The sequence below is a fragment of the Vulpes vulpes genome, chromosome 1 (assembly GCF_048418805.1).
Source record: "Vulpes vulpes isolate BD-2025 chromosome 1, VulVul3, whole genome shotgun sequence".
NCBI lineage: Eukaryota > Metazoa > Chordata > Mammalia > Carnivora > Canidae > Vulpes > Vulpes vulpes.
The window spans coordinates 66839204-66900151 of NC_132780.1; the positions used below are offsets into that span (position 1 = coordinate 66839204).

Below are 60948 nucleotides of genomic sequence, written 5' to 3' on the forward strand. Positions count from 1 at the left end.
GGGCGTCCCACCCTCCAGCCAAGACTATTCCATCTCAAGACCCATAACTCATTCAATCTGCAAAGACGCTATTTCCAAATAAAGTCACATTCTGAGGCTCCAGGTGGACATGAATTTGAGGAGACACTATTCCACCAACCACACCTTTCATACTGTACCCCCAGTACAATCCCTCTCTGGAACCCCAGACGTCAAGCTTCCAGCTCAGAAGGATCTCATGTCATCCTGCCTCACCCTCAACTCCTCTTTCCCAGACTTAGCTCTGCACAGTCCTGCTCGGTTCAGCAACACACCCTCACAGGCCCTCAGGCCACTAACCGCCCAGTCATGCCTCAGACCCAGCAGCAAATCCTCCTAGATCTCCCTTCCGAATTGAATGCACATCCTGTACCCCAAATCCAGCGGCCTACCCATGTTTCTCGCCCAGCTGGTCTCCTGCCCGACCCCTGTCCTCTGAGGTCTGTTCTCCACCCAACAGAAAAGTAGAATTTTAAAATCATTCCAATCATGTCCAATCATGTCTGCATTTCATTCAAATTCTCCAAGGGCACCCCAAAGATATCAGAATAAAACCCTGCATCTTGCCTATGCCCTACAGGGCTTGCATGGAACCTGCCATCTCCCTCCATGTTCCCACCTCTTCCCCACTTTGTTGACACCAGTCACCCTGGCCACCACTCAGCACATCCCACTTCAAGGACTTTATCCTCACTGATTCTGTACCAGGAATGTCGATACCAGACAACCACAGGACTGACCCCTCCCTGTGCCCAGTGACCAGCGGATGCTGGAGCTTCCCTGACCACCATTTACAGTAACTTCCCAGCTCCGACCCCATTTCTGGCTCCTACCTTGCTTTATTTTCCCCTGCCTGCCATGTTGGCTTTCTTGTGGTCACGAGTGTGCTAACTCCAGCAGAGAAGCTCTGTTTTGCTCACTGCTGACTCCCGGTCATCCAGAACAGGGTCCAGCCAAGGGTAGGTGCCCCAGAAATACTTGCCAAGGGAATGAAGGAATGAAATGGTGATGGACATGGAAAGTTCATTAGAGTGTGGGTTTTATAAAAGCTTATCTCTTTTCTGCAACAATCTTCAGACCTGATCTCCTGTGTCAGCCCCTGGTTGATGCATAGATCGGGGTAGATCACCACAATCTGGGGCAAGCCGATTTTGTGATTTGTCATCTCAAAAGGGGAAGAGGTTTTAAGTTGAAAGAGAAAAAAAGGTAGGCAGCCTTTATATGGGACATTTACACGAACCTCAGTGGGGCCAGGCAACTTCCTTTCCAACTTCTCCTTGTTCTGGACTGCGCTGCCTGTTTACCACTTCACCGGAGGCCGTGGAGATGCTACAAACATCTTGTTAAATAGAGGGTCTTGGGGGATGCCTGGATGGCTCAGCGGTTGAGCATCTGCCTTTAGCTCAGGGCGTGATCCCACAATCCCGAGATCGAGTCCCACATCGGGCTCCCTGCATGAGCCTGCTTCTCCCTCTACCTGTGTCTCTGCCTCTCTGTGTGTGTCTCATGAATAAATAAATAAAATCTTTAATAGATAGATAGATAGATAGATAGATAGATAGATAGATAGATGATAGATAGATAGATAGATAGATAGATAGATAGATAGATAGATGGTCTTAGTTTGACAGAACACACGAAGATGCCTCTGGCCGTCAGACAAATACATTTCAGGGAAATGAATGGACTCTCACACTGGGCTATATTACTTTTGACTTCCTTGTAATGTTGGAAGGCCCCCTCAGTTAAAATACTAAAGAGTACAGGCCTAAGACATGGAGGTTAATTATACACGGGACACGGGAGACGTGAGTGCCGCGGCTCGGTTCTCAGGTCTCGACTGGAACATGATGCCATGAAATGTAACAACCCTTGGGATCAGATGAGTATCTGAATCTTGACTCAACTGCTCATTGACCGGGCTTCCATCTCCTCTGGTGTGAAGTAGGGGGACACAGCCCCTCACGGGGACACGGGGACATGCCATGGGTGGTACAAATTGAAGAGCTACAAGGCGGAAGAGCAGATAGGTCATGCCCTGGCCACCTGAGGAGGTGGATGGCCCGTGTCTGAGTGTTATGGTGATCCAACTTGTCAAGACCAGAGAGGCCTCCAGCCAACAATGGAACCATGGCTCCAGGTCACTGCTGCTGACTTTTGGGAACCAACTCTTCAGAAAGCTGGTATGAAAATTACTCATTCGGGTATAAGGTTGGCAGAAACACTGTGTCGGTCAGTGCTTTACATACAAGAACCCCCAAAATGGAGGAAGTGGGTATGGAGGAACAAGAAAAGAAGGAAAAAAAAAAACCCCAGCCACAGAAGTGGGGTGGCTGCCCCTCTTCCTGCCACCTGGAGGAAAGACACACCTCGTTAAGGAAACGCTGGGCTTTCTATTATTTTGATTATTTGGCAGAGCCTAACCCCACCTCCCACCCCCCAGTGAAAGAGAGAAAATCCTCTCCTTGCTGTTCCCCAAAGGGAAGGCGTTGAATCTGGGAAGGGGCCACCCACTCCGGTTTCCAAGCAGCAGTGTCCTGCCCACGCACCCGCCATACACACACACTTGCCAAGGAGCCCGTTTCCATCCAGGGCTTCTAGCACTACCGTGCCCCCTCCCACATTTCCTGTCCATCTTCTGACCCCTTTTCTTGGTGACTTGGCCCAACACTAAGGGTTACATCTCCTCCATCTTCACCTCTAGACCACAGCCATGGTTGACTCAGGAGTGCTTGACCACCTTGTCTAGGCAACGGAATATGCCGCACATGTGACCCCAAGCCAAGTGGGTCCCTGGAAGGATGCTACTCGTCTGTGGCCTATGTCCAGAGGAGAGTGGGCAGTGGGATCACGCGGTGCCCCCAGAGGCTTCTGCTATAAACCACACAGAGGCCCACACCGAGGCTGGTGTGCTTGGCTGCCCGTGACCCACAGTTTCTATGGGTCCCTGGTTCCTGGAGAGGAAGGCCTCTGGATTGTCAAGAATATCCAGTTGTTCCTGGTGATTCATAGTTCTCCATACAGACCCCCTAGGGAGGCAGCCTCTTGTTAACAGGGCAGGTTTTCTTGGTGTCCATCCAGGCTCCTGACTCCTGTTCACTCACTTGCCACTGGCCATCCCTGAGTCAACTCAGAGAACTGCCCGGAGGATGACCACACACACAGCTGCAGGACACGCATCCACAGGTGCCATGTCTTAGGCACACCTAAGACAGGTGTGGGCATCACACTTCTCAGGCATGGCACCCAGAAAGTTCAACTTTTTAAGGAACACTCAAGAAGTTCTGGCATTAGCTAGATTTGAGAACCACTGAATTTTTAAAAAGATTTTATTTATTCATGAGAGACACAGAGAGACAGAGACATAGGCAGAGGGAGAAGCAGACTCCCTGAGGAGAGCCTGATGTGGGATTTGATCCCTGGACCCTGGGATCACATCCTGAGCCAAAGGCAGACATTCAACCACTGAGCCACCCAGGCATCCCCAAGAATCACTGAATTAAATGATAAAAAGTCTTTTTTCCCCTCAACTGTGAGTCTCAAATGACCCTTGCCCTGCTTAAACCTTTCCAGGTATAACAATGTTCATTGTTGATATTACCAACTGATCTGAAATTACTACTTTAAGCCTAAAACCAATCCAAAAATTTCTAAATATTCTCATACTTTAGCAGTTGACATTTACATTACACTTCCACCTTCTCCCTCCCATCCCACTGTAATTATTTCCATGTATCCTACATCTCCAGACATTAGAAAATCCATTTGCTATTTTTGCTTTAGTCAATAATCTTTTTTTAAAAAAATAATGATCAGAGAACCTTTTTTTAAATTTTTTTTATTATTATTTATGATAGTCACAGAAAGAGAGAGGCAGAGACACAGGCAGAGGGAGAAGCAGGCTCCATGCACCGGAAGCCCGACGCGGGACTTGATCCCGGGTCTCCAGGCTCCCGCCCTGGGCCAAAGGCAGGCACTAAACTGCCGCGCCACCCAGGGATCCCCCAAAGAACCATTTTTAATATCTACTTTATTTTTACTATTTCTGGTGCTTCCTAGTTCTTTGTGTAGATCCTAATTTTTATCTGATGCAATTTTCCTGCAACTCAGAGAACTTCCTTTCACACTTCTTGTACCACACTGGCCTGTTGACAATGAGTAATCTCAGGTTTTGTCTGAAAAGCTTTCATTTTTTGCCTTCAATTTGAAAAATACTTTTACTGGATATAGAATTCTGGGTTAATGGATTTTTTTCCTTTCAGTACTTTAAAGGCATCACCTTATTATACTCTAGATTGCATAGTATCTTATGAGAAATCTATCCTATCTATATCCAATAGCTTTTCCCCCTCTGGATGCATTCTCTTTTTTAAATTTTTAAGTTTTGTTAAATCAAGTTGATTTTTTAAAAAGTAAGCTCCATGACCAACGTGGGGCTCAAACTCATGACTCCAAGATCAAGAGTCCCACCCTCTACCAAATGAGCCAGCCAGGCACCCCTACCTTCTGGATGCATTCTATATTCTCTCTCTCTCTCTCACTCTCTCTGTCAGTTTTTAACAGTTTTATTATGGCATGATAGGTGAGTTTTTATTTTACTTGGGTTGGTTTTTTGTTTGGTTGGTTAGTTGGCTTTGGTTTTGGGTTTTTTTGTTGTTGTTCTGTTTTGTTCTGGGATTTTTATACATATACTGTTAAGGTTTTCTGAACTTCATGGCTCTGAGGTTTGTTGTCTTGCATTATTTTTGAAAAATTCTTGGCCATGATCTCTTTAGTTTTTATGCTGTATTCTTTCTCTTTTATTCTGGACATCAGTCACATGTATGTTAGATCACTTTACATTGTCCCATGACTCTCAGATAACTTGTTTGCTGTTGTCACTCTTGTATTCTGTGTTTCACTTTTTATGATTCTGCTGTTCTGTCTTCAAGTTCATCCCTCTTTCTCGAACTGAGAGTAGTTCACTGACACACCTGCCAAAGGAATTCCTTGTGTCTTCATCAGTTTCTATTTGTGGCATTCCTATTTGTCACTTTCTTACTGATTCTACCTTTCAGTGAAAATGCTCTCTCTGTTCATTGCTATCTACCTCTCCTTCTAGATAATTCAGCATTCATTACGGTTACACCCTAAATCCCTGTCTTAGAGCACCAGCACCTGGGTCACTTCCAGTTCCAGTTCTGGTGATTGCTTTATCTGTTGCTAATTAGTTGTTTTTGTTTTTGTTTTTCTTTGCTTTGCTTTTTTAAATAACAACTTTTGATCGACTGCTGAAAATCATGTATAAATAGTGGAGACTGAAGGAAGTGGTTTCTATGCTCATTAAAAAAAACAACTCATTTTGTGTGTGGGGGGGGGTTGTGCGGGGCAAGATAGTTGTTGATCAGTTAGATGTTGAACTGGGTTTGAGTTTCACTTTGGTTTATATCATTACCTTCAAAGCACCACAGGCTCCAGAACCCTGCAGAGATGGGCTGCCTCGCACACAGGGCTGGGGTGCTGGAGGGATTCCCTGGGTCCCTGCTCCAACCCCCACTCACAGCCTTGTCTGGGAGCTCAGAAGCTCCTGCCACTCAGGATCCCTCTCCTGCTAGGCGCCTCCCTCAGAAATAGGCAACTCTTGCTTATTAGTCCTACGCAGCTCCTGGTGGTGGAAGTAGGGATTTCCTGATGCTGTTAGGCAAACCCTGTGAATCTGGGCCTTGGGAGGAGGGTCTCATAAGCATTCCTGCTCCTCTTTCCAATGGAAGTCAATCTCAGCCTTGTATTTGTGGTTGGTCTCGGGAGGGACAGCATTCCCTGTCCGTTTCTCTGCTGCACTGGGTTTTGGGGTTTGTCCTGGGATGAGAAGCATGATTGTCCTTCTCTCCATAGTTCAGGGCTTTTGCTCACTGGCAGAGAAGGATGATGGGGAGTTTGTGTCTGTTTATTTCACAAGAGCCACGATGACCTCATACAAGCCTGTGCCACTGGGGGTGGGGGGTTCTTTCAAGGCCTCTGCCCCACCCCCAGACTCTCTTGGGCAGGCCCATAGAAAAGAGCCTGCAAACAAGTACAAACCTTCCTGCATCCTAGGCCTCCTGCTATTTGAACCTGACCTGCTGGCCCAGGTTTGGTCCATAAGGATTCTTTAAAACTGGCTGCTTTGTCCTTACCTACAGTATGGCAGCCACCACTTTCTCCTTTCTATGCCAGGTTTGGCCTAGTTCATGTGTCCCAACTCCTTTCAATGGGGCTTTCCTTTCTTTGGAATTCAGCCCATGTAGTTGTCTTGCAGATGAAGCTCTTTGAAAGTCTCAAGAAAAGCTGTGAGTTGGTGGGTGACCTGGAGTTCTCCCTCTTTTTTAAAGATGTTATTTATTTATTTATTTATTTATTTATTTATTTATTTATTTGAGAGAGAGAGCGAGAGCGTGAGCTGGGGGAGGGGCAGAGGGAGAGGAAGAAGCAGACCCCCCAATGAGCAGGGAGCCCCTGCAGGGCTTGATCCCAGGACCCTGAGATCATGACCTGAGCTAAAGGCAGATGCTCCACCGGCTAAGCCACCCAGGTGCTCTGACCTGGAGTTTTCTTATAGCCAGGATGAGAGTTATTCTCTTCTGAGATTTCCTACATGGTAACAGAAAGCAGATGTCCAGTGGTTGGCATTTAACACTAAACACTTGTGTGACTCTGGGGGCTATGGCCAAAACACTGATCTCCTTCATATAAGAAACTCACATTTTAAGAATGTGTCCATTTCCTCATCCTTGGGGCTGGGTGAAATCCAGAAGAGCCCTAACTAGGCCAAGGAGGTGGCACACTAAGGTCATGGCTGAGTGGAGCAGGAAAGGTGCGCAGAATCGCCTGATGAAAGCAAGCTAGACCATGTCCCAGGTTGGCCAGAGGCTGAAACGGGGGCTGTCTCTCTAAGTGGAAATATGGTCTATATGAAGCTGTTGTCTCTTCCTTAAATGTTTTGTTATCAGCATCTCAGTGACACAAATTATATATTAAGCATAATTATATATTAAGCATAATTGCTATTAGGAGCAATTATATTCAGGTTTTTATTTAGAGATAAGATCACTTCTCCAGGCTCCAAATCTAGATCTTGATTTCATCATTGGTTCCTAGAAAAAGCAATTCCTAAAACCCACTTTAAATTCAACCATAAAATGATGAATCTTATTTTGAATTTCTCCTGGGAATCAAAAAGTGTCATCTCTTCTGATATCCTATCAGCGCAGGCTTTCACTGAACGTTGATACCATTTTACAGGTAAGTAGAACTGGTGATTCAAGTGTCTTGCATTTCTATTAAGTCTAAGTGATAAAAATTGGCATTCATCAATATTTCCAGCTCTCTGCCTTCTGAGTATAGTTGGAGTAGATTGCACTCCTCCATGCATCATCACTCCCAGTTAGGAGCTGCTCCGTGACTTGCTTTGGGTCATACAATGGGACCAGAGGAAAAAGATTGAAATCTGGGCGAGGCCTTTAAGTCTTGTGGACTGTGCCCTGTTCCCTGTCCATTTGGGAGTGCCTCGGACAGAAGGCAGTGAGGGACAGACCTGGGACAGACACATGACATGGGTAAAAAGTGGGACTATTTGTTACTATAGCAGAATCCAGCCTACCCTGACTAATGTGTCTGGTTTATCTTAAGGGACAGGTTTGGAAAACTCTAAAGGTAAACAAAGATTTCACTAAAGAGAAATGACCCTAAAAATGTTTTAAACTCTTAGAACTCTTCCTCAAGAAACATGTTTCAATGGCTCTAAAGCTACATAAATGCTGGGGTCACTTTATTCCTTCCAAAACACTGATCTCCTTCATATAAGAAACTCACATTTTAAGAATGTGTCCATTTCCTCATCCTTGGGGCTGGGTGAAATCCAGAAGAGCCCTAACCAGGCCAAGGAGGTGGCACACCAAGGTCACGGCTGAGTGGAGCAGGGAAGGTGTTCCTTGCCTTTGCTCAGGGAGTGGGTTCCATTTCCTAAGTGGCATCACAAAGATTGTATTCACAATTCTAGCTAATGTGCATGAGACCCTACTGTGTGCCAAGCACTCTGCCTGGATTATCTACCTCCCACACACCTATGAGGAAATGCAATGGATCAAGAAAGAGGAAGTGAGAGCAGAGATGAAATGTGCTGGAGGTTGCAGAGCCAGGAAGCCATGAAACTGGGACCAGAACCCAGGTCCACCTTATGCACTTAATAAATAGAGTACTTATGACACGTGGGTCTATTTCCACACCCACATCCTGTATCTGGAAGGTGGAACATCTGGAGACCCTGGCTTCATACTCTTCATACTGGTGATTCCACAGGTCATTGTTAATATCCACATGTGTTGCTTAGGAACAGTAGGTCTTAGCAAGACCTGGTTCCCCTAGAAATCTGAGACACATTGGAAGCCACAGGGGTAAGGAAGAGGACAGTGAATTAATACAGAGGGCCTGCTGAGTCCTGGATGCCACTTTTCTGTTTAATGCTGAGAAGCTTTATGCAAAGTAGCTGCTGTCTCTGTCTTACAGATGCAGAAACCCAGATTGGAGAGAGGTTATGTAACAGGGCCCTGATATATCTAGTCAGCATCAGAACTAGATTTCAGTTCAAAATCTGTCCTTTATGTAGGCCATGCTCCTTCCCCATAACACAGTGAGGAGACACAGAAAAGGCAGGAATCTCTGGAAGTCACTAGGAAAATCATATGCCTGGACAGCCGCACGATGAAGAATGAGGCCATGGAACACTGGAGAAGTGCTGAAGGAAGCCCACCTGCCACCCATCCCTGGGGGCAAGCCCAGGCCAGAGGGAAGGTGTCTTGTTTCCCTCTCAGACCTGAATCAAACTACCTGAGTGTCCAGGTCCTTTAAAGGAGAAATTATAATTCAACTGCTTTTTTGATCAATGGGTGGGTGAGGTTCTTTTTCCAGAGAGGAAAGCCAATGGACCCAATGACCAGTTTACCCACCAAATCCATTCTGCCCTTCTCTGTCTGGACACATGGGCACTAAGCAGGAGAACCAACTTGATTTATAGAATACTTACTTTTAACTTTATTAAATTAATTAATTAAATTTAATTAAAACCCAAAGAATGATTACTGTAGTTTTGATAAAAACTATCCAAAATTTTAAGGTAAGAAATCTATTAACTAGGATTTGTGAAATGCATGTCTCAATTTTTTCACTTTAAAAGAGTTAGCAGGAAAAAAAAAAAAAAAAAGTGTTCTAGGTAAATGCCAGGTGGGGGAGGGCAGGGAAACAGGTCTTAATTCTGAGTCATTGACTTTCCTCTTCCCTTCTGGAACTGTCTCAAAAAATTGGCAAAAGTAGAGGTTTTCAAGGCTACCTCACCATCCTGAGCAAAGTCTGAGATGGATTGATTGCTCTGAGACATGTTTCACAGCAGCAAGAGATGGAGTCCAGCCAGATGGTCCTGCTGTCCCACTGTTCTAATAACATGCAATGTTCATCCATGTCCAAGTCCAATGTCATTTGCTTGCCTCCAACTTCATGTTGAAAGCAGGACTATTTTGCTGTCCCCATAGCCCAACCCAAACTGCTGCCCCTCCCTACCCACCCAACCCCGGGCATGGTTCACATGGTTTTAAGGAGGAGGAGCAAGGGAGGTACCTTGCCCACAGCTGGAGTCTGGATACTGGCCAGGTAACTCCCTTAGAAAGGGGAGGGTGTTTTTGCCCCTTTAAACAAGTCCCACACTACAGAAATGGACCAATGTTGCTACCTAAATATAATTCTCTTCTCTCTTTGGACAAATGTTCAGTGGGGACATTAAATATCTTCACTGTGTCAGAAAGAAAAAAGGAAAAAAAAAAGAAGGAAGAAAGAAACATAGATTCCTTTCCTTTCTCTACTAGAAAGGTTAACGAACCAGAATATTTCTAGAAACAAAGAGAATTTCCACAGGAATTTCAGAAACACCCTCATCTCATATACACAATGCACAATATGTGTGTCATTTGTCTTTGGGGAAGAAGTACACAGAAATAAAAGTTTACTAAAACCGTTTTTTTCTAAAATAAAAAATACATATATTACATAATGAAAGCAGAAAATCATCTAAGAGTCTCACATAAGAAATAACAGACTTCGAACATATATTATCTCAATTTAATATACGTGAACTGATGAAATAGGTCCGGTTATCCCCATTTTTGAGGTGATCAAACTGAGAAATAAAACCAGTAGATTATGTACATACACCGTCTATAAGTCCATTTCCTTGCATCTGGTTCTGGAGTTTGAAATCCATAGGACAGACAGGAATATAAAACCATCTGGATATAGAGTTTCCTTCCTTTGAAAGGTTTTTAGCTACAAATTTATTTTCTCTAACAGACTTAGGATCATTCAAGTCATGCAATTCCTCCCTGAGTGAATTTTGATGTTTGTGTCTTTTAAGGATTTTTTCCATTTATCTAAGTCGTCAATTTTATGTGTATAGCATTGTTTGTGATATTCCTTTATTATTCTTTTAATGTATGTAAGGTCTACAACGACATGCTATATTTTATTGATTATATTAACAATTTGTGTCTCCTTTTTTCTTGCTAGAGCTTAATGAATTGTATTGATACTTTCCTTTTTTTGTATTGATATTTTCAAGATAAACTTTTGGTTTCTTTGATTCTGTTTTCAATTTCATTGATTTTGACTTTCATCATCTTTTTATTTATTTTCTCTCCTTATAACCTCTTAAGGTAGAAGTTTGGATTACTGATTTGAGACCTTTTTTATTTTTATTTAGTTATGTTTTAAAGATTTTATTTATTTATTCATGAGAGACACAGAGAGAGGCAGAGACATAGGCAGAGGGAGAAACAGGCTTCCCTCAGGGAGCCCGATGTGGGACTTGATCCTAGGACCCCGGGATCACAACCTGAGCTGAAGGCAAACACTTAACCGCTGAGCCACCCAGGCATCCCAAGCCCTTTCTTTTTTTTTCCCCCTTTCTTTTTTATATCAGCTCTGAAGGCTGTAAGTTACCTTTTAAGTACTGCTTTTATGGCTGCTTTCTAAGCATCCATATGTTTTTGTTATATTGTATTTTCATTTTCATTCAGCTCAAAATATTTTATAACATCTCTCAGGATTCTCTCTTTATTCATGGACTACAGAAATGTACTGTTTAATTTCTGAGAGCTTAGAGTTTCTTGAGAAACCCCAAGAATATTACCTCGTAATAATATTTCTTTTATTAAGTTCTAATTTAGGGGATCCTGGATGGCTCAGTGGTTTAGCGCCTGCCAGGAGTCCCGGGATCAAGTCCCACATCATGCTCCCTGCATGGAACCTCCTTCTCCCTCTGCCTGTGTCTCTGCCTCTCTCTCTCTCTCTCTCTCTCTCATGAATAAGTAAATAAAATCTTTTTTTAAAAAGTTCTAATTTAATACCATTATGGCCAGAAACATATTCATATCATTTCAGTTCCATTAAATTAAGAACTTTTTTTTAAAATAATATAAGATATGGTTTATTTATGTGACTATTCCTTGTGTACTTGAAAAGAATGCTTATTCTGCTATTGTTGGGTGGAGTATTTTACAAATGTCAACTAGATCTTATTGAATGATGATGTTGTTTGGTTCTTCTATATCCTTACTAGTTAGTCTGTTTGTTAATTCTATCAATTACTGAGACAGGAATGTTGAAATTTCTAACTACTACTGTACAATTGTCTTTTAATTGTTTCAGTTTTTTTCTTTCCAGTTTTTGTTTTGTATGTTTTGAAGTTCTGTCATTAGTGTTTTGGTGAATTGACACTCATAATGTTATGTCAGTCTTTATCTCTGGTGATTATCTTTACTCTGTGGTCTATTTTATCCAGCTCTGATACAGCCACTCCAGCTTTCTTTTGATTTGTGTTTACAGAGTTTATCTCTTTCCATGCTTCTTCCTTTTTGTTTTTTAACAGCGTTAGGGGCGCCTGGGTGGCTCAGTGGTTGAGCGTCTGCCTTTGGCTCAGGGCGTGGCCCCGGAGTCCTGGAATCGAGTCCCATGGTCAGGCTCCATGCAGGGAGCCTGCTTCTCCCTCTGCCTGTGTCTCTGCCTCTCTCTGTGTTTCTCATGAATAAATAAATAAAATCTTTTTTAAAAAACCGTTTTATTGAAAATAATTCACATACCATACAATTCATCTTTTTTTAAGGTTTTATTTATTTATTCATGTGAGACAGGGAGAGAGAGGCAGAGACATAGGCAGAAGAAGAAGCAGGCTTCCTGCAGGGAGCCTGATGCAGGACTCGATCCCAGAACTCCAGGATCACGCCCTGAGCTGAAGGCAGACACTCAACCACTGAGCCATCCAGGCATCCCAGAATTCATCTCTTTAAAGTATACAATTCAGTAGGTTTAGGATATTTATAAATGTGTGCATCCATCACCAGTCAATTTTAGAATATTTTCACCACCTTGAAAAGAAAAAGAAATTCCATGCCCTTAAGCTTTCAACCGCTTATCCCCAGCCCACCCCCTGCCACACCACCCCCAAGAAGCAATCATTAATTTACTTTCTTTTTATACAGATTTACCTGTGCTGGACTTTCATATGAATGGAATAATATAGCACGTGGACTTTGTGAATGGCTTTTATGCTTAGCTTATGTTTTCAAATTTCATCCAAGTTACAGCATGTATCAGGATTTCATTTCTTTTTTGTGACCAAATAATATTCCATTGTATGGATAGATCACATTTATTTATCCATTCATCCATGATTAGCCATTTGGGTTGTTTCCACCTTTGGTTATCATGAATAATACTGCTATGAATATCCATGTACATGTTGTTGTGTAAACATGTTTTCACTTCTCATGGGTGTATACCAAGGAGTGGAATTGCCTGATCATAGGATAACTCTGTCTTTGATCATTTGAATAACTGCCAGCCTGTCTTCCAAAGCAACTGCACAATTTTGCATTCCTACCAGTGGTGTATGAGAGTTCCCATTTCTCCATATCCTCATCAACATTTTGTTATTATTTAACTTCTTTATTCTAGCCATCCTAGTAGATAAGAAGTGATATCACTGTGATTGTGATTTGCATTTCCCTGACAATTAATGATGATGAGCATTTTTTCATGTACCTGCTGGCCATCTATATACATCTTCTTTGGGAAAATACCTATTCAGCTTCTCTGCCCATTTTTTAGATGAATTGTTTGGGGTTTTCTTTTTGCTATTGAGTTGTAAAAGTTTTTCTGTATTTTTTATATATCGCTTTATCAGATAAATGTGGTTTGCAAATGTTTTCTCCCATTCAGTATGTTGCCTTTTCATTGTGTTGATGGTTTCCTTTGCTACGCAGAAGCAAATATTTTTTCTGTACACACTCTCATCTCTGTCTGGTATTAAAATTATAAATATTAGACTTTTGGGTATGATTCCAAAGTTCCATAATTCTGTTCTTTTTTTTTTTTTTTTTTTTTTTTTTTTAGTCTCTTCTCTCTCTGTTGTCGAAATTAACTGGTTTTGCTGATCAGTCTTCAAGTTCACTGATTCATTCCTATGTCACCTTTGCTCTGCTACTGAACCCACCCAATGAGTCTTTTATTCATTTCTTTTAACTTTTCAATTCTAATTTTTTTAAAAGATTTTATTTATTTATTTATTTATTTATTTATTTATTTATTTATGACAGACAGAGAGAGAGGCAGAGACACAAGCAGAGGGAGAAGCAGGCTCCATGCAGGGAGCCCAACGTGGGACTCGATTCCAGGTCTCCAGGATCAAACCCTGGGCCGAAGGCAGTGCTAAACTGCTTGGCCACCAGGGCTGCCCTCAATTCTAATTTCAACTTAGTTCTTGATGTCTTCTCTTTCTTTGCTGATAATTTCTATCTCTCAATTCATCTCAAGGAGTGTTATTACAATAGCTACTTTAAAGTCTTAGTCTAATAATTCCATCACCTGCACCATCTCAGTATGTGCAACTGTTGATCATCTTTCCTGCACAAGTTAAGATTTTAATGGCTTTGTCTGCAGTGCAAGTTTGGATTGTATCCAGGATACTTAAATAGTATAATCTTCTGGATATTGCTTCGTTTTTTTTGTTGTTGTTGTTGTTGTTGTTGTTCAATTTGTTGAACTTCAGCTCCAAACCCCCATCTGCCTTTCATGGTTTGTGTTTCCAAAGCCAGGTCAGTTTTCAAAGACTTTGCAGTGCTAGTCACATCTTTCAAATGCATATGACACCCAGTGGCCAGTCTTGGGGTAGGGTGGTGGCTTCTCTCAGAGATCAGCACTCGATGTCTAGGGTATGATGTATAGAGTCAGATCCATGCATGCACAGCTCAGGGGTGCCCAAGACTCATAAACAATGTTGTGGGGTCATTTTCTGGGCCCCTCTCTGCAATCTCCCAGTATTTTCTGGCTCCCTGGTTTCCTTTCCAGTCCTCCTACCAGACAGCTCTAGTTTTCACCATCCACATCACTCCTCACTCCCTCTGACTGTGCTTACACCCAGGGCCAAGCTACAGGAGTAGAGATAGAAAAAATATTTCATACAGATTTATTCTACTCTCTGGGAACCTCATTTCTTCTCATCAGAGGAAAGAGTCCTCCCTCCTCCTTCATAGATGAGACAGCTGTGGGCCTCCACTGGTATTGCATAGAGGCTGGAGTCCAAGAGAAGCAAAGTTGGAGACAGCCACCCCCTGTCTGAGCACTGAGTGTCCCATTTCCCAGTCTTTGAGCCAGAAGTCAGGGGTTTTCACTGGCACTTTCTGTCCACACTCACTAAATCATCCCTTTCCTCACATCTGATGCCAGTCATTCTGTACAGAATTAACAAAGCCTAGGTCATAAGGAGCATTTCATTTTTAACTTAAGATATTTTCTTTTCTTTTTGAAAACACACAAGGACAATATAACAACACTAAATACATTACTGAAAATTCACAAATCCATGACCCTAACCAAGTCCATGAAACTAATCAAGCCCATGACCCTAACCAAATCTATGACCCTAACCAAATCCATGACCCTAACCAACTCCATGATCCTAACTCACTCCATGACCCTAACCAACTCCATGACCCTAACCAACTCCTAACCAGCACTTCTCACACCATCTTCCTACATTTCTTGAGAGCTTGTTTGAAGTTATAGCAGGGGAGTGCAGCTACTCCTATACCCTTGACCAAAAACGGTCCTCCTCTATCGGGGATGGTCGTCCTCTTCGACTGAGCACACAGATGCAGGAGTGATGCACATGGAGCAGTGAGGGAGGAAGGAGACATCCGCCTAGCCAGGCAGATCAGCCAAATCAACACTGGCGATCAATGGGGTGACAGATGTCACAGCCAGATCACCCTCACATCCCTTTCCTACATTTCTTAAGCATACAATATAACCTTCCAAATTTATCTTAGTTTCTTTTTCCAAAACTATTTATTGAATGCCTATTATGAGCCAGGCACTGGACCATGCTGGAGATTCAAATATATCCTTTACCCCCTGCCATTGTGTATATTTAGGAGGGAAATGGACAGAAAAGCCCAAGTAATATACATGGTGGTAAGAGTTACAAAGGAAACACGCCAGGTGGCAAAGTGGTGAGAATAGGTGGCTCAGTGGCAGCGACCATGTGTCCACATATTCCCTACTACATGAATTTGGTGTTAGTTTGTCAAGGTCTGTGTTTTTAAAGCACTATGAGAATTGAAAGAGATTACAGAGAGTTAAGAGATTTTTAGAGAACTGATACATTTACGTCACTGAATCTTCTTTTTTTTATAATTTTTTTAATTGGTGTTCAATTTGCCAACATATAGAATAACACCCAGTGCTCATCCCATCAAGTGCCCACCTCAGTGCCCGTCACCCAGTCACCCCCACCCCCCGCCCACCTCCCCTTCCACCACCCCTAGTTCGTTTCCCAGAGTTAGGAGTCTCTCATGTTCTGTCTCCCTTTCTGATATTTCCTACTTATTTTTTTCCTTTCCTCTTTATTCCCTTTCACTATTTTTTATATTCCCCAAATGAATGAGACCATATAATGTTTGTCCTTCTCCGAATGTTCTTATCCAAACACATGATGTATCTATTTATTTAGGTATTCCTGCGTCCTTTCTGGCATAGGTATGTGGGTTTGTGTACATTCTGTATGAGCAAGCCTGGCAAACCTGTTACAGCTAATCACGCACAGTTTGTATGTTAGTGCAAATAGTGTTCTATCTGGTGAAATGCTTCTGATGCTGTTCTAATGCTGCCCACTTTACTACAGTGTTTGCTATGACTTTCCAATACATCTCTTTGACCTGCATTATGGTTTTTAAAGTAAATTAATTTTGTTATGACAAAAGAAAAAGTCCCATTCGGGTTCTTAGTATGATTATCACTTTGGGTGAGCAAGAACTAGTCTCAGTGATGTGGGAAAAGGAACACAAAAATGTAATATTTCACAGGTAGTTATTGCCATCCCTGACCACCCTCCACCTTATTTTTATTATTTCCTGCCAATGTGGTATTTTTACCTCTTCAAGCAATTCAGGAAAACTTATATTTGATCGACCCTCACGAATATTGGAATTTCTTTTTATCCATCTCCTTTAGGAGTAAAGCAAACAAGAAAACAACTTCATAGAGGGATTTATTTTTATAAAATACCTAGCACAGGACAGGTGTCTCATGGTACTGAAAGCACGAATGAATGAATGTGACTTTTAAGGAATGAGTGGGTACACACATTTTACAATTCTCATAAAATGAAAATTTATGTTAGCTCGGGTGTAGGTTATAATAGCTGCTGGAAGAGTCAACTTCAAAACCTCTGTGGCTTGGAGCACCTGGGTGGCTCAGTCCATCTAGAGACCAACTTTTGATTTCAGCTCAGGTCCTGATCTCAGGGTGGTGGGATTAAGCCCTGCATCAGACTCTGCAGTGGGCTAGAGCCTGCTTGGGACTCTCTCTCCCTCAGCCCCTCCCCTCCCCTCACCCCCTGCTGCTCCACAGTGCACTCACAAAAACAAAAAACATCTGTGACTTAACCCAGGAGAACTTCAGGGGGAGGTGCATCTGCTCCACACAGCCACTCAAGGGCCCAGGCTGCCCCCTCTGCTGGTCCCACCATTCTCTACAGCCTTTTAGGGTGACTCCAGAGGCCACCAACAAAATAATAGCTGGAAGCGGCCACACTCCGACGTAGTGCTTTCCCTACAGCCCTGCAGCATTAGACAATAATTGACATTGAGCGTGAGGATCCTGGATTAATGAGAAGTCCTAAATCACTGAAGAAAAAAGTTAAAAATCTGGATGCTCATTAAGATTAATTAACCTACATTTGTAAATACATTTTCCGTGTTGCAGCTTCTGATGCTTTCATGTAGAGAGGACACTCAGGCAGTGAGAGCACCCATGTGAGCAGGGCTCACCTCCCAGAGCGCAGCCAACCGAGGACAGGGCCCTGGGCAGCAGGGCGGCTATTACATAATCGCACACGCGCAGCACACACAGCACTTCTGAAACCACAGAGGCCAAACCACAGTGGAAAATTCAGCTACTCTGGAAAGAAATAGCAAGATAATATTCTGCAAACTTTCCTACTCTGATATGCAGAGGCCACTCTTAGGTGGCCTATATTTCTAGTGCTTTCTAGAGCCCACATGGTTAGGGAGGAGGGAGGCTCTATGAAGAGACGTGTGCAGTCATCATGTCATCATGGCTAAAACCGAGGACAGATGCTGCATCTTACGCCACACTCGATGGGCAAGCAGCAGGAGTCCAGGCAGTGAGACCTGGGGAAGGCTGCGTGTTTGGTCTCACACACAGGCTGTCAGTAATAGTGAGGTATTAATGCATCCCTCAGGACTAAAGATGCACAACTCCTTTTTCAATGCACAGGTAACCCCCTGAGAATTCTGAAGATCTTCATCAACTCAGTTTCTGAGGATCACTTCGGTTGGGGAGCAGACGCCACCTGCCAAAACAGCCTGTTAAGCATACCCATGTATGCCCCCCCACCCGCCTCCAGAGTCCAGGGTTCTCAGGGCTGGAGAGAACCTGCTGGACTCGGTGTCCTGGACCAAGTCCCTGGGGAGATGACGGTACTGTGTCTGCAGCTACCCGCAAGGACGGCGCACGCTGGATCCACCTGGGCACGTCATCCCTCGGCCCACCAGGTAAGAGTGGCCCTGAGGCCAGCAGCACAGAGCACCAAGCGGCTCACCTGCCTCTCACCTGGGAAGCCCCTGACTCACCATGCAGTGTTCAGGTCCCCTCCTGCCACTGCCCTGCGCTCCTCACCAGGCTCTGCCTTCCTCCTGCACCTGCTCTAGGCCTCATCTCTGCCCCTCTTCTCTCCACCTTTCCTTGCCCACAATGGGCCAACTGAATACTTACTTTTGTTCTTATAAAGTTGGTCAGTTAAACACTATTTCTAGGTTTTCTGAGCCCTCAATGTATATGCTCCCTGGGAAAAACATTTCAAGTTTCTCTGCTGCTTCTTAGGGCATACGCTGCCGAATGTTTTTATACATCCATGGCAATTAGGGTTTTGTTTTAAAAAAAAAAAAAAAAAAGAAAGAAATGAGAATAGCTCTAGTTAGACAACCCCTGCTCTCCCAGGGATATGACTTGAACACGCAAGCTCAGTAAATGGCGTAATTTTGCTTATTGCCATCACTGGGCACATCATGTAGACAGAGTTAGTTAAATACCTAAATATGAATAGAAAAACAAGTAGTTCTAGGCAGGGTTTTTGTTGTTGATTTTTGGGGTTTTCTTTGTTGTTGTTTTTGTTTTTTGGGTTTTTTTTTTTTTTTGCGTGGGTGGTGCTCTCAACACATTAAATACTTTTAGTTACCACTCTGACTTTGAGCACGATGACACCCGTTCCCCCCTCCCCTGCCCCGAGGAGCACCCAGCCACCTGTCTCGAGCATCAACATGTCCAGTGGATCGCGGAGTCCCACTGGTCCTCTTTACCAGTAGTGTTTTCTCTCACAGGTGGTCACACCCCGTAGGCAGCAGGCCGACCACTGCCTCAGCCGAGGCTGGATTCAGGTGCACCTCAGAAACAGCCCTGAAAGCCCTAGAAGGTTAGGGTGGGTGCATTTTGTGCAGTAGCTTCCCCCAAAGAAGCAAGGGAGAATTCTTAGTTTTAAATCTTTACAGCTTGGTTATATGTTACAGGAAGGACAAATGGGGCTCCGGTCCCGTCCACAGCCCACAGGACACCCTGAACGCCCTGGACTCTACCTCCCAGGATGGAGACACACAGCCGAGGGACCAGCACCCCCAGTTGACGGGAGAGGCAGGGTCCGGAGAAGTAGGCACGCTGAGAGCTGGAGGCCCAGCAGGTCCCGGACCCCGTTATTCTGTGAGCCAGGATTCCTTCTTCCAAACGGGACCACTTCCACCTCCCACCAGCATTCCCTCACACTCATTATGTTGATTTGCTATTTCACCTAAAACACATATTTTCATGGGCAAAACTTGGCCAGTTATTTTTCCTGAGGCTTATTTCAACACCTATGTAGACTTAGCACTTCACATTCAGAATCTTTTGGTCACTTTCTAGGAAATATATAAATTTCACTAAATAATTATTTGGTTTGGGGGCACCTGGGGGGCTGTCAGTTAAGCATCCACCTTCAGCTCAGGTATGATCCTGGGGTCCTGGGATCCATCCTCACTCACTGGGGAGTCTGCTTCTCCCTCTCCCTCTGCCCCTCTCACCACTCATGCGCTCTCACTCTCTCGCTCCCTCTCCCTTTCTCAAGTAAGTATTTTTTAAAAATAATTATTATTTCGTCTCAAGGCAATGGATGGGTCAGTGAAACCATTAAAATGTTCATTTACTCTGATTTATCTTGACTATAGACCAAAGCCCTCTCCCTTGGTGCAGAGTACAAGCAAAGAAAAGAAGTCAAGCTCCGGTTTTGAAGGAATTACATGTCAGGACATCACCCTTAGGTAGACAGATTGACATCTATTGTTTCCGTGGGAATAAGTGCCGACGTGTAGGGAGCCACAAGGGCCAGCCTCCACAGGCCTGGGCGTCATCCTTGGGACTGTCCCCAGCATGCTGTCACAGTCTCCTGGGAGATCACGGACCACTGTGAACGGTCGGTCCCTAAACCCTACTGGGATCCAACTGGAGTCACCTGGTCCGCACGAACCTCAGCAGCCCCGCATGTGGCCGCTTCAGCAAAGTGCAAGACCAACCCAGGAGTGCTCGAGTCCCCTCCAACACCACCACACCCAGGTCCGCCCTGGAACAGGTGAGCTGGCCAAAGAAAGGGATGCCCTCAGGGTTCGCTGCTGGCCAGGAGAAGCAGAGAAAGGTGGGCTGTATTCTCTGAAGAGCTGTGAGGTGGGAGGTCACCAACACCCTCTAGAAAAAGCTCAGGGTGAGGCACAGTTCACTTTCCTGATTTCCCTTCCTTCCCCTGCCTCTTCTCCTACCTCCCTCCCTCACTTTATAGTTTCAGCTACTTCAAAAGGTCCCAAATTATATAAAGTAAGAATTATAACAGATCGTTCTTGTGTTTGTAACAGGTAGAGAGGTAATAAGTGTAACAATAATAGCACAAAAATAAGAGGAGAGGAAATAGAGCTCTCTAGGAGAGACGTTTCCATCCTTAGTAGAAATCATTTAGTGTAGACCTAAGCAGGTTCCGATCAGTTAAGAAGTACACCATGAGCCCTAGAGCAACCACTAAGAGAGCACTTTAAAAATACAGTGAGGACACACAGAAAAGTTGTGGAGAGTAAAACGGAAGAGTTCTCATCATAGGGAGAAGTCTTTGTTCTTTTCCTTTTATTGTATCTATGGGAGAAGATGGATGTTAGCTGAACCTGCTGTGACTACTTCACAATATGTAGATACGTCAAACCATTATGCTGCACACCTTAAAATTACATTATCCTCAATAAAATTGGGAAAATATAGTGAAAAAGTAAGGAGGTAAAAATATTACACTAGAAAATACTTATTGCAAAAGAAAGCAGTTAAGGAAAGGAGAAAAAAGATATGAGACATATACTAAACAAAAATTAAAGCTGCCAACATAAATCTAAACTATTTCAATAATAACACTAAATGTGAATGGATCAAACAATATAGTCAAAACGTAGAGGTTACCAGACTATAATTTTTTCTTGGTCTTTTACCATAATTTATAGCTTTTGGAGAGAATGTGAATGATCAGTCACTTGACAATCTGAAAGATCAGTCACTTGACAATCTTTCCCAGCATCCGGAAAACATCAAAAAATCCACCTATTGCCACCTACAGGACACAAACTTCAGATTGTAAGATGCAAGCACGTTGAAAGGAACACCAGCATGCAAACAGCCACCATAAGAGCCAGAATGGCTATACAAACATCAGGCAAAATGGCTTTAAAACAAAACAAAACAGGCACACCTCAGTGGCTCAGTGGTTGAGCATCTGTCTTTGGCTCGGGCTGTGATCCCGAGGTCCTGGGATCGAGTCCCACATCAGACTCCTTGCAGGGAGCCTGCTCCTCCCTCTGCCTGTGTCTCCTGCCTCTCTCTGTGTGTCTCTCATGAATAAATAAATAAAATCTTTAAAAATAAATAAAACAAAATTGCTAAGGACAAAAGGGACATTTGATGTTAAAAAGGTCTCCAATCAGGAAGATATGACAAGGAGAATCTGCACCTAAAAACAGAGTTCCAAAATGAAGCAGCAAAAAAAATGACAGAATTAAAGGAAGAAAGAGTTAATTCGACAATAGTTGGAGATTTCAATACCTCCATCCCCAATAAAGGATAAAACAACTAAGAATGAGATCCATAAGGAAATAGAAACCTTGGGCAACACTATTAAACAATTAGACCTAATAACCATCTGTAGGACACTCCACCTAACAACAGCAAAACACACATTTTTCTCAAGTGCACATAAAATATACTCCAAATGCAAATCAAAACCACAATGTGGTACCACTTCACACCCACCAGAATGGCTGTATTCAAAAAAAGAGCTAATAACAAGCACTGGGGAGGCTGTGCAGAAACTGGAAGCCTCGTCCGTAGCTGGTGCAGATGCAAAATGATGCACCTGCTGTGGAATGCAGTTTAGCAATTCCTCAAAGTACTAACTAAACATGGTCATCACAGGACCCAGAAATCCCACTCCCACTTATGCACCCAAGAAAAGAAAAAAACCTATATTCACACAAAAACTTGCACAGGAATGCTCTCAGCCGCATCATTCATAACAGCAAAAAGTGGAAACACCCAATCTTCACCAGCTTACTGATACCTCAAATACAGTATATCTAATCAGAATATTATTTGGCATTAAAAAGAAACAAGGTACTGACACCTGCTACAACACGGGGGAACCGTGAAAACCTGGTGCTCAGTGAAAGAGGCCAGTCACAAGAGGCGATAGATTATAACGTATTATATAACTCCATCTATAAGAAATGTCCAGGACCCGCAGTTCTATAGAGACAAGGAGCGGTTGTCTGGGGAGGGGGTGAGGAGGGATTGCTAATGGGGACAGGGTGTCTTTTTGGGTGATGGTAATCTTTCAAAATTGATTGTGGTCTCTCTCCTCCAGCAAGCCAGGATGCAGAAAGGAAGAAGGCAAAGGGGAAGAAGGTGGCCTCAGCCCCTGCTGTTGTGAAGAAGCAGGAGGCCAAGAAGGTGGTCAATCCCCTGTGTGAGAAAAATGTTGGCATCAGACAGGACATCCAGCCCAAAGGGACCTCACCTGCCTTGTCAAATGGCCACACTACATCCGGCTGCTGTGGCAAAGGGCTATTCTCTTTAAACGTCCAAAAGTGCCTCCCACGATTAACCAGTTTGCCCAGGCCTTGGACCACCACACAGTGACTCACCTGGTTCCACCAGACCACAGATGCAGACCAGAGGCAAAGAAAGAGAAGATGCAGAGGTCATTGGCTGGGGCTGAGAAGAAAGCTGAGGGCAAAGGGGATGTCACCACTAAGAGGCTCCTTGTCCTTTGAGCTGTCCACTGTCACCACCTTGGTGGAAAACAAGAAGGCTCGGCTGGTAGTGATCGCACAGGACGTGGATCCCACTGAGCGGGCTGTCCTGTGTCGTACGATGGGGTTCCCCACTGCACTCTCAAGGGGAAGCCAGGCTGGGGTGTCTGGTCCACAGGAGGACCTCCCCATGGTTGCCTTCACACAGGTGAACTCGGAAGACAAGGGAGGCCTGGCTAAGCTGGTGGAAGCCCTCAGGACCAATGACAATGACAGATATAAGGAGATCCGCCACCACTGGGGAGGCTATGTCCCAGGTCCGAAGTGGGTGGCTTGCATCGCCACCATGGAAAAAGCAAAGGCTAAAAAACTGGCCACCCAACTGGGCTGAGTGGACGCTGTTGAATTTTCTGTATATAAAAGGAATAAAAGGTTCTCTTTCAAAAAAAAATTGTGGTGGTGGTGACACAAGTCTGTGAATCTACTGAAAACTATTGAATTGTACACTTGACATGGGTAAATTGTCCAGAGTTTGAATTATATGTCAAGAAAGTCGTTAATGACTGCAAGGTGGTGGAGCTGTGGGACAGCCCATCCTGGCCTGTAACGTGCAGCCCTGCCACTCCCCGGCCCTGACCTTTGTCTCTGCTATTCTGCTCACTGCTTGCCCTCTTGTTCTTTGGTAAGTCATGCCCAGCAAGCAGGCAGGAGGCAGGAGGCTGTAGAGAAAGTATTTTTATATGTTTGCATGGTTAGAGTTTTCTGAAAGAATTTTACTGGGACCTGGGACAAAGGACAGGCCTTACAAGTTACTGGATAAATGGACTCGCCTCTCCTGAGGTCTGGGCTTACCTTCCAGAAGGGTTTGAGACCCAGGAGCCATGAGGACTTCTGAGGACTCTCCCCTCCTGGAGAGAGGAAAGAGGAACCATATGTATACACACCCCCAGCTTCATATTGTTTGGGCTCCTCACCAACAACACAGACCCCAGGATGGGTATGGGTACCTGGTCGCCAGTTTGACCCCCATCATGCGGCCACTGGGAAGGATCACAGAGCCTGGCGCATCTTCACAACATGTTTTCCTAATGTTGGTTTAATGGTACAGTTTTTGATACCATCTCTTCGTATCAGAACTTTTTAAAGTATCTATGGAGTTAAATAATTTTACTCTAGAATAATTAGTTAAAATGGTTTTTCAGTTACTGATATATAATTTTTGAAAATGTCATCTAAGTTTTAGACCTGTCACGTTTGGGAATATTCTTCTTCACTGTGAGTGTAGGATTTACAGCATTTCACATTTTCTCAGTGACTAGTCACATTTTAATAATATAAATGTTCCTTTAATGATCTTCATTCCCCAGTTTGTCATCAACGTCCTCAATGTAATGGCATATTCTATTTTTTTTATTATTTTTACCAATAATAAAAGTGTGTCAAATCAGCTATATGTTTAAATATTTGTATCTATTTACATGATGCACCCCTCTCATTAACTGGATCATCAAATACTACAAGAGCAAATTCATTATTCGCATTCAAAATTTAATTCATGAATGATTACTTCTGGTACTATCTGAACAGCACGCGGTTATAATGAATGTCAGGATAATTTGTGACATTTCAACACAGAGCTGCCCAGCAGCACGAGGGCCCTGAAGCGGAAGCAGGAGCCCACCCCCGGCGCAGCACTGAGTCGCTACTTCATAATCATGAAAACAGAACTGCCCCGCATGTCAGGGCACTAACCGGGTTCTCTGTGGGCTCCGCGCAATTCCATGTCGATGATACACCAGCGTCCCCTCCAGGGCCAGCGCAGTCCCAGTTCTCAGGCCACCGCCAGGACAGGAAGAAGGGGTTCCCCAGTGGGTTTCCCAGCCCTCCACTCTGGAGGCGGATCTGGAGAAGGAAGCAGGACAGCGATTCCTCAGAGGCTGAGCGAGCACCCAAGGCACTCTCTCGTCTCCCTCCCTCCTCTTCCACGTACAACCAGGGTCTGGGACCCCAGGCTGAGTGCAGGTGTTACAATGAGTGTCAGCCCACGACAAGGCTAACCGCTCTACGAGCATGACTTCCTTTACGCAGCAGCCCCCCCACCCAGCACAGCAGGTGGAGAATACTCCTAGTAACCACCCAGTAGGTCACCATCCAGGGCTCCCACCAAGGTGGCTTCAGAGGGCAAGCCCAAGGCCCGCTCCCTGCGGCTGCACCCCCAACCCTGTGCCCACTCTGTGTGACGCTGCCCTGCTGGGCGACACCCTTCCTTTTCCAAAAACCCTCTGCTTGAACTGTGCATCTGGCAGTCCTGGGCAGATACCCTCTCCCCAGCCACCAATGTTTCAAGGTGCCCAGTTCAAAGGTCACGTCATGGTGCTAGTGCCAGTAGTGGTGACGCTCCACTACTCCTCGGAGGGTCCCAGCTCCTCCTTGTCTTGCAGGGCTTCTAACCAGCAGGGCAGGCAGCAGGCCCACCCCAGCCCTCAGTGCAAAGTGGCAGAGATGTTCCCCAGGCCCCCATGCTGCAGGCAAGGGCCAGGTGTCCTGTGGTGCAGGTGCACCCCAAACCTCTGGAAAACATCTGCTAGAGTATCGGTGCTATGTGTCCACAATGATCAGGGAGTAAAGGAAACGGGTGACAAGCGCACCGAGGGAACAGAGGACACGTGCTTTCTCTGACCAGGGCCTGAGAGACTGTCCAGGTGCTGCCCAGGTGTGCGTGAGGAGGAGACGTGGGCAAAGTGGTGCATCCAAGGCAGAGGCAAGAGTGCGTGAGGGTCTGAAGACACCCGTGGCATCCAGGGCCTCGCTCAAGACTCAGCAGCTGGCACGGAGCATCACTCTCTGTATCAGAATTTAAAATATAAGACGGAGAAGATCGGAAACCACGTACCACAGGACCGAGAGAGCAGCGAGAAAAATGCCGAGTACTCTAAACGGGAAGGGGTCTTAGTTACCAGAAATCTTAGTTTCAGGACAGCTACCCCTCAGTTTTACAAACCTCAAGGATTCAAAAGAAAATAAGTATGTTTAAAATGTATAACTAATACCTGGCAACTTCTAAAGCCAGCCCAAACCAGCCTTTGTTGCAACTCTAAGTGCTTGAAAATTGAACATTAATGGGACAAATAATTTTGTCAAATCCAAACATTGCATAAAATGCTAAAAACAACTCAAAATAAGGGACCATCGTACAAGCCCGTGTTGCTCTGCTCGCTTCTTCCTCCCAATCTGGTCCGTGGCTCAGCCCATGAACCGCCCTTGGACTCAGCCCTTCTGTCGCCAGGGAGGCGGCTCCGGCGTGGGGAGAACCCCCGTTCCACACAGGCAGGGCCATGGCCAGGGCACTGCCACACGGAGAGGGCGAGGCTTGCTAGCAGCAGCCACGACCCACAGGCACACAGCACAAGCCCGAGGACATGTGACACTCCAGGCCTGCCGTCCCTTGCTCTGGATCCATTCCTGGTCAGCAGGAAGGTTCCTCTGTCATAGGATAGAAATTCTATGTTCAGAAATCACTCTCCCCCCTAACTTTGTAGTCCTGGCTCTATCATATCCAGCATCCAGGGCCAGCAAGCTCACGCTCAGCCCCGTCAGGGAATCTTGGAAGTCTTTCCTTACACTAAGGCTCGCCCGATGGCACCAGGACGTGCCCAGCTCTGCACCAGGGCTCCTGTCCCCACTGCCACTGGCAGCACCCACCGCCGGGTCTTGGGCACAGCCCGGGGCCTCCGTCCCAGAGGCACCGGCGCTGATAAGGGTTCCCTGTTTAACCCAGCCCAACACTTTCCTCCCCAAGAATCGGTTTTTCAAAGAGTCTTTTTTAGAAAAAAAAAAAAGTCTCTTTTAGGTAAAAAAGTGATCTCGAAGGTCAAGCTGGATAGTTAGGTTAATTATTCTGTTCTCCGAGCTGTTTCCTCCAACATAAGCCACTCAACAGCACCTCGGCCTTTAGTCACATGGAGTTCACTGTCCTTCCAGGCAGGGCTCCTTTGCTCCGGAAGCTGCACAGACGAGTCGCACACGTAGCTGCCCAGCTGCCTCTGCACTTGTCTCCCCGACACGCCCCTTCCTGGCGGAGGCTGGCTACAATGTCCGTGTCACGAGGGCAGGGCGGCCAGCAGGCCAGAGCAGGACGTGCATGTGACTCGGGGTGCCACGTGCTCCCGAAGCTGCCTCTCCTTGCTGCCCTGCGTGAGTCCCACTCTGCAGCTCTCCCCTGTGCCGGCATCCACGCTGAGCCTGCCTCAGCTCAGCCTCCCGCTGAGCGGGACCCCTGCCTGCTTCCTCTGGAGAACATTCCCATTAGCTTTGGTCTCATTGACGGCCTTAACTGAACCGTGGACCCACTTGTCGGACCTAAAGCCTGGGGCCTCTGCAAGCTCAGGATCAGGACGGCTGATCCCCTAAAGTGTGGAACGTGGGCCTCAGGAGGAAGCTGCCCAGATGGGCACCTTTACTAGATGCCCCCGCCCACGCTTATAGGTGCTGTTCACACGCCCACCATCCCTGTTGGGCGCGCTCGGGGCAAGGGCACACCTAGGGAGTGATGGGGCGTAGGGCCCATAAACAGGCTATTCCAGCGGGGAGAAGGAGACAGAGTCCAGGTGGCAAGGAAACAGGCAGCCTCTGAGGCTGGAGGTCTCTGAGAACAGAACGCACCCCTGGGGGGGAAGGGCCCGCGGACACAGAGGGACACACGCACACATTCCAAGGGCAGGTGCGGCCTCAGAAGCACGTGGCCCATGCTGGGTCCCAGCCAGGGAGCCCGTGGCCGCTGCCAGACCCAGGCCCACAGCGGCCACAGGTCACAACAGGCGGAGGAACAGAAGAAAAGGTTTTTATTCATGTTGAGTCATCACCAGTAAAACGACACCTCACACTTGAAAAATGCCACCATGAAAGTCAGGTTTCACCATAAAAATGTGATTCATGATTAGTATGTCAAAATGTGTTTCTAAACAAAAAATATTAGTCATTCGAAACCTAACTCATCGAGGAGCGTGTGGGGAAATGGACATTGTCGTCACTAGATTCAAAGTTATTTGACATCACTCGACTAGGTATGTGCGGTGATGACGGAGGTGGCTCCTCCCAGGTCTCATTAAAGGGCCAAATTTTCCGTGTGACCGGAGAACGACAAATCTCTGACGCTGCTAAGTCACCCAGAAATTTCAAAAGCCGCCTCCTGCTATCCTTTCAAACCATTTCACTGAAATCTAGCTGTTATCGGGTATCACAAAAATAAGTCCCAGCTGACACAGATTGCAGGGGCCCAGAACAGAAGCACACGCTACAGGCTACCGGAAGTGACTGCATGCAGACGACAGCCAGGGATACGTACTCGTAACGAGCACCGGGTCACATTGCACGGCGCTGTGCACTCACACAAACGTGGCAGGCCACAAGGCGAGGCCAGACCCACAGGGCGCTCCCGGCTCGCCTGGCCCACTTTCTGTTCTACTTCCTCTCAGCGCTCCTGGCTCAGGTTCACCTAGATGTTACACAATCACACGGTCATGTTAGAGAACCTTAACCATCTGCTATGGCTTCCCTTCACGTAATGAGGACCCAGCAATGATTTCTGTAACATTGAGGCAGAGATGAAATGAAAACCTGGCACTCAAACCACGAAGTCTGCTCATTTACTGAAATCACTCTTTATTAATAAAGGTGACTTTTACTTAAAAAAAAAAAACATAATTTAATTCAAATAAAAAAGTACAAAATGTAGCACACAATCACAGCTTCCCTTATGTGAGTGGGCACACACACGCCTCACTTCCAGCGCAGTGAAGGTTGCGGCCCCACGGGTAGCAGCACAGCAGGAGCATTGAGTCCAGCGCTGGCTCCATCAGGAAAGGGCAGCGAGGAGACCGTGCAGCGTCCAAAGCTCGTCACACCGGGTACAGTCCTAGGCCACTACTACTGTTACAGTCCAATTTGAATTTTAATACAATCCACTGACAGATCTGAAATGAAAGCACTGCTTGATGGTTTCAGATGCATTTTGGTATTAAATACGCTTCCGGGCATCTTTACACACAATAAGTTACAATGATAACGAGGACAGCCCGCTGCTAACGGCTTCTTCTACAACAGGGGCAGCGACCACGAACGTTGTCAGCGTCAACTCCGTGGATTAAAAGTCGTAACGACCTCTATATTTCTTCAAAACAAGCAAACTAAGTGGAACACATTTTTATAAACCTTAATGGTCTAATAACCCTTCCAGATGGAAGGAAATACAAAATAAAGCTGACATATCAAATCTAACTTCGGTAATAAGCTTCAGGTCACTTTGCCAACTATCTGTACAACCACCTAATATCAAATATGCTTTGACTCTGGATGGCTAAAGCCACACACACACACAGAGTTGTGTGAACCTACAGCTTTATTGACACTTTTCAGTAAGCTCTTAATACTCGTATTTTCATGGGTTCAGTCCTTGTAATGAATTTGAGTTGTAGATAATCAAATTTCCACAGAGAAATGTGTAGCCAAATCAAATCAAGAATATCATATCTTCCACACATGGGCTCAAGTAGGAAGCATTTTGTTTAGTATACTGAAAACTTAATTTTTAAAAATATCTGCAGTCTTTTTGAAACACAAGGCACCAATAGGGAGCAGACATTCCAGCAAAGAGTGATTGTCTGGGGAAAAAAAAAATGGAACTGATCAGAGTCCTCTGTCCTTTGTTGATTAGAATACTTCCTTCCTTCACAGCTATGCAACATCTTCCAGATAATCCGCAACATCACTGAGCTGGGACACAGTCAGGTCCTGTGTTAGGTCATCAAGCTTTGTTGTTCAAAAGAAAAAAAAGAACGGGTATTAGAATGCAAGCAGAGTTATAAATAATCTTTAAAATACTTGCTATAATTTAAGTATTATCTTATAATCTACAAACTGCTTCATATTCACTTTCTATTTTGAAGTCTGTGAGAATTACCAAAAGGCTGACCTAATAGCAAAACTCTACATCAACAAAAAACCTGCTAACATATCCCTCCGGAGCTCCTCTGGTATCTTCACAGCAGCATGCCATGGCCTCCTGAGGGTGGCATGAGGCGCACAGGTAAGAGGCTGGCTACTGGAAGCCGCTCAACGTGTCAAGAGCTCTCACTCACCCTCGCCAACAATCCAGTGAGGCAGGCATTCCCATTTCCATCTCACAAACCAACCAAGGATTGAAGATTCAAGCCTGCCTAAGAAACCACAGCACATAAAAAAGGTGCCCAGATGCTGCTGCCTCAGATGTGCTGTTTTCATTGTGAAACACGCCTCTCTCAAAGGCTTTCCCCTGCCTGCTCATTCCTTGATGGTCACAAGCATTTGGAGAGCCCTCCTCATTCTGGAAGGTTCGCTCCCTTTAGGCTGTAGCAACCCACAAGCCCAGAGGCACTCACAGGAGCAGGGTGCAGCTGTGTATGGGTGCCCACAGGAGATCCTGAGGTGCTCCCTGACCCCGCATCGCACACACATCTAAGTATGTGGAACATGGATCTCCAGGATGGACACCTAACCGTTCAGCCGTCCTGCACTCCTGCTGCATCATCCCCTGTGGGACTTCTGCACCAGCCCTGATCTGCCTGCTGAAACATGGCTTCACCTCCGCCATCACAGCACCCTTAGACCTGTGCCAATTTTCACCCTGACGTCTCCAAACAGGACCTCTTGCTTCTGCTGACTATACCACTGAGGAGGCCAGTTCTGACTCCAGGACTTGGGCCAGGAACTGTCCTGTCACAACCTTCAACTGTCTCCTAATCTGCGTAAACTGGTTAGAGCTCTGCAGTAAATAAGGGTGAGACACACACACACAGCACTCGGCAAGCAACGCGCACACCCACTTTATCACTGGTATTGAGGTCATCGATTTCCACAGAAAGATCTTCTTCGATCTCTTCACCAATACTCAGCTCACTTTTCTCTGATCGATGGCTGGTACTAGTTTGAGAGAAAGAAAAAGGAAAAAGAACGTTGAATATAAACATTTAAATAAAATATAATAAAACAATATTAAATATGATTTCATACATATTATCTCACTTGATCCTTAAGTAACTAGCGAGGGCAACACAAACAGGTGAGTCACTTCGAGAGAGGAGAAAAAGGTGTCCATAAAGGTGACCATGACACAAGTCAAAGAAGATGCAACACAGATTTTTAAAATTTCATCTACCACATCATGCCCGTCTCTCAAAAAAATTGTTTAACAATAAATTATTCTATTAAAAAGTAAACATAAACTCCCAATTGGGGGGGGGGGGGAACCCTGTCAATTGTGTAAAATTCTCAGACTCTAGTTTAAAAGTTCTAATCAAGTCCATAATAAGTGTTTCCAAACTCTCCAACAACCCATGGGTTATGTTACATAGGTAAAAAGGCTATCTGAACCAACATAGTAAGAGACGTTATCTGAATCAAAACAGGAACTGTGTGTGGCTGCCCCTCCATGATGTCCAGGACCTCATGGCCCACAGCACCTAACACCTGGGAGCAACCCCATGACACTTCCTTGGAGCCCCTGCTTTACCCTCGCCTATCAGGCCTCCTGGACATAACACATTTGTTCACATCCTAGTGCAAAACGAAAATAGGCTTCAAAGTCCAATTATAATTCTGGACTAACTATCCTCGTCTCTTCAACTGCAACCAGTATGAGTGAGAGCGCCGACTATCCTAAAATAAGCATGAATGGAATGGCCACACCTCTCTGGGTCAGAAACTATTCACGATGTACCTACTGCCCAACTACTTTTCTCACCTGTTAAAGTCATCAATGTAGTCATCTTCCTCTCCAGTGCCTGGTAAGGTGAAGAAAAAATATGTTTATACCGACATGCTCCACAATTTATCTGTGATCATATACACAATTTCTTTCAGGAAACACTGCATCAATGAATAATACTGCATCATTTAAAAAGAAGTCTCCAGAATCAGAAATATTATTATTAACCATATATAATATGAAAACAAAGGACCAAATAAACTGCCTGGGAAATAAAATGTGTGTCATGAATTGTAGCTAATTTTTTTATTCCAAGTACCCAAAAGCTTAACCACACTGTACGTTTACTATTTATAAAGTCCCTCTGCCTGTCCTCCACATGTGCACACTCTGTATCAAATAAATAATTTTTTTTTTAAAGGAGGCAGCTGAGAGCTGGACAAACCAGATGCCGTTAGAGTGGGTGGAGAGAACCCTGAGTGGAAACCTAAATAAAGTACCAGACGTACAAATTATTGGGAAAGTGGTTCCAAGAAGAGGCATGTGCAAAGGCCCAGATATAGGGAAGGTGCGGTGGTTTGGAAAACAGTGAGGAAGCCAGTACAAGCTCAAAATAATCAATCTGGGGGGTGGAGGAGGGAGGTGAGAGCAGAAGGGGAGGGGCAGGAGCGCAGGAGAACAAGGAAGAGGCGTGTAGTTTCTATCTTCTGAAACATCCAACCCCTGTAGGAAGATATGCGCTGAGGGGCGGGGAGATGGTGGGGGTGGGGAGGGTGGCCACATCAGGAGGCTCAGTCAGTTGTCAGTTGAGCATCCAACTCTTGGTTTCAGCTCAGATCATGATCTCAGGGTTGAGAAATCAAGCCCCAGTCAGGTCAGGCTCTGTGCTCAGTGGGGAGTCTGCCTGACATTCTCTCCTTCCCCTTAGGCACTCTTTCTCAAATAAATCTTCAAAAAATTTTTTTTTAAAAAATGACCGCCTTTGCTCAAATTGTCCTCAGTGCCCTTACCCATCAGGTCTTGGGAGATAAGTCACTTCTTAGGTGAGGCCTTTCCAAAATGCCTAGGCCAGGATAAGTCACCCTATGACCTGTTTTCCTACCAGTGCATGTTGACTCACTAACAGGCCAGGTATTTGGAGGGACCTGTTTCATGGAGATCCTCCCTACTACAACCCAAGCTCTATGGTGGCATATGGAGTAACTCTGGGTTCATGAAGACTACCCAAACATCTCATCATGAAGTGCACACTAAGACTAAGCCACTTCAGTTAAGATTTTATTCTAAAAAATAATCACTTTCAAGCAACCAACACTAAAATTAGAAATCTAGTTACCTAACCCGAGCGATCCAATTTTATCATTGACCAGTTTCAGATCTTTCAACACTGCGTTTCCTCTTTTACCTGTAAAGGAAAAATATTCACACCAAATTGACTTTTAGAATACAACAGTCTCTAAATCATACGATTTTTCTTCAGCATAGAGTTTATGACTAAAATGCCATAATGGAACACCAAGAAAGAAGTACAAGCTCTGACGAATGATTGCTGGTGTCATGCATTGCACCTCCTCGTTCACCACACGAACACCAGTCTTTTTTAGAAAATAAAATACTTTCCAGCCCAACTAACCAGCATCACTGTCTATAATGAGCCTCACCAGTATGAGTTCATTTCTCTCATCAATTTTACTTTCCTCTGAACTTCTCAACGTTGCTTTAATTCAACTGCTTTTTCACTGACCAAACTGACCTCACTGGTTTTATTTCTTCAGTCCCAAGTGCTCAATGTCCCTTCCACATCATTATTCCCTGATCAGTGTTAAGAGTGACGTGATTGTGACATCCTCAACCCCTACTGTTGTTGACAAAGGCCAGGAGAAAGAAGAAGAGGTAAACTGATGGGCGTGCATTAGCAAGCACACAATGAGTTTGCTAGATAGCTAAAAGCAGCTCCTTCACCTGTCCTATGGCAAATCCTACTGCCATAATATGTGATATTAAAAGGTTAGTAAGGGCAGCCCAGGTGGCTCAGCGGTTTAACGCCACCTTCAGCCCAGGGCGTGATCCTAGAGACCTGGGATCAAGCCCCACGTCAGGCTCTCTGCATGGAGCCTGCTTCTCCCTCTGCCTGCGTTTGTGTCTCTGCCTCTCTCTCTCTCTCTCTGTCTCTTTGAATAATAAAATCTTTTTAAAAAATAAATAAAAGGTTAATAAATATTGCAAAGTTATGCAAAATCACATCATAGTTTCCTAATAAAGATCTGCTTTTTTAGAAAACGTTCTCAAAAGAGGCACACTTATGCTCTGAACACACGGTCGATTATATTTACTGTGGTAAACAAAGTTCACCTATGTATCTACATATTTAAGGCTGTGCTTTCCTTGGTCTTGTTGCCACCTGTGTGTTGGGGGGAGGCAGGAAATAAACTGTGGTGTAGCTATCCTGTATCTTCCTAAAAACCCACCTCCCTGCTACATGTAAAAACGTCAGATTCATATTCCAAAGAATGAAGTCTTGCCATCTGCAACAACGTAAATATAGAGCTACAGAGTATAATGCTAAGTGAAACAGGTCAGTCAGAGAAAGACAAATACTGTATGATCTCACTGGTATATAGGATTTAAGCAACAGGTGATGGGGACTAAAGAGGACACTTATCATGATGAAAAAATAAATAAATTTTAAAAATCACATTCACAAAATGATGCCAATATCCAAGGTAGAAAAAAAAAAAAAAGACACATTAGACCCAAATAGCTAAAGACTGAATATTTTAACATTCCTATGACAATTACTGTGGTACCACAAAATCTATAAAACAAATTATTAAGAACTGAATTTAAGTTCTACTCAAATCAATCTAAATGTTCAACAAGAGGAAAATGATTTAAAAATACTACATTTACTATACAAGGCAGTGAAGAACCCCCCCGTGAGTGGGCCCAGGCCTAACCCTGAGGCAGCCCATCCAGGCGCCTCCCATGAATTCAAGCAACGAAAACATTCTGTTTTTCCGAGATAAAAAAACTATCCCCCGCCTCGCCCTGACTGGAAAAGTCCCTGAACATGGTCGTGTTGACCTTCAAAGAAATCAATCACGTCATAACCCGAATACTCTGCTACTCCCGCGGTTTCTTTGCCTTTAAAAGATGCCTGTAATTGCTAATCGGGGCGCTCTGCCACCTCTGAGGCGGAGAGCCCGTTTGCGCAAACAAACCCTCTTGCTTGTTGCATCTGCCTGTCTGGGGTCTGAGTCTCTGGGGCGTCCACCGGGACACGTTGGCACCCGTAAGCCAGGGTCCAACAGGCAGCTAAAAAGCCAATTTCCAAAAATTATTCTGATGGCACAGAGAAACAGAATACAAAATGATGAAGCAAATGTGACCATGCTAAGAAGTAGTGAAGAAGAAACGTCGCTGGTTTTAAAATTATGGGCTTTCTTAGTACTTAAGAGAAAACACATCCTCAGTCCTCAAAGTCCGCGTCTTCAGTAAGGAGACCGGGGGCTTCCAGGCACTCACTTTCAGAGTCTTTCAGTGAGGGGGCTCCAGCAAGGGAGCTGAGTCCACTTTTCAGGGGGGGCGCGTCGGAGAGTGACGCAAGGCTTCCTGCTTGGTTACTAGGTTCACTTCTCCTAACAAGAAACAAGTGGACAGTTAAAGGTCACACTAAGACATAAGCAACTTAAATATACATATCACATATGCACACAGTGCTGGGGAAAAGGTTAAATATTTCATAGATTCAAAATCATTAAGTATTCCTACAGGGCAACGCAGGCTGAGCACTATCATCAGCAAATCCAAATGGCAACTTACCAGTGAGAAATCCGCTCAGCTCTCTAAAACAGTTTGATGCCTTACAAATTAAATTGCTCTGTCCTCTTCAGTGTGAGTTTTATCAGAAGCCCTCTCCAGCATGCAGCAAGGCAGGGAAGGGATGGCCCAAGAGGTGACCTGACCTGCACAGCTGACCTCCCCGAGATCCTGCGTTCCCCGCCCTCAAGCAGGTGTCTACCTGCCCAACCACCGCCCTCCATACCCACGGCCCACCCTCCACAACCCCTCCCAACCACTTCCTACATCCTGAGGCCTCCTCTCCAGCCCTGCTCTGCCCCACCCACTCAGCAGGAACCTTCAGGCTACTCCTGGCACACCCATCCACCTGCCCACAAGGGCATCCACATGCTCCCTCATTCCAGCAGACAGCCTCCGCACTGGGTGCTGCCCTGTGCACCTAAGCACAGCAGTGTGGGAACCAGACTCTCCCCCGCCCATCAGCATATCACTCCCTCTCCTAACAGTGGACTATTCTCCGTAGACATGCACCCTGGGATATTCCACATTATTTCTCAACACCCTGCTCCTTCACACCCCTGTACAACACACTTACCAGGAAAATGCTCCCCACTTACAATCCCCGCCATCCTTTCCTGAACCCACCCTAATCTTTGATACCCTGTCCCCCACATCCCCACAATCCCATTATCCCCACCTACACAGGGCTACGTGCAATGGCTGACTTTCAGCACTTAGCGCAGGGACCCATTCCAGCCTCCTCCTTCAAGGACACCTCTCTTGGGTCCCCTTAGTCCCCTTCCCTCTTCTCCCCACCTCGCTCACCTCCACACTGCCACTCCCCAGGTGACCATCTCCAGCAGGCTTGAAAATGAAGATGTCTCCCCTAACTCCTAGACCCTTTCCCCACAGTGGGCTTGACCTCTGCCTTAGCAACCTTCCCACCCTTGACACATCAGAAGTGAGTTCTAGACTGTCACCTGGCATACCTGTGCAGCCCACGCTTGCTCTCCACTCTTTACCTGTCCGTGGTGTTTTCAACTGTCTAATTATTCAGCCCAAAACCCTGAACTTCTCTTGATGTCACTTCATTCTCTAACACTCATCAGCATATCCTTTCAGAGCTAACCTCAAAAGATATTCCCAAACCACCTATTTCTTACCACCTATGCCACTATCTTCCACCTGGATAATTCTGACAGCTTCCCAGCTGGAGACTCAGCAGGCAGGTGAGCCAGTGACTCTGCTGCTGCTCTCAGATCCCGGGGCTCCCAGGCTCCCTCAGGGTAAAGCCACACTCCTGCTAGGGTAAGCACTGCATCCCCCTCCAGAGTCTGTGTCCACAACTGCCCCTAGCCGATCTCTGACACCTGTCACCACCTCTCCCCAGAGTTCTGAGAGCTCAGGTATCCACCTGGCTGACTCACCCCCTTGAAGCGAGGTGGTCCCTGTCCTGAGGCTCTAACTGAACAGCACATACCTCCACACACTCACCCCCCTACCCTTAGCTTGGTCCCTATCACTCTGGCTGCGTCCACCCACACAGCATGTTGGGATCACTTCTTTAGCCTCTGTCCACAAGAGCATAAGCTTCTGGAGGCAGGAGTGTTTGTGTTTCAACTGCTACATCTTGTACCTGAAACAGTACCTGGCGTATGACAGGCACTCAGTATATACTTACAGAAATCGTTAATACCCAGGTTTTTTGCCACCTGGAATTGTTTTACAACATAAAGGCTTTAAGGAGAGAAAATCAGACTTACATATTCAGTAATTACAGAAGATTTAGGAGCTCATTTTTTTAAAATCCAAAAACAAGAGTTTACTCACCAACCATAAGTTTTCTCTGGTTTAGGAATGGGATCATCAAAGAAAGAATCCCCTTCCATATCATCATCTGGACAAAGACCAGCTTTGTCTTTGACGTCTAGATTTTTGTTACTTAAGAATGATCCAATTTTTGTTTCATGGGCCAGCAAGTGGAGGCTGCTTTTGCTCTTTGGTTCTGCTGATGAGATGCTTGTATCACTCTGACTAGCATCATTGCTGGCCTTCTAGAACGAGAGAATGGGAAAGAGAAGAGGTGTTTTTGGTGAAATAAAACATTAATAAGCTATCTTAAATAGTAAAATGTCATGTGAACATACGCGAATCTGTGTCTCGGTGTGCAAGGGCATGTGTGGGGTCTCACTACTGCACAGGGGGTGGGGAAGCCCCAGGACCTAACAGTTCATCCCCAGTTCACAGCACGGCTAACTTCTAAGGGCGAAAACGTCGACTGTCATATGTTTACACCATTCTTTGTCTCCCTTTCTAAATGGAAATAATTTTACCTATCCCATTTATAAATAAACTTTCCCATTTATAAACAACTTCTGCATTTCCTCTTACATGTACATCACTGCTTTGAAAATTATCTTAAATTAGTAAATTTCCAACCTGCAGAAAGGAGAAGGCATTACTAGTAAAGATGTAAGATTAGTTCACCTAAAGAACAAAATATTAAAAAACAAAGTGGTCCATCAGTAAAAATAGCAGTTTTCCATCCAGTGCCAAATACAACATGCGCGAAGGTGAAAGATGCCACCTTTACCATTGTTGTTCCAAAGGTAGACTTGCTACAGAAAGCACTGGTCTACGTTCAGACTCTCAGATAACTTCCTCTCATGCCCAGGGACATGTGTACCATGCATGTTTCTGGGCATCTTGAATCATACAAGATCCTCAAGCATTTTTATGCCTGTCTCGCAGATCTGGTGAAGTTGGCAAAAGAGCACACTGCTTTCTCGTTTTCAGTTAGCCTTAATCTGTACTTCATCATTCTAGTCCACATTTGGTCAGATTTTTTTTGCCTTTAGGAATGCTTATGTCAACAACAAAAATAACAGCAAACACAAACAACCATACTAGTCACGACAGAGGTAGCTGACATTTCTGGAGAGCCTTCCCATCTTCCCACAGGTCATGTCCTCCTCACCCTCAAAGCAGCCTATGGTGTGTGGGGGGTGGGTTCTGGTTTCCCTGCAGATATGGAAGATGAGGCATGGTGTGCATTTTTTTTTTAAAGGTGACAAACGTGGGTATCCTATTTCCTTGGTGACTTGGTCATACAAGCAAACATGGCAAAACCCGCTCTGAACCCAAAAGAACCTCACACTGATGAGCCAATGTGAGGAAAGGAGCCATGACACTCTGGGTGGACAGAAACACAATGGCAATTCCGCGCAACGCTGCTATAGATACTGTTGGTTAAAGTCAACCTTTTCATTCCCGAGCTGTACACAAACTCTCTGTTCCCTGTTACATGCCTGCCTGCTCCATGCTGAAGGAGACCTCGGGGTGCTTGTAGCTGAGCAGAATGTCTGTAATGCACGTGGATGGATAGCAAGAGGAGTTTAAATGCTGGCTGCCATCTGTCAGGTCCGGGTGCTTATGACCAACCAGACTCCCCTGCATTCCTCATTCTCCCCATCTTGAAACTGCTGGCTCCCCATGAGTGAGGACTGGCTGAGAACAGCATCTGACATCCGGGCAGAGCCTGCCGGCCCTGAAGGGTGGACTGGGCCCTATACATCCTACACACAGTCCACACCCCTAGGACTAAGGCCAGGAACAGGGACCAGTTCCCCGGGGGGTCAACTGACCCTTGGCCCACTTCTCCAGACTCCCCTCCCCCATTTTCAAAGATAAATGAAATAAAACGTGCGCGGACTGCCAAAAATATATATATATTTCAGTCACTTGTCAAGGTTCCCAGAAAGTGAAAGGGTCAGGTCAATACAGAAATCTGATTCCAGAGCACAGCTCTTATGTCATGCTACTACGGCCGAGTTGTTATTAAACTGCAGTGTCTGTGGGTTCAAACTGACAATTTCCCAAAATTCAGCCTTGCACACTGAAAAGGGCAGTGCAGTCTACAATGCCTGTGGTGTGCAAGAGAAGACTCTCCTGAGAGGTGCATGGGCCAGGCCATCCACACTCTACTACCAGCTACATGATCCCAAGGAACTGAATGTTTGCAGGCAGGGGTGTCCCCAAGAATTCAACCTGAGTAGTCTTTTCCAAACCTGGTTTCTCCCGGGAGATAAGAAAGAAAGCATGTGCAGCTGGGGAGAAATCTCTGGAGAAGACACTCCCTGAGGAAGACTGCCTTTTCACTATGCGTAGAGACAGAATGGGGCGTTTGTGTATGAAGACTCATGTTTACACTTTCACACTAGTTAGAGGCCAGGATTAGCTGACAGCAGATGAGACATGTGCTATACAACTTCTAGGACCTTGTACGCTGCTGTATGTTCCAGAAGTTATTAATATAGATAAATTACCATAAAAGACGTGTCTGGAAAAATACCAAGTTATCATCCTTTAGACAACATAGGATATTTTCACAGGGCAGACACATTTTATGACTTCCTAACAACATTCTTGAAATTTTCCTGGTATAATCAAATACAGAGAATTATCACCCACTTATATATCCCTTAGATTCATGCCCGCTGTAAGTTATGATTGATAAATGATTAAAAATGAATTTATAGATTTTCAAAGACATATGCATTTGGAAATAAAAACCCTGAGTCTTGTGATACTTAAACCCATTTACAATTATAGATACTGAGTGACCCACTTCCTCCATCAAACACTCCTGAGAAAATTCAGAAGGACACAGTGGTGTGAAATAAAATGGAATGTAAATGTAAAGCAACTTTACAAAAAACAGCGATTATTCCAATAGTCTTCCTTCCACATGAATTCACATCACCAACGTAACTTAAATTCGCATAACGAACTATCTACACATAGTACCTAACACCTATCTGTGACTAGTTTTGACCAGTTTCAGCAACATTCCTGCTACAGGAACAAAGACTAGTTTGAGGAGGACAAGCTTCACGGACAAGCACATGCTAATGTTCAGCATAATATGTATTTTTAAAAATAACAGTATGTTTTAAAATTATAGTTCTACTTATCTAGGGAGTAAAATTTAAAAATACTCAATCTGCTTTGGAACTGTTCTCAAAATGAATTTCTAAACCCCATAGGAATGTGTCATTATAACTATGGCTACCTGTTTACCAAAAGGACCATTACTCAATTGGGTTACTAATGAATTCACTAAACTTCATTCCAAATCACTTTTACTGCTAGAAAAAAATTCACACTGAGAGATTTATCAAAACGTCTACAGATTAATACGAATGTATTATAGAACTTTAAGAGCAATTTCCATGCAAGAAATCCAAATCTTGGGCAACTAAAAGTCATGATATATACCCTGGGATCGGTTTTAAAAACCTTTACCAGGCAGCCCTGGGTGGCGCAATGGTTTAGCACCACCTTCGGCCCAGGGCATGATCCTGGGGACCCGGGATTATGTCCCGTGTTGGGTTCCCTGCATGGAGCCTGCTTCTCCCTCTGCCTGTGTCTCTGCCTCTCTCTCTTTGTCTCTCTCATGAATAAATAAATAAAATCTAAAAAATAAACAGACAAACCTTTACCGTGGCTTAAGACAAGTCCTTGTCTTATACACATAAACTTAAGTTACTTGTGTTCCTACCACCTAGCTGTGGATAATCTGAAGCTAAGATTCAGGAGGAATCTAAATGGTGAAAATCAAGCACTGTTTAAAATAAGTAAATATAACAACAAAAATTCCTGGACGATGCCTTGGAATTCACTCCCTGGATAACCTCACAGGCCTCAAGCAGTTGTGATGAGTTAAATGGTATCTCTCCAAACAGAAGATGAAGCCCTAATTCCCAGGACTTCAGAGCATGCCCATGCTTATAAATCGTGTCACACTGCAGGAGGCAGGTCTCTACAAGAGAGGACATTCAGGGAGAACACGTGTGAACAGGACAGTGGGGACGGGTGATGGGTCTATAAGACAAGGAACACCTAAGGACCACCGGCAACAAATCCTCCTCCTGGCCTGCAGGAGGAACCAGTTGGGCAGATACCCTGATTTCAAACCTGCAGCCTCTAGAACTGTGAGACACTACATGCCTGTTGTTTTAAGTCACCAAGTTTGTGTACCTTGTCACAGCAGCCCTACATGTAGATGTTTATAATAAATAACTAAAGCCTGTTTTGTCTTTTCATAAAAGGGAGACACCTACTGAACAGCATGAAAGCAGTCATTTAATTCCCTTGGACCAATCTCAAGACTCTTCATGGTGAATTAGTGTAAAGTTGTAAGAAAGCTTTAGTCTATATTTAATGCTCTACAAGCACACTTAAAAATTTGGATTTCAGTCATTTCTAGATTAACAGAAAATGAGCCTCACAGAGAAAGAAGTTTCACAGTGAAAATAATTACAAATTTTCGAGGAGCCAAAAAAAGTGAATTATCACACTAGAGTATCTTAAGAACCTAAAACAATAATAATTTTTCCAAACTAGTAACAGAGAAACATCAAAGCTAAAGAAATACCTCAGTTTTGCAAAATATTTTAAAAATGCATGAGTATTCATTCCCTTCCTCACCCACACCACAAGCCCCCAGCTCCCCTCTCCCACCCCACCAAAGCCTTTTCCTTGATATGACTTGAACAATTTTACCACAGCTGTAACACACATATATTTAAAATTTATTGACCTCGAAAGTAAATACTGTAGGATTCTAGAGTCACAGAATATTGCAACTTCTCTAAAATCTCTGTTTTTCTAGAAAACCTCTGTGCCTCACGCTCTCCAGATGATCTATGATTCCTGTAGAGGCACTGTATCTCTGGCTTTGAAGCCAGATTTGAAAATGACCCTCTGAACAGCTCCACCACCCGGTCCAGCTAGCAGCTCTGGGGCCAGGAGACAGTGCCCACATCCAGCCTGGGATCTGAAGCAGCTAGACACAGACAGCTGGCCAGTGCTATGGGCCGAGTGGCAGAAATGCTGTTGGCCCATGTATTCACCCACTCTGGCTGGGTGTGTGTGTGTGTGTGTGTGTGTGTAAGGGAATGACAGTGCTTGGTTTATCTAAAACGCCCTGAGAAGACTGAAGACCCACAAACATGCCTATCCACCCACTCCCAAACACACATGCTTTGTGGTCTTCATCACTGCCTTCAACCAGCAGAAGCCAGGCTTATCCCAGAATTTTAAAAATAGGGAATAATTTAAAAATATCCTTTTATGGGAACTTGAAGCAAAAAATACCTCAATACACACTAGTATTATAACACCTGAGAACTGGTTACAAAAACGGATGCTCTTTCCTATTATTTAACATAATGATAAAAAGTATCTGAGTCTAAAAATTAAACAAAAACTGTCTAACATCTTAAATAACAAACCTAAGTTAGCAGAACCTACCAAAAGTCTGTTGTCATTTTTGATATGCATTTTCTTTTCTATGACAACTGGCACCATGTTTGGTAACATGAGAGTCTACAATGAAGTAGACTATTAAGGAGGGTACTTTGGAAGTAAGTATTAACAGATACTTGAATGTTTAAAGAAAACCCCCCCCCCCCACCAAACTTCTCCACCAGTATTCCAATTCTCCCATCCATCCTTTACTGTCTCACAATAGTAACAAAAGCCAGAAGCGTAACTTATTTGCACCCAACTTAAATTTGTTCAAAAACTTTATATTTTGCTCTGCACGCACATTGACAGGTTTAAAATAGCAAGTACAAATCATTTATGTGTCTCTACACACGCACACACATACACACACACACACGAATGACCTTTAAAGTTCATTTCTAACATGAATATAACTTCTCTGAAAACTGCCAAAGATCTCTGAATGAGCCATTAATACCGTGCTTCCCTGTATGTGAAAAAAGTAACAAGACACATCAACACTCCTTGCTCAGTGTCCTGGACTCTCCTGCTGCTCTGCTCATGGTCCCTATAGGGCACACTTGGTCATGGCAGGCAGAGTCACCACTTACAGATTTGCACAACTGGGAAACGCCCTCTAGCTACCATGTGAAGGGCTCCCCCTGGAGCCTTGTGCTACCTCAAGACCACATGCAACTTGGTGTTTGAATATTAAGATGTTAAGAATGTTAGGATATTAAGGATCTGCAAACCCACAGCATGCACGAGGCAAAGCAGAAAGGCAGAGGAATGAGGACCTACAGGTTCATCCGCTACCAAGCTGCAAAAAGGCAATGCCAAATATAATTTAGATTAAGGCAATAGAGAAACAAAATCAGAAGTAGAGGAGAAAAAAAGTTCCAAAGAGACGAAGAATCTGGGGTGGGGAATACAAAAATGAAGTATAAGGGCCCGACGGACAGCCTACAGCTCCAGGGCTGGGGCCTCCGTATTCCTCAGACAAGGTAAGGGGAGCACATGAGGCCCACCCACTGCAGAGTGAAGGGTAAAGTCCAGGACACATTTCACTGCAAAGTGAAATTTCATCTTTCATTGTGCTTTGGCTGTATGTACAGACTTCTTCAAAATGTTTTAACCAATAAGATAATAAAAATTTAATACCATGAAATATGCTTTAAGCTTTCTTAAAAAGTATAAGAAATTGATTAAAGGTATCTTTAAAACTATGCTGGTTTATATTTTCAGGTGAGTCTCACCTCTCCAATTAGCCTGTCAGCTGCTTCAGTGGGGACATAATAACCTGGCTGGCCCACAGCCCTTAACACAGCGACTTTCTCTAAAGTGTTCAAACATACCTACTAAATAATACTCTAAAATGTCTTCTCGTGGACTAACACATAAAAATAATGTGAATAAATATAGTAATGGGAATTTACCACTGGACCACTAGAACTAAAGACAGCTAAAATAGCAAATGTGATTTCAAAAACCCTTTAATTTTGAAGGTCTTCAATAATCTACACATAAATTAAGGTTCAACGAGAGCTGAAGAATCTCACAGAACTAAATATTAAATATCTTAAGCATCTTATTCTAGATAAGGTGAGAAGTGTACTCATGAGTAATGCTTCTAAGACCTGTAATATTTAAATTTTAAAAGCAGCTAATCTACTGGTTTAGTCAATTTTCGTCATGTTTTGGGGAGGAAAAAAAAGCAGCCACGGCACCCATCACTGCAGTATCAGCTCGCCCAGCCCTGTGTGTCCTGGTGGATCTACCATGAGCCAGGGCTTCAGGGAAGGCTAATCACTGTGCAATGGTCTGATAAGTTGCTGAATGCTGAACACAAAAATGTCTAGAAAGAAACTAAGTTTAGCCTCTAATTTATCAATTGGGACTTATCCAAAAAGCAGTTTGATGCTCTATTTACCTCAGATAAAAATCATAATGTTAAGAATATGTACATGACCATCCATTTAAAATGGAAATACGTATTTTCAACCTTTTTATTGCCAACGAAACAAAGAATTCTCCAAGTAAAACCTGTTGACAGCACATTTTTAAAATCCAACAGTATGATTTTCACCTGGATAAAAATCAAAAAATCAAATTACTTTTTGTTCTACGCCCCATGACTTGGTTGTATTCTGATTTCAGACAGAAGACAGTGACACTGGCATAGAACACTGAACCCTTGGCCAATAGGGATTCAGTGCCCGCTAGGAGGCCCACAGAGTTGGCGGTCTGTGGTGGCACAGGCTGCTTTTTCCCTCTGCCCTCATGCATGTTACCTTGGCACCAGACTTCTGCCCGCTTGTCTTCTTCTTACCTTGTCCTTTATACCTTGGTATCTGAGCATGAGAATAAAATGACATTTTACCACAAAGTAGAAATCTTTACAAAGAAACTAATTCATCAAACTAATAAAGTTTCTTATGAGAAAAGCTCTCAGGAATGGAAGCCCTAATCGATATGCTCCTTTCTGAAACCCATATTTTTTCTTCTCATTCCTTAATTCTCTTCTTCGAGTGGCTCCACCCGTGTAACTACGGTACCTCACACCTACTGGGTCCCACGTGCACGCTGCGACCTTGCCCTACCCCACAGCAGCTCTGCGCTCCACCGCCAAGCCAGGCCCGGCCTCCAGAGCAGTCTCCTCCAGGAGCCGCCCTGGCCTCACCTGGCCTTGCCTCACTCAGGAGCACACAAAGCGGGTTCCTGTGGATGGGGCTGGGCTCCAGGCTTGGCCACAATGTCCCACAGCTCCTAGTGCTCTCCATGGGCGCCCAGACCGACCAGGTATGCTGAGAGCCCAAAATGATTCAAAGACCACTGAGAGATAAAAGACAGCTGGCAAGAAAAAGGTGGGGAAAGTGCTTAATCCCCAAATCCACATACACAGAACTACACGGAACTGCCACCAGAAGGCCTCATCTTGAAATGAGTCCTCCATGTCACTGAGGGCATGACCGCCCTCACAGGGCCTCTGCCGCCCCCACCTTTGGCCTCTGCCACCCCCACGGGCTTCCAGCGCCCCACGGGCAACCCACAGAAGGTGGTGAGAGCAAGTAAGGGGACACCTGGAGGGGATCGCCACTCTCCAAATCCACCTTTTAAAATTAACAGCACTTCTCTGTACTTAAGGCCACATATCCTAACTGACTTAAAAGATTCTCATAATTCTTAGATCTTAAAAATAAAATCTGCATAGAGAAAATATGTCCAAGACTTTAATGTTATCCTGAACACACACCACATGTCAAAGGTTCATAGTGCTAATTTGGTTTACAAAATACTAATTTGCTAAAAAGAGAATTTCCAAACAGCTCAATGCTATAGGTACTGATGTTCTGGTATGTGCATTAATTTTAGCCCCTTCACAGCCAGACATTTGCACAGAAAGCACAGCTTTTTCACAAAGACTCCTGTATCTGACAATTCACTAAAAGGGACTTTTCAAATTTACTCAAGACCTTGTTCTCTGTAACCACAGTTACAGCCTCCCATTAGCATGGAGGGAAAACCTTCCCCACAGAGATGCTAACTAGATCTCAGAGAGAGGGGACACGTACAAACTGCATGACGGTCTCTTTCCTGGGCTGGAAATAAAGCAGAAAATCCCATGATTTGAAAAGCTGAAATAAAAAAGATAAAAAGCAAATGCAATGTCACAGACCGAAGGGACAAAACAACAGGAACCACTCGGTATCTGAGCCCAGGCACCTGCAAGACAGACATCTAGGCATACAACCCCTGCCCTCTAGGAGTCACCTAATGGAAGAGGCACAGCTGTACCGCCAAATCAACACAGCACCAGGAACCACTGGTAAGCGTTGCTCTGACCACATACTCAGGGGGGCCTCACCCTAATCCCGCAAGATGGCAATCAGAGCAACAGTCACAACACAACCCGACCCAAACCCATCCTTGGGTGGGACTGGCTGCTTCTACCAATGTACCGTGTGCTGCAACCAGTCACGAGACAACATGCTCCCTAACAATCACGTTCTACTCATTCTTGTGATCATGGACTTGAAATTTCAGCATTCCACTCAGTATTTTCTCCAGTATGCCAAATCCCTGAAATCAGAAGGCCTTAACTTTAACAACCCATAAACCACACACACAACACACACACACACAACCAACCAGAGCACACATATTTTCTTATAAATCCTCAAAATAGCGCATTAATATAGAAAAATCATTGTAATTTGCATTCCTGAACTGGTCATCTATCTACAACATTCAACACAACAATATTCTGGAACAATAGTCTGGAACCTAGGATCCTCAAGCTAGGAGTTCATAAATGAAAAGCAAATCTTGTCAACTAAGGAAGAAAATTTTCAAAGTATCAAATGAGTCCAAATATCCTAGAGTCCTGTGATTTAACAGAGCATTCCTTTCTATGACACAAAATTCCTAACACTGAACAGTGTGAAATAATTTTCAATATACACTTCATCAAGCAGAAAAAAGCAATTTCAAGAAACTAAACAGCACTTGCATTGCAAAACAAAACTTGGAACAAGTCAGAGCAAGAGAAAACCAGAGCCCTGTAGACGTCCTCGTGTCCTTGCAGACGACTCACCTTACTGGGAGCACTGTGTGCACTTGTTTTGCCTTCTGGTGACTTTGGTGGAGAATGTGCATCAGATAGATCTAGTGCACCCTAAAATATTTCACAGTTTAAGGTTAGAACATAAAGTAAAACGTAAATATACATTATGCCTAATAGATTTTTAGCATTTAAAACCACTACACAATGGTGTCTTTAATTCTTTCTAAATAATATAATCTTATTAGATTTTCTCCAATTTTACTAAAACAACAAAAACAAAACAAAACACACTTAGATTCTAATTACCTAAGTATTTCACTCTGTCACCTTTCACAAGCCACTCAGTCGTCAGTTCAACATACCCTGGCTGGCCTTCCCACACGATCCCTTTGCACCCCGTCCCAGTGACTGCACCAGCACCGGCCAGTGATTCTCATGCATCTAGTCTTTTCACCCTCTCTTGACTCACTTCTCTCCTTCCTTTTGTCACGGGACTATCAAACAGCAGCTCATAAATCACACCACCCTCTTCAAAGACCCACACTCTCCTTCTTCCTCTGCACATTCATGTTATCGTCTCATCTCTGGCCACCCCACCGCACTATACCCCACCCTGCAGCATCACAAAAACACCACCTTCAGGGCACCAGCTGGTCGATTCTCAGCACTATGCTAAATGCAAGAGAAATTTTTAAATGTTTCTTCAATGGAAATGACCTCTTAAAATTCATCCACTACATCATAAGCAGCTATGTGCACTGTGTGCATATTACATATTGGTTACTTTGCTATAAAAATCCTTCCAATGACTACAGTTTTTACATATGAAAATGTACTGCTCTTCATGCCTCCTGCTCCTCCCTTGAGCCCCATGACTTCTGGTACAGCACCATCTTCTCCCAGGCTGAAAACCTCATCTCATCTTTGCAAGTTTTTCTTCTTCCCATATCACCCTCTGAGACCCTACTCCTCTGCCATAAGATTAATTTGCCAAATCTTGCTGCTTCTTCCTTTAAAGGAGAATCTTTATCTGCCCATTTGTCTCTGTATTTACTGCCACCATTCCTATCTAGATGTGCCTTATAGTGGGTTTCACTTCTTCTAGTCTTTGAACGTCTCCCAATTTTACCATCTAACCTTCAAAAATTCACCTTCCAAACAAGTACTTCCTCTGTACAAAAGTCTGCAAAAGGTTCCTACTGACCTTGAAATACATCATCTGTTAAGAATCCTCCCCCTCAGGGTACCTGGGTGGCTCCACTGGTGGAGCATCTAACTCCTGATTTCAGCTCAGGTCATGAGCTCAGAGTCAAGCCCCGCATGAGGTTCAGTGGAAGTCTGCTTCAGATTCTCTCTCCCTCTCCCTCTGCCCCTCCATCCCGCATGCAAGCATTGTCTCTAAAACAAATAAATAAATCTTTGAAAAAGAAGATTCTCAGTTGGGCTGGACCCTGCAAAGGCTACAAAGGTGAGACCAAGCCCTTGTCCTGAGCAAAGGCATGATGTGTGGAGAGGGCCAGGCAACGGCAGGCAGCTACGACACCCAGGCAAAGCCAGGCACTCAGTTACAACACCTGCCAGCAGGGAGACAGGAAAATCAAGAGGAAGCATCCCAGAAGGCAGAGGGGAAGACAGACCAGGAATGACAACATTCCACAGTGGGGTATGGGGATGATGCACCATTTCAGGTGGAGAGCAGATGAGAGGACAAGAAAGCAAAAGCCACTTTCAAGTATAAGCAAGCCTGGCTGAAACATATGTTCCACGTTTCAAGAAAAGACATAAGGCTAGAAAGATGAGTTGATAACACATCACACAGGATCTTAATTAACATCAAGGATGAGAAATCTGGAAACTATCTGGTTGCCATTACATAGTGACTACAATTTTTAAAGAGGAAAGGAACAGATGAAGAGCTGAACTGTAAAATTAAGTCAGCAAGGGTGCTGGATGCAGACTGCTGACAGCACCACCAGAGGGTGCTGCTGACAGGAAGGGAGTGACTGACTAAAGGGTGCCCTAGATGGGAAGACAAGGGGGCGGCACAGCCAACAAGCAAGTACTGGAATTGTCCACACTGGGGAACATCCAACACCCTACAAAATCCACTCAAAGTCACGCTAAAGGATGTGGGGAACAGCAACCTCAGTTGTTTTTTTTTTTTTTTAAGATTTTATTTATTTATTTATTCATGAGAGACACAGAGAGAAAAGAGAGAGGCAGAGACACAGGCAGAGGTAGAAGCAGGCTCCATGCAGGGAGCTCAACGTGGGATTCGATCCCACAGGATTACGCCTTGGGCCGAAGGCAGCGCCAAACCACTAAGCCACCGGGGCTGCCGCAACCTGTTTTAAATGCACTTTTGGTAAAAGCATCACTGAGTTCAATGGGCTTAATCCACAGCTAGTCTTCTTCTCCAGCAACAGAAGTCAAAGATTAATAAAACCTACAATTTTTTATTTCAGTATAAATGACAGGTTTCCTCTCAAAGTTATAAACACTAGTGAACGATGGAAGAACCAAAACACCTGTGAGTTCTCAATTTTAAATATGAATTTAACCACTGACTTATATGTGCATACATAAACGCACCACCAGTTAAAATGACATACCCCAGTATCAAGAGAAGAAAAGTAGCTAAGATTGGGTATTTCATAATAGTTTCAAATTTCAAAGTAAAACAATGACCTCTTGAAGCTACAGAAATCCTATCCTGCTCTAAAGAGGGTAAATGGATTGGAGAGGCTTCAGATCCACCAGGTAGAAAGACACATGAAGAACACACTGAGTTTTCATTTCCAAATCAACCCAACGAGACAAGAAAGCTCTGAGTGGGTCTTACTGTGAAGCAGACACCCTGTCTAGCAGCAAAGAGAGAGCTCTCCAGTAACTCAGATTGCTTTCTCCCACAGCCTGCTATTGGAACCACCTGCTGGAACCACCCGGTACAGGCGGGGTGGGGCAGAGACACCCTCCTGACAAAAGGACACTGAGTCCAGGGCACAAGCAGAGAGGCGGCTCCTTGGATGGAAACCAAGGAGTCACAGAAACAGGATCAACATAAACAGAGAAATCTGGAACAAGAACTGGAACGGGGTGGTTACTTGGGAGGAGGCAGATTTTCTGTCTCATATGTATAGCTTTCACTTTGTTAGAGTGAAGTCTGTTTTTTCACACAAGATTCAAATGTGTTAGTTCATGGGGAGTAGGGGGGGTACGTCTGCTGAAGAGCTGGAGATCATGGTTTCACGCTGGGGAAAGCACTGGGCTGGACACAGGGAGTCACCAAACAGTAATGAGAACAAAATGACAAACAGCGATGATAAAGGCAAATCCTCGGAGATGCCTACACTGCAGGCACTGCTGCCAGAGCCTCTCTACCCTGCTCTCCCTCAGTTCTCACCACCCGCCATTAGCTATTATTACGAGCATCCCCAATCAGCGGTGAATAACTTCAGAAACGTGGAGGTTAAGTGACTTAAGGGAATCACACACAAGGCAGAGCTGGGACATGACCCCATGCAGCCTAGCTGAGAGCGCAGGCTCAGGCTAACATGCTCAGGGAGAGCACGGCAGAGAATGAGGGCCACCAGCACCACAGAGAACTGAACTCGTGAGCAGCCAAGGGCAGAAACGGAAGAAAAACACAGGTCACCACCACCTACAGACTGCTGGCCCAGGAGAGAGTAGGAAGCAAGACTGTCTGGAGTTCTTTACATTTGTTGTTTTTTGTTGTTGTTGTTGTTAGTAGCTAGTACAATGCCCATAATAGGATAAGCACACACCAAAAACTTGTGATGGAACTACAAATGAATGAAATTATAATGTGCAGTTGCAATGACGTGTGCTCTGCACAGGCTGACTTGCCCCCCTCCACCCAGTTCTGGTTCTGCTCCCCGCCCCAGCGCCCCCCAACCCCAGTGCTCCGCTGTCACTGCCCCCTCCAGCATCCCACCCTACCACCTAGCTCCCTGCAGGCTTCTTAGAACACCTTCCCAGTCCTCTCCTCTCCTAGACTGAATTTAACAACATTTCCACTTGAAAAATCACTGCTCCTCTTTAAATCTGAAGACTCCTAAAATGTGTGGCACTAACCATTTACCGTGCACTCCCTCTATTATCATAAGCCATCACTTACATGTCCATTTCCTTTCATCAGCATATTTTATCTCTAATAACTCTTAATTCTTCTCATCCATGAAACCATCTTAAATTTTATCTCTTCATTCAAAGACCCACTTGTTATGTCTTATATGCAACAGGTGCTCTGTCAGGCTCTCCTGACGATCAAAGACTCTAAAAGAAAACATACTGGGACTCTCCACACACAGTACAGCAGTGCACAACCTATAAACCGGTGACTGAGACAACTACCATATTGTCAACATCTGTGAAACAGTATCTCCATGCAAAACTAATGTTTGTAAATAGAAATCAGACTGTTAATCTCATTATTGGATTTCTAAAAAGGAGTAAGAAAGGAAGTAGCTAATCAAGAAAACAGGAGTTTGACAACGTTTGGAAACTAAGCACAATCAACAGCTTAAACAGCTTTGTCTATTTTTAAAAAGCCCTTAACCTCAAAAAATTATTAACCAGCCTCTCATTCAGCTCTGCTATGTTTTTTTTTTTTCTGCTATGTTTAAAGTAACAAAATGATGACTAACGAGCTGAGTGTTCTCCGCACTTAACAAGTGCTAACTTGTGCATCAAGCCTCAGGATGCCCACCAGGCAGCCCGCTCTCCCCATCTTACACAGGCGGAGCGGGGAGAGGACCCCACATCCAAAGCCAAAGGCTAATCAGTGGAGGAGCTGCAGCTGTTTCGACAGAGCCTGGCCCTTGACCCTGATGCTATGTGCCCATCTGCAAAACAAGTGTACCACCAGACTCAGTTACTGTGTCTCCAATTTTCCTCAAAATGCATATTTATGCAATCTGAGTGTGCTTTGTTTTGTTTTTAAGGAACGGCTTCTTTTCATTTAAACTTTGATTCACTATGTATGCAAAAATCTGCATGGCTATACTGAGTAGCCAATTATTAAAACAGAAGAAGGTAACATAGGTTCAAATTATACTTACCTCCCCATTGGTTGACCCTTTTTCTTTCTGTTGACAACGTCTGATCACTTCTAATAATAAAGGTCCACCCACAGTACCTTCTGCTTCAATAATACCTAGATCTCGAGCTAAATTCTCTCGGCCTTCAAGACCTTGAAACTAAGGAAGAAGTAACACGTGTGACAAGTAAGACAAAAACTCACAAAAGTATGCACATTATTTTCAGACGTTAAAGAAAAATATTTTTGAAACTTAAAGATATCTCTAAACTCAGATCATTTTTCTAATGAATAAAATGCCCATAATATAAAAAAAATTATATATTTATTTTACCAAATCTCTACATCCAAAGTCTCCATGAATGAGTGTAGTCTGACATAATAACAATTCTACAAAACACTCTTTTCAAAGTTCTATGATGCAGCATGGGTACCATCTATCTCCAGCTCAGATGGCTTTTTAAGAAAAACAGATCATCAACTACAAAAAACTACATGTAAAACACTAAAAAGTGTCAAATTTTGTTAAGGTTCAGGTTATAATGAACTCATTTGTACCAAGGATGGTTTCAAAGGATAGATGTAAAAATCATTACTCTTACGGTGCTGGTTTCAGGCTGAAAAACGGCCAAGGTGAAGTCAAGATTGAAAAACTGGAGAAACTCTGCAACAAGACTAGCCGCCAGCCGGCCTGCAAGATGAGAGGCAGTGAGCACACCTGTCAGAGCCCTGAGGCCCCTGCACTAACACCAGGAAGTAAGAGTAACTAACTAATTAAAGAAGGGTTTCTAAATTTTTTAAATTACAAATTTATCTTTGATGAATACAAGTAATGAAAATCTCAGTCTCGTGTTTTCATTAGAAGCATCAGTTCGAAGCTAACTATTAGTAAGACAACATGACATTTTGTAAGCAGATTAGACTATTATGCTTCTTATAGTAAAAAGTTTTAACCAAAAATTTTCCATGACCAATAATATTCAAAACTTAACAGTTGTACAATAAAACAATTTTAAAATGAGAACCTATAAGAATCACAGACTTCAAAAAATATCTAAAACTCCTTGGGGCACTTGGGTGGCTCAGTTGGTGAAGCGTCTGCCTTCATCTCAGGTCATGATCTCAGGGTCCTGGGATAGAGTTCCGTGAGCCCCGTGTCGGGCTCCCTGCTCAAAGGGGAGTCTACTTCTCCCTGTGAGGCTCCTTCCCTCCTCAACTCCTGGGTGGAAGCACATGCCCTCAAGCTCTTTCTCAAATAAGTAAAATCTTTTTTTAAAAAAATCAACTCTCTTAAATGGAATCAACAATTGAAAATTCAGAGACAGGGATGACTGGGTGGCTCAGAGGTTGAGCATCTGCCTTCAGCTCAGGGCATGATCCTGGGATGCCTGGATAGAGTCTCGCATCTGGCTCCCTGAACCTGCTTCTCCCTCTGCCTATGTCTCTGTCTCTCTTTGTCTCTCATGAATAAATAGATAAAAATCTTTTAAAAAAAGGGAAAAAGAAAATTCAGAGACAAACAGGAACAAATTACGCATCTTACCATCTTTTGTGTTTAAAAACTTTCTCAGGCTCTCATTGACTAGAGGAGTTTTGTTCTGTTAAAAAATGAAATATTTTGTCAGGTGTTTATCCTAAAAACAACTACACAATGTGGTTTAATTTTTTGGCAAGGATATAAATAGAATACAGTCAGTCATACAATTATGGTTAAACCCATTCCATAACTATTGATTACTACGTGAATTGTTTCATGCTATTTACTCTCCCAAAGCTTATAAAAATGAAACCATATGTGAAAACTTGCACTTATCTTTAACTTTTAAATATTTCATAAATTGCTTATTAAACCACTTTAGAAGCTAGATCTTCAAATACTCCTGTGAAATCTTATTATTTTAATTACAAAACCATCTGCATTTACTTATATTTATTATTCTAAATCCATGTTGACATTTTGTCATTGTAGGTATCTACCATTTATAGCATGCTTACTGTGAGCAGGACTCAAATTACACACTTGCTATTTGCAGCTCATCCGCAGTATGTAACATGATTTTGTGTAGTGCTTAGGCCAACTTATTTTTGTCATTAGACATTTGAATAAACACAGGAAAAATATTTCTAGCTCACTCGAGCTTCTTTAAGCAGACTGAATGAATTATAGGTGTAACAGCAGTCTCATGCTCTGTGGATGGGATTATGAATGGTGTAATCACTTTGGAAAGTAGTCTAATAATGTTCTAAAAAGTTAGAAGTACCCCAACCCTGTGACCCATCTGTGGGCATTTTCTCAAAAGCAAAGCACAGATCCAAGCAAAGACGTGGACATGAATGCTCACAGAGGCCCTATTCATAACACTTGACAACTGGAAACCAGCCAAATGCCCATCAGCAAATGAACGACTTAACAAACTGTCACATATCCGTACAATGGACACCACACAGGACTAAGACAGGATGAACTATTCCTACAAATGACAATATGAACGAATTTTAAATGCATTATGCTGAATCAATTCAGCCAGATCAAAAACAGAAAAGAGAGTCTGTGCTATAGGATCCCCACATGTATGGCTCTTAAAATGCATGGGATGGGTAGCCTTGGGGTGTGTGGTAGGGAGGAAGTCTTGGAGGGTCAAGTACAGGTACACTATCTTGACTGTTTCCATGGTTGCATAAATGTTAAAATGTAACACACCACACATCTAAGTACACAGAGTTTACTATAGGTCAACTGCACTTCAATAAAGCTGTTTTTCAAAGACTCAAAAAAAGACAAGGAAGGGATGATCACAAAGGTCCTTAGTAGGCTGGTCTAGGGAATTTTAAGACATTGACTCAACTGAAATACTTAAGGAAAATGGAGGGACAAGATCAGATATGTATTATAAACAGCTAAACCAGGAGCACTGCAGAGAAACGACTTCAGGAAGATGCTGAGGGACACAACCAAAGGGGAGACTGGAGAGAAGGAAGGGGTAAAGTAATCTGCAAAAGCAATAGCGAAGCACAAGCTAGGAGGGCAGGAGAGAATCTCCTTAGACATCTCAGGTACAGAGCTGACAGATAGAACCAGGAGACAGAGCGGACACACAGAGGAGCAAGGTCCAGGCGACTCTCAGATCTCCTGCTTGGACAAAGAGTGGTCCCCATAAGCCAGACCACTCTAGCAGGTAGTGTCACATCCAGGTCTGATGCTCATGGCACGGCTCAACAATACAGAGCTGAAGTCACTGGTAGAATTAAGGTCATCCAGGGAGAGAACACAGAATGAGAGCTACTGGATAATAGCTCCAAGGACTGGAATCAGGTGTAGATAAATAGAAACCAAGGAATGCTCAAAATGAAAAAAAAGAACAGAAAAAAAGTCCCAAATATCAAGGGAGATTTTCAGGAAGGAAAGGAAGAATTAAGAATTTCAGATGCAACAAAGAACAACTAAATTAAGAACACAGATAAGAAGTAAAACATACTCAATAAAAAGATTCTTCTTGATCCCAGAAAGATAATTCCTTAGATGTAATGGATTTAAGTGGATTTAAGATGTTAATGGCTAAAGGGTGTCTGGAACATAAGAAAGACACACGTATTCTTTCCAAATTCGGCTGTGAGGGAAAAAATTGAGGAATATTAAAAGCAAAACACGGATTAAAGAAAACAGCTATCTCCCTGAGATATAAATATGCTTCTATGCTCAAGGAAAGAACCCACAGAAAGGGAGAGGCCAAAGACACAGCAAATGGCTGAGGAGCTGGGTACCTGGAAGGCAAAACTCAGAGAAAGTGACTATTCTTAGACTAAACAGAGACTGCTCCACTAAAACATGTAGGAAAATGGTATGAATAAATACATACAGGGTAGCTTTTTCTGAATTGATTGATGGATTGCAAGGGGGGGGGGCAATACAGAGTTAGGACCTGATGCTATTTCCTTGTGAAGGAAGAAACGAGGGCAGCTGTTGAGAGTGCAAGGAACAGTGAAGCTAAGTGGGAGGTGCTGAGTGAAGAGGACTCAGCCTGCACAGACCTTCGCTGAGGGTGGTACCCACCACTGAATCATAGTAGTGATCCAGTGCTGGGGGACTACTTAATGCATACACACCAAAGCAAGGAGGGGAGGTTAGTTTGCTCAATTAAATGAAATTTGCAGTTTTTCCCAGAGCAAGTATGGCTGAAGATGAAGCAGGTGCAGTTTCTTAGACATGAACTGCAGGGTCCAGAGAAGTCGAGAACAGAAGGCAACCGAGAGAAGACAGACACCTGGACAAAAACAGAAGAGAACTGAAGCACTTCGTGACATTAAAGAAGTGAAGAGGAGATGAGACATATTTGTCATAGGAAGGTGAAGACCTTCCGTTAGAAGGATTACAGACAGATTCCTGATGACAAGTTCCAGGATATTTATTCACAGTAGTGGGAAGACATGATAGAGGAAAAAAACCAAATACACTTATATGAAGAAGTGAGTGGACTTTGGACAGTGAGACCACACGAGCTTAAAGTAAATGGGTGGTCAGAGAGTGGACAACAGTTGCATCCTATATTCCGTGCACCTGCTGGGCATCCACAGTGCACACTGACGTAGTAACAGTGCTGCAGACTCAGGGACAATGAAACCCGTGCCTCACGGAGCTCCTATGACCTTGTTTCTCAGATTTCCCCTATGGAAATGCACCTATACCACCCAAGATTCAGTACGGGCCTCAGAGTGACTATAGCACCCGAACTTTCTTTTTATGTTACCCCAGAATTCTAAAACACAGATAAAAGGAGAATAATCTTGCCTGTGTTCCAATAGTTAAAGAAATTACTCCTTACTAGTTCAAAACCATCCCCGGCTACACACAAATACAAGTACTACTATTCCAGGATGGCGACTAAGTAATCAGAAATTAAACACAGGTGAATGTGGCAATATTAAAATCTGTAGATTTCATACCTCTACTTTTTCTTGCTCTTCTAGTGCTAAAAACACAGCTGCTCGTAGTTCAGCCTTTAAAAATAGGAGGGAAGGAAAGAAACAAAGATTGTTTCAAGGCAATTTTCATGGCAAAAAGGGCATATACGACATTCGTCCACGGGCACCAGCCCCATTGTCTAGCAGCCCAAATGCGAAAACTAACGCGACCCCAAAGCCTAGCGGGCAGGTGCAGGGGGTCCGAGGGCGCCCTGAGATGCTCTCCTGCACAGAGCCCGCCGCTCGTCCCCCGGCGCTGCCCCCGCGCCCGCCGCCGCCGCAGCTCCCCATATCCCCGCGCGGGGAGAGCACCCCTGGGCTGGGTGAGCCCCCACCCCTCAGGGAGCCGCCCCTCGGTCCAGTCCCCGCGCGGCTTCCCCGCCCCCCTCCAGCCCCAGCCCCCCGCCCAGCAGGGAGCCGCCCCCCGCCTGGCCCCGCCCCCAGGCCCCTGGCCCCGCCCCCTCCACCCGGCCCCGCCCCTGGCCCCGCCCCCACCCCAGCCCCGCAGGGAGCCACCCCCTGGCCTGGCCCCGCCCCCAGCCCCGCAGGGAGCCGCCCCCGAGGCTGTCCTCGCGCCCCCCCACCCCGACCCGGCCCCGCCGGGAGCCGCCCCCCGGGCCTGGCCCCGCTCCCAGCCCCCGGTCCCGCCCCCAGCCCCCGGCCCCGCCCCCAGCCCCGCAGGGAGCCGCCCCCGAGGCTGTCCCCGCGCCCCCCCACCCCGACCAGGCCCCGCCCCCATCCCCCGGCCCCGCAGGGAGCCGCCCCCCGGCCTGGCCCCGCGCGGCCCGCCCCGCCCCCCGACACCCCGCCCCCAGCCCCGACACCCCGCCCCCAGCCCCGACCCCGCAGGGAGCCTCCCCCACCCCGTCCGCGGCCCGGACGCGGCCCCGCGCCTCTTTGTGACGCCCGCTGTCGGCCCTGGCCCTGCGGCCCCCCGACGCGGCCGGCGTCCCCGCGGCGCGGCCCAGCCCACCTTGATGCGGTTCAGGACCCCGCTGTTCTCCAGCGTCTGCACCAGCAGGTCTCGCAGCTCCGTGTCCTCCTCCGGCACCACCGCGGCCGCCGTCGCCGCCATCTTGCTTCTCCAAGACAACCGCCCAAGCCGCGCCGACGGCCAACGGCCGCCGCAGATTCCGCACGGCGCGCGGCGACGCGGCCGAGACCACGCCCCCCGCGCCGGCGCGCAGCCCGCCCTCACGTCGGGGGCGTGGCCGCGGGGGAACCCGCGGGGCGGGGCCTGGGTGGGCGGGGCCTGACGGGGCGGGGCCTCTGGCTCCGGGAGCTCCGAGGCTGGCGGTACAGGTGGCTCCGTCGCCCTGCGGTGCCTCGTCCTTAAAATTGTATTACATCGCACGCATGGGTCAGTTTTTTGCTTTGAGGGTCAGACGTGTTCCCACCGGGCAAAAGGGACACCCAGACCTGCCCAGCCAGCCTCGGACGGGGCGGGGCAGGCAGAGGGTCGGTGTCTGGGGCACCTGAGTTGGTCCCCGTGTGCGGCTCCCGCTGCAGACACGCCGCACCGGGGAAAGTCCTGACGTCTGCCTCCTTTGCACCGTGCAGCCAACTGTGTGCACGTTCGCGGAGGTACGTGCGTGCACGCGCTCACGCGCAAAAGCCTGCACGCACAGGCCTGAATGCGTATATGGCAATGTGCTCATCGAGAGAGAGCATGTGCAAACACGCGTGTGTGTGCAGCGCGCTCACCCTCACCGGGAGAGAGACCGGGAGAGAGTCATGCATGCGTGTGTGTGCACGCGCACTCACCAACAGAGCCCGTACACACTTGCGTGCGTCATTGTGCACGCGCTCAGGGAGACCATGCGTGTGTGCACGCTCACAGGGAGATGTCCTGGATGGATACACTAGAAGAGGGTGGAGGGAGCCTTACTACTCAGTGTCAATTATAGGAACCGTCAGTTATCAGGAGAAGAGTGGTCCACGGGGCAGAATCGTGGATTACAGGCCCCAACAGTCCAGGAAAACTGGACTGCGCCTCATACCAAAAAATCCACCACAGCTACAATTCAGCCAATGAGAAATCATCTCCACCTTGAACTCTTGCATTTTTCCAAAGGACTTTGGTTCAGAACATCTCCCAATTTCCTCTTTCTTCTCCATAAAATAGCGTTCCTCTCCTTTGTTTGGAGGACTTGCCTATGGTTTTGCCATAGCTTGCATGTCCTAAATTGCAGTTCTCTGTTATTCCCAAATAAACCTATTTTTGCTGGTAAAAAAAAAAAAAAAAAACTGACTTCTGTTTTTGAGGTTAACAATACACGGGTGTATGTGTCAGTATGTACACGCGCACACAGAAAGCGTGCACATTTGCACTGGGGTACAATGTATTTTACATGGATGTTCTTTATGTTCTGTATGTTTCAATGGTTTTGCAATAATATGTTGGGAAGGCGAGGGAATCCAGAAGTAGGAGGAAGCTAAGTAAGAAAAAGTGCAGATTCTAGAACCCTACCCTGGGGATCCTTCCTGGGTCTGCAGTAGGTCCTAGGAATATTTTCACAGCCCTGGTGACTGTAATGCGGGGCGGGGCGGGGGGGGGGTACTCTGCAGATTATTATGAGAAACGGTGCATATAAGGAAGAAAGCAGAAGTGGAGGTTTCCCATCTCATCAGCTCTCCTCCCCACCAGAGTGTTAAAATTGGTATATCTTTCTAAACAACCTTATATAGAAATGTTACATAGACACATACTTCTCCCCTTCCATAATCCGCATCCTATGCTTACTTTTTAGTTTACTAATATCACTTAATAAATCCTGACCACGTTTTGATATTTGTACACACAGATTCTTTTTTTTAAGATTATTTATTTATTTATTCATGAGAGACACAGAGAGAGGCAGAGACACAGGCAGAGAGAGAAGCAGGCTCCATGCAGGGAGCCCCACGTGGGACTCGATCCCGGGTCTCCAGGACCATGCCCTGGGCCAAAGGCAGGCGCCAAACCACTGAGCCACCCAAGTGTCCTTGTACACACGGATTCCACCTCCTTCTTTAACTCCTGCATAGCATTCTGTTGAAGGGTATTCCATACACTACTTCTTGTTTTGTTCACATTTGTTCTGTTTGTTGTGGAGATAATGCATAGTGATGGTTAAAAATACGAACAAAAGGCACTTGCGATGAGCACCAGCTGATGTATGGAAGTGTTGAGTCACTATAGCATACACCTGCAACTACTATAACCTGTATGTTAACCAAACAAACAATTAAAATAAAAACTTAAAAACTATGATTGTCCTAACAGATTATTTATCATTAAGTATTTATAAAATATTTCTGAGGAACCTATCAAAAAAATCCAAACAAAATGGGGAAATATTAAAAGTAACAGTGTCCACATCCTTCCTGCAGTCACCTACCCTCACCCAATACCACACTCTAGACCTACCCACCATTAAATTTGTTTTCCTTCTTCTGCTTCTTTTCATGATAACTCTGAATACTATACTCCTACATCCTGACTCATCAACCATGAATGGTGTCTTCCAAAGAATGAAAATGTATTTTCCAACTTCTAATTCTTAAAATTATATTACTTTTAATTGTGCTGATGAGG

General features: G+C 44.8%; 1 protein-coding gene and 1 long non-coding RNA gene across 5 annotated transcripts; one reads left to right on the forward strand and one right to left on the reverse strand.

Moving 5' to 3' along the window:
* The first annotated feature begins 17481 nt into the window (after positions 1-17481).
* Positions 17482-24407, forward strand: LOC140595654 (uncharacterized). Its single transcript, XR_011997434.1, has 3 exons — positions 17482-18152; positions 19854-20254; positions 22571-24407. It is a non-coding gene; the product is annotated as an uncharacterized lncRNA (long non-coding RNA).
* A 4195-nt stretch (positions 24408-28602) lies between these two features.
* CEP43 (centrosomal protein 43) lies at positions 28603-58570 on the reverse strand. 4 transcript variants are annotated; one of them, XM_026015924.2, is made up of 13 exons: positions 58345-58550; positions 57354-57407; positions 53956-54010; positions 53015-53103; positions 52435-52572; positions 47384-47464; positions 45081-45140; positions 37330-37553; positions 35224-35336; positions 33035-33103; positions 31735-31774; positions 30818-30914; positions 28603-29765 (listed from the first exon to the last, which is right to left on the reverse strand). In XM_026015924.2, exons 1-13 carry the CDS (start codon positions 58444-58446, stop codon positions 29691-29693), a joined length of 1197 nt encoding a protein of 398 aa, XP_025871709.1. In that variant the 5' UTR covers positions 58447-58550; the 3' UTR covers positions 28603-29690. The 4 variants fall into 4 exon arrangements, with proteins under 4 accessions (XP_025871709.1, XP_025871707.1, XP_025871713.1 ...); XM_026015922.2 differs by having other exon boundaries at positions 53009-53103; XM_026015928.2 differs by lacking the exon at positions 45081-45140 and having other exon boundaries at positions 58345-58570.
* Between the last annotated feature and the right edge of the window lie 2378 nt (positions 58571-60948).

Bases quoted from the DNA above. Each gene is read 5' to 3' on its own strand.
- CEP43 (XM_026015922.2), bottom strand. From the start codon at position 58,446: ATGGCGGCGACGGCGGCCGCGGTGGTGCCGGAGGAGGACACGGAGCTG. The intron at 37,554-45,080 runs GTAACATGCATG...CTCTCGTTCTAG, and splicing joins GGCAGAAGTCTGGTGCCAAG to AAGGCCAGCAATGATGCTAG. The intron at 33,104-35,223 runs GTGAGTGCCTGG...TTTCCTTTACAG, and splicing joins CTCACTGAAAGACTCTGAAA to GTAAAAGAGGAAACGCAGTG.